Source organism: Monodelphis domestica, chromosome 4 (assembly GCF_027887165.1).
Source record: "Monodelphis domestica isolate mMonDom1 chromosome 4, mMonDom1.pri, whole genome shotgun sequence".
Lineage (NCBI taxonomy): Eukaryota > Metazoa > Chordata > Mammalia > Didelphimorphia > Didelphidae > Monodelphis > Monodelphis domestica.
In genome coordinates, this window is record NC_077230.1 from 401,015,514 (window position 1) to 401,087,602 (window position 72,089).

At 41.4% G+C, this 72,089-nt stretch overlaps 1 long non-coding RNA gene across 1 annotated transcript; it reads right to left on the reverse strand.

Annotated features, from left to right (window-relative positions):
- Window positions 1-46,865: 46,865 nt before the first annotated feature.
- LOC130453906 (uncharacterized) lies at window positions 46,866-53,862 on the reverse strand. Its single transcript, XR_008911572.1, has 3 exons — window positions 51,014-53,862; window positions 50,674-50,807; window positions 46,866-49,586 (listed from the first exon to the last, which is right to left on the reverse strand). It is a non-coding gene; the product is annotated as an uncharacterized LOC130453906 (long non-coding RNA).
- Between the last annotated feature and the right edge of the window lie 18,227 nt (window positions 53,863-72,089).

Here is a 72,089-nt window from a genome sequence, read left to right on the forward strand (position 1 = left end):
CACAGGGAATGTCCTATACTCTTCAGAACACCAGTTATAACTAATGATTTCTTCTTTCCACTGGCCTTGGGTATCTTAGCTTATGGTAGTGTAATATTAAAATTAATATCCAATAAATCCAAGTATTATATTTTAGAAGATTTATTAATAATCACTTGAAGTAGAAAAATACAAGAACAAAAGTAAAAACCCGAGTAAAGAAAGCTTTCCCAGCTGTGTTCATGGGAAAAGAGAGTGAGAGGGGTAGGATCATACAAAACTTTATCTCCAAAAGTAAGGATGTAAGGTGAGAATGAAAGTGGGATACTGGGATTTAGAGTCCTGGAAATATAATTCTAATTATACAATCCCCCCTGTGATTCCATTGGAAAACAAGCATAAAGAAATCTCTCAGATTTACATGCCTAGTTTCCCCAATGAATCAGAACATATAACCAACTTATATCTCTAAAGATCTTTAACTAGAGGTACATACAATATTGCACTTTCTAAGGGGAAATTACAATAATTTGGGGATGAGGGAAATAAAAGAGAAAGAGAACAAAACCAATGATTGCTAGAGTCACATTGATAAAAATCCAATTAGGGGGCAGTTCCCTTTGGAAAAATAGTATACATTCAAAATAAATGTGTTCAATCCCCTACAGTTTAATTTCACTACATCCCAAATTTCATTCTGAATCTTTTGGTGCAGTGTGTGGTTTCTGCAGGCATCTTCATGGCACCTTCTCCAAACAGTTCACTTTCTTGATTTGAGGAGGTAGCAAGTTTCTTATCCTAAAATTACTCTCAAACAAGAAACATTTTTATAAATCTAGAATTTTATGGCAATACTACAATTCTTCCTGAGGAGGATGTTAAGCAACACATGGATCACCCAAGGATAGATGACAGGGTTATGAGGTATATGAATAATCAAAAGCATAAAAAATAAAAGAAAAAAGTAACTTCTGGATGAAATAAAATATCAAAGTTACATATGCAAAAATTCTAAAGTAAGGGAGAATATACCTATAACATGTCCTTGAATCAGGGCCTGATTAAAGTGATTTATGTCCCACGAGCTTGTAGTGGCAATTATGTACTTACTCAATTAGCACCCAGGACTATAGAAAATTGCCACACTATTAAAGCAGAAAAGGGACTAAATTTTTGAAACAGAAAGGGAAAATATTATTCCCTGGCCTGATTTTACCTTTGCTCTTAGTGATAGGGAAGCCAAAAATGGCTGCCAAACTGAGGTACTTGGTAGAGGTCTGGATCTGGCATGAGGGAATTCTGTGTCTGATTTTGCAAACAGCTGCTTCCTCGAGCCCCAAAATAAGTTCAAATATTATATTTTATCAGATTTGTCAATAATCACTTGAATTAGAAAAAAATATAAGAATAAAAGTAAAAACCCGAGTAAAGAAAGCTTTCCCAGCTACATTTGTGGGAAAAGAGAGTGAGAGGGATAAGGGTCACACAAAACTTTATCTCTAAAATGTAAGGATATAACATGAGAACAAAAGTGGGATGCTGGGATTTAGAGTCCTGGAAAGACAATTCTAATTACACAGCAGCTTTTCCTGAGAGGTGTTCATTCCAACACAGAATTTTAACCCTGAAAAGAAACTCAGATATCAGTTTATATCATCTAGTCTTGTGTTGGTGAACCTATAGCACATGTGCCAGAGGGTACTGCTCCTTATCCCCTTTCCACCATGCCTGAGGACCATTTTTCACATCTCTCATCCTTTTTCCAGCAGCCCAATGGGATCACATCCTCCCTCTTCTGTCTGGGGTAAGCAGGTGGCTCATATGCAGAATGAGGGTATAGTTTGGACATTTGGTCTCTAAAAGGTTTGCCATCACTGATCTATCCCAATCCTCTTAGTTTTACCGAGAAGGAGACTGAAGCTCAGAGTAGTTTAGTCATGGAATATTTTGATGTTTGAAGTATATTGTCAGAACCCAGAAATGCTTTGTTGGGGCAAGGATTTTCTATATCTGAGGAATATTGGATTCTTCCAATTTTTAGTCACTTTCCTCACATTACTTTATATAGTAATCAGTATATCTATCTATCAATCCATCAATCTGTCATCTTTCTATAGATCTATCTATCCATCCATCTCTCCATCTATCTAACCATCTAGATATCATCTATCTAGCTATTTATCCATCCATCAATCCATCTCTCTCTCTCTCTTAATCTATCCATCTACCCATCCATATATCACCTATCTATCTATCCATCTATCTATCTATCTATCTATCTATCTATCTATCTATCTATCTTCTATATATCCATCTATCCTCTCCATCTTTCCATCTCTCTGTCTGTCTAGCTATCATTTATCTATCCATTCATCCATCTCTCTCTATCTCTCCATCTCTCTCTCCATCTCTCCATCATCTGTCTAGCTCATCTTGCTATCTTCTGTGGGCAGTTTGTTTGTTTACTCTTACTATGTAAGTGTTTGTTGCCTACCTTCCTTAATACAAAAGAAGCACCTTGAGGGAAGGGCTATTTTGTTTCTGTGGTCAGAGGGTTTGGCACAAAATGCTTAATGTTTGTTGAATGAATGAATATCTGAAGGAAAGGGTTGGAGAAATTTGGGGGCCAAACTGAGTTTGTAAACCTATTTCTGTGCCAAAAAATGACCCCTAGAAGAAATGTTTTGAATTGCTATATAATGTAAATGTTTGCTATTTTAGAGGTAAAGCAGCGTTATCACTGGCATTTCCTCCCAGGAGCCATGTGATTTAAGTCTCCTGGAATGCCAGCCATTTATGGAACACAATTTGGGAACTAGGAGCTTAAGGACTGCAGAGAATGAAACCTTCATTGATAACTAATGTTTTGAGGAATGGTAGAAATCTCCTAAACAACCCAACAAGAGAGAACCAACTGGCATTTGAGCCAAATTACTCCTAGGTTTTAGAAGGCAGATGTAATTCAATTAAACAAGAATTTATTATGAAGTCTTTTCTTTGAATCAGGCACTGGGATAGGTCTGGGGATAAAAAGAACAACCAAAAACAAAACAAAAAATAAAACACCTAGGAATAGTCATTTCCATGCAGCCTAGATTTTGTCCCAATTATTTCCATGGGATTAGTCATTTAGACAAAGAAGCGGCTTTAGAGGCTCTTTAGTCAATTCCCTCTATTTTGCAAATATGGAAACTGAGGCTCAAGAGGTCTCGGGATACCTAACTACCCAACGCAGCTCTCAAACTAAGGTCTTTGTAACTCCAAGTCCAGAACTCAATCCATTTTGATAAGCAGCCACCAGGCATGCACTTCTGTCCATTCGCACATTGGCTAAATGGTTTGCTACTATTAGCTGCTGTCCTTTAAATGCTGGTCTGTGTGACTCAGTCCATCTGTCTCACTTAGACATTCCCAGAGGGTGCGGATTATGTCTGTGTAATTCTCTCTGAAGGTCCCTAGCTAGCCCAAACACTCTGGACTCCCAGACACTAAATAAAGGCTAATTGGTGATCATGAAGGATGCTTCTTTTTCCCAGGACTACTGAGAATTCACTCCTCAGATCTCCTTTCCTGCAGCTGATAAATGGGGCTTCTAGTAAACAAGTTGACCCTGAGACTAAAGTGTCCAGACAGCTGAGTGACATCAGCCCAAATAACTCCAGAGTCGTGACCTTTCTCTAGCCTAGGAGGGCTATGCTTGGAGTCACCCAGAGGGACTCATCCTGGAATGTCACATGATTTATACGTGTTTCTCTCCTTGCAGCAAATGCCAGCTCTGCTGATGCCATAGGGTGAAAGACACAATAACAAGGCACAGAGCCCAGGGAGCCGGGTACGTACTGTACAAACACACCCTCTGAGCGGGGCCAGTACTGCAGCTGGGTTATTTTTATTCCCTGGGCTATCTCAGGACAGTTCCTGGATAAAACTGGTTTGTTTCAGTGAGAGATGCCAAGTCCCTCTTCTGGACTTGTTTGTTTAAACAAATTAGAACATTTGCTAGGGAAGGAAGGAAAGAGAGAGTCCAGCTCCAAACTTGAGAACAGAACTCGCCACTTAAGCCGAATCACTATAGATTTATACCTGGATCTGGCTGCAAAAACTTCCTAGCTGCGTGACCCTGGGCAAGTCACTTAACCTCAATTACCTAGTCCTTACCTTTCTTCTTCCTTGGAACTGATAATTTAGTAATACTTCTAAGATATAAAATATGACTAAAAAAAGATTTACACCTGCAAACACCTCTGAAATTTCCATTTCTTTGATATCTATTAATAGGAAAGCCTTGAAATTGACTGGAAATCTGAAAATCAGCAGCCACTTGGGGGAGTGAATAGGAAGATCTGAGTTCAAGTCCTCTCCCTAATACATAATTAGTTGATTCCAGGCAAGTCAATTAACTTCTTAGTGCTCTAGAAGGGAAGGGAACAAACATTTCCATGTGCTAAGTGCCCTCCAAACCTCTCAGTAATTGGGCTTCCAACTTTATCTATCATTCAACTGAAACTTTTCTCTTGGATGTTGTCAGGGAAATTAGGACCCTAAATGGCAGAGAAGGTGCAGACCTGCATTTTTTAAACTTTTATTTTATTTTAAAAAATTAATTAATTTATAATATTTTTCCATGGTTACATGATTCATGTTCTTTCCCTCACCTCCTCCCACCCACCTCCTATAACCAACTAGCAATCCCACCAGGTTTTACATGTCATTGATCAAGACCTATTTCCATGTTGTTGATGTTTGCACTAGGGTGATCGTTTACAGTCTACATCCTATATCCCAATGAACCATGTGATCAAGGAAATGTCTTTCTTCTGTGTTTCTGCTCCCACAGTTCTTCCTCTGGATGTGGACAGCATCTTTCTCCTAAGTCCCTCAGAATTGTCCTGGGCCATTGCATTGCTGCTAGTAGAGAAATCCATTACATTCAATTGTGCCACAGTGTATCAGTCTCTGTGTACAGTGTTTGCCTGGTTCTGCTCCTCTCACTCTGCATCAGTTCCTGGAGGTCGTTCCAGTTCACATAGAATTCCTCCAGTTCATTATTCCTTTGAGCACAATAGTATTCCATCACCAACATACACCACAATTTGTTCAGCTATTCCCCAACTGAAAGGCATCCCCTCATTTCCTTTTTTTTTTTGCCACTACAAAGAGTGAGACTATAAATATTTTTGTACATGTATTTTTCCTTTATCTCTTTGGGGAATAGACCTAGCAGTGGTATGGCTGGATGAAAGGGCAGACAGTCATTTAAAGTCCTTGGGGCATAATTCCAAATTGCTGTCCAGAATGGTTGGATCAATTCACAACTCCACCAGCAATGCATTAGTGTCATGACAAAATTGGGACACTAATGCATTGCTGGTGGAGTTGTAAATTGATCAGACCTGCATTTGTAAGGTAGAGTTTCCTTTAATCAATGAAATCTGGAATCATGGTCTAGCCCTTTCTCCCTCCATCAATTATTTAGTGCCTACTATGTGAGAAACACTGAAATTCATACCCATCTTAAAGGGATGCATAATGGATTAGCTGACTACATTTTCAGCAGACTGCACACAGTAGGCTCTAAGTTTTGTTGTTGTTCAGTTGTTTTTCAGTTATGTTTGACTATTCATGACCTCACTTGGAGTTTTTTTGGCCAAGATACTGGAGTGGTTTGCCATTTCCTTCTCCAGCTTATATTACAGATGAGGAAACTGAGGCAAACAAGGTTAAGTGATTTGCCTAGGGTCAAATAGCTAGTAAGATTCTGTGGCTAGATTTGAACTTAGTCTTCCTGATTCCAGTCCTAACATTCTATCCACTGTGCCCCCTAGCTGCCCTCTAAATTTTACATGTATTCACTATTTCATTTATTCCAAATTTTGCTTTCTCTCTTCAAATGCCCCATATCCCTTCATCCAACTTACCCTCTTTTCTTGGTTCATGGCCTCATTATTCCTTTAAAAATCCCCAAGCTGCTATTTGTTGAAATTTCCCTCTTCTCTCCTTTTCCTTATTTCATATCCCTCTGACATCATCCCTTCTCCTTTCCTTCATTCTAGTCTTTCAAAATGAGGCAATCCTTGTGCTTGCCAAGACCAACTTCTCTACAAGTAGCAATGTTCCTATCCCCTCCCACCTTTTTTTTTTAACAGATTGCCCCTATCATCCCTCCCAATCTTCTGTTCTTTTCTTGCTGCCAGGATAGACACCCAAATCTCCACCACTTTTTAGATCCTCCCTAAATACCAACATGACCATTAGCTGTCATCTTGTATCTCTTCCTCTGTCATGGTGAAATGTGAAAATGCTGTCTATACTCTGTGCCTCCATTTCCCCTCTTACTCTTAGAAAATCCTTGCAATTTGGCTTCGGATTGCATTATTCGACAAATTTCTTTTTCCAAAGTTGCCAGAATGAATGTCCTCTCCTCCAACCTCACCCTTCTAGACTTTTCTGTACTATTTCACTGGTATTACCTTCTTTCATTGGATACTTTTTCCTCTCTGGGTTTTTCTGTTTCAGTTCTTGCTTGAATCTCCTTCAATCTACATGACTGTGAAGACGGGATTCACTCTGCCCTGCCCATTTTTAGATTTAATCACCAGAAGCTTATATACCCCACTTACCCTTGAGTGGGGGAGGTCTGTGACCCAAGTGTGTGATAGTGGGTGACGAGTCAGAGTCGACTGACTGCCCCCTGGGCAGTCCTAATCAAAGCTTTAGCTATAATTGGTCCACGTAAAATGGAAGGAAGTCACAGGAAGTGACAAAAGGGAAGAGTCTTTAAAAATGCCAAGAACTTCCTGTGAAGAGGTCTTTCACCTTCAACTTGATCTTGAAGGAGCTCCAGCTTGAGACCTCACGCTGCTCTTAGACTTTTCCCTTAGAACTACCATGTGGGGTGAGTGAAAAAGGCTGACTCCTTTCCTGGATTTTCTGAAGGGACTGGCCTCAGGAGAGAGGCTCCCTGCATCCCCAGGTCCTCAGCTCAAGGCTGAGGCCCCTCCAGCTAAGGACTAATTAGCCTGCCTGGGTTGAGCCAGGGTTCGAGGCAAAATACTTAGTAGGTTAGATATCTTACCTTATCCTCTCTCTGATTTTCTTACTTTCACTCTTTCTATGTTTTATAAATAAAATGGCTATAAAATCATTTTGGAATTGATAAAAATTCCTGGCGACCCTACTCTTAAATAATCCCGCCCAACCCTTACCTTTCTGGCCCTTATAGTGACTGTTCCTTCTAAGCTTTCTTTGCTGGATCTCTACGTAAGTCTAGCTCTGTAACTATGGGAACCTCTCCTGTTCTGCTCTGGGTGGTCTTCTTTTTCCTCTCTATAGTCTCTAACTTGATTATTTCGTTAGTTCCCCCAAGTTCAATTAGCATCTCTACCTACACAATTTCCAGATGCGTTTATATGTCCCCCCGTCCCTCTCTTGATCTCCAATCCTGCATCACCAATAGCCCAACAGGCATTTTGAATTGGATGTCCCATAGGCATCTCAAGGTCAACATGTACAAAACCGAACTCGTTATCTTTCCCAGCTTCCACCACCCTGGTTCAGGCCCTCATCGTTTCAGGCTCCAAACACTTGGATTATTGCTGTAGCCTAACTAGACTCTCTTCCTCTAGTCTCTCTCCTCCAATCCATCCTCCACAAAGCAGTCAAAGCTGAAGTGTGGGACTGGCCATGTCATTCTCCTACTCAGTAAAATCCACTGGCCACCTATCCCTGCTCTGTGGTTGGTGTCCAGTTGTCTTCAGAGTTGTCTGACTCTACATGATCCCATTTGGGTTTTTTTGGCAAAGATACTTGGGTGATTTGCCATTTCCTTCTCTGGCTCCTTTGTTAGGAATAAAAAGGGGTTTGGCCAGAGTTAAAAGCATTTATTAATAAAATGAGGAGAGAGAGAGAGAGAGAGAGAGAGGTAGAGAGAGAGAGAGAGGGAGGGAGGGAGGGAGGGAGGGAAAGAGATAGGGGAAGAGAGAGAGGGAGGGAGGGAGAGAGACAGACAGACAGAAACAGAGAGACAGAGAGAGAAAGAGGGAGAGAGAGAGAGAGAGAGGGAGGGAGGGAGAGAGAGGGGGAGAGAGAGAGAGAGAGAGAGAGAGAGAGAGAGAGAGAGAGAGAGAGAGAGAGAGAGAGAGGGAGGGAGAGAGAGGGGGAGAGAGAGATAGAGAGGGAGAGAGGGAGGGGAGACAGACAGACAGACAGAGACAGAGAGACAGAGAGAGAAAGAGGGAGAGAGAGAGAGAGGGAGGGAGGGAGGGAGGGAAAGAGATAGGGGAAGAGAGAGAGGGAGGGAGGGAGAGAGACAGACAGACAGAAACAGAGAGACAGAGAGAGAGAGAGAGAGAGAGAGAGAGAGAGAGAGAGAGAGAGGGAGGGAGAGAGAGGGGGAGAGAGAGATAGAGAGAGAGGGAGGGAGGGGAGACAGACAGACAGACAGAGACAGAGAGACAGAGAGAGAAAGAGGGAGAGAGAGAGAGAGGGAGGGAGGGAGGGAGGGAGGGAAAGAGATAGGGGAAGAGAGAGAGGGAGGGAGGGAGAGAGACAGACAGACAGAAACAGAGAGACAGAGAGAGAAAGAGGGAGAGAGAGAGAGAGAGAGAGAGAGGGAGAGAGAGAGAGAGAGAGAGAGAGAGAGAGAGAGGGAGGGAGAGAGGGAGGGAGGGAGAGAGAGAGAAGGATGGAGGGAGAGAGAAAGAGAGAGAGAGAGAGAGGGAGGGGGAGACAGACAGACAGACAGAGACAGAGAGACAGAGAGAGAAAGAGGGAGAGAGAGAGAGAGGGAGGGAGGGAGGGAGGGAAAGAGATAGGGGAAGAGAGAGAGGGAGGGAGGGAGAGAGACAGACAGACAGAAACAGAGAGACAGAGAGAGAAAGAGGGAGAGAGAGAGAGAGGGAGGGAGGGAGAGAGAGGGGGAGAGAGAGAGAGAGAGAGAGAGAGAGAGAGAGAGAGAGAGAGAGAGAGAGAGAGAGAGGGAGAGAGAGGGGGAGAGAGAGATAGAGAGAGAGAGAGGGAGGGGAGACAGACAGACAGACAGAGACAGAGAGACAGAGAGAGAAAGAGGGAGAGAGAGAGAGAGGGAGGGAGGGAGGAAGGGAAAGAGAGAGAGGGGAAGAGAGAGAGGGAGGGAGGGAGAGAGAGGGAGAGAGAGAGGGAGGGAGGGAGAGAGACAGACAGACAGAAACAGAGAGACAGAGAGACAGAGAGAGAGAGAGAGAGAGAGAGAGAGAGAGAGAGAGAGAGAGAGAGATAAGAAACAAATGCAGGCAGGGTTAATGACTTGTCCAGAATCATCCAGTTAGTAAGTGTCAAAGGCTAGATTTGAACCCAGGAAGATGAGTCTTCCTGACTCCAAGCCTGACTCTATCTACCCTATTGCTACTAGGATCAAATAGAAACTCCCCTGTTTGGCATTTAAATGTTTTCACAAGTTGGTCTCTTATCTTTCTAGGCTTTCAACACATTACACCCCTCTGGGAACCCTACTGTATTGGACTGCTCATATCTATCTACTTTGCTATTCTTAATCCAAAACACTTCATCTTCCATCTCTGTGCTTTTGCAATGGCTGTACCTCATGTCTAGAATCCCTTCCCTCCTTCCTCTTAGAATTCCTGGTTTCCCAACACTTCCCAGCTGTGTGACCCTGGGTAAGCCACTTGACCCCCATGGCCTAGCCCTGACCACTCTTTTGCCTTGGAACCAGTACGCAGTATTGATTCCAAGATGGAAGGTAAGGGTTAAATAAAAAAAAAGCATTCCTGACTTCCCTTTGTCAACCCTGAAAACACAGAACCATCAAAATAGTTAGAAAGAACAAGCCTCTAATCAGAACAAGGGAGACAATTCTCTCCTGACCACCACATGGAGTCACACACAAGATACTGCCCAGACAAGCGCTGGGACTCTGGGAACACTATCTCTGGGAAAATGTACCTCTGAAGCTGAAAAACTTGGGGTCTTTGGGGAATGAAGGTAAAGGAAGGACAGCTGATTGGCTTACGTGGAGATGAGGGAAGGAGGGTTCCAGCCAAGGGCTGGACTACATGGCTGGTTGCAATGGGAGAAACTTCTAAAAGGGCACTTAAGATTCTGGTATATTTACTATTATGGAGGCTGAGATCATTGTGTATTTGAAGGTTGATTGTTCAGTCGAAGACAAGGGTTAGCCTGAGAAGTTCCTGAAGGCCAGTTCCCAAGCGACAAAGGCAAATTTGGGGGTTCCAAAGAACAAGGTCGTCACTTTAAAGCTCCTCCCAAGTACCAGCTCCTCTTTTCCTGATCTCCTAAACTGCTAGCTTTTTCCAATCTAAGGTTACTTTCCATTTCTCCTCTTTTATCAAAGCCTTTACCTTCCCTCTTAGAATCTCTTCTAAGTAACAGTTCCAAGGCAGAAGAGCAATAAGGGCTAGGCAATGGGGGTTAAGTGACTTGCCCAGGGTCACACAGCTGAGAAATATCTGAGTCCAGATTTGAACTCAGGTCCTCCTGATTCAGGGGCCTGGTGCTCTATCCACTGTGCCACCTAGCTGCCCCTCTTGCACATAGTAAGTACTGAACAATGTCTATTGAATTAAAATGCTCAGATCTTTTCTTCTAACAATATTTCCTGTTCAGAGGAAATCTAAGGCTGTGGGGAGGAGGTGTCCTTGCAGAAATGGGTCCCAATTATAATACTGATTCATAGCTTTCTCTGAAACAGCCCCTTCAGGCAAGGGCTCATTAGTCAGTCAGTCAGTCAGTCAACAAACACTTATTGAATGTCTTCTGGGTGCTAAGCATTGGCTAAGTGATGGCATTATAAAGAAAGACAAAAAGGAGCTTTGATTCTGAGGGAGACAACGTGTGAAAAGCTATGTCCATAAGATATATATGTGTATGTATATCTATATATCTCTCTATATAAATGTGTAATATATTATAGCTAATGTGATATATAATACATATATCATATGTGATATGATATGTAGTATGATATATAATGCATGTTACATGTAATATATTGTCGATTTCTAGGATAAACTCAGAGGGAAGGCATAAGTATTAAGGAGGAATTAGTAAAGGCTTCTTGCAGAAAGTGGGATTTTCCTTGGGATTTTGAAGGCAACCAGAGTAACCAGGAGGTAGAGAAGAGGAGAGAGAGCATTCTGGGTAAGGGTGACAGCCAGTGAAATGGCCCAGAGCGGAGTGATGGAGTGTCTTGTTAGATGCCGTTATCTCTGGATTGAAGAGTATTTAGAGGGGAGCAAAGTGTGAGAAGCCTGGAAGGGTGGAAAGGGACCAGCTTATGGAGGGATTTGACCCCCACCCAGAGGACTTCATATTTGATTGGGGGGGAAGGAAGCCAGTGGAGATTGCTAAGTAGAGGGGATGACATGGTCACGCCTCTTCTTGAGGAATATTAATTTGACAGCCTTGTGGAGATGGGACTGGAATGGGGAAAATCTTGAGGAAAGGAGACCCACCAGCCAGCTATTGGGACAGTCTAGGCATGGAGTGATGATGAGGGCTTGCACTAGGATGCCCTTTCTGCCCTTGGCAGAAAAATATGGCCAAATTTCAATGTAGCTCTGGTCTTCCCTCTTTTCCCCTCACTTAAACTATAGCTATGTTTGAGGTTTTGCCTTTAAAAAAAAAACCCAAATGGGGGCAGTTGGGTAGCTCAGTGGATTGAGAGCCAGGCCTAGAGATGGGAGGTCCTGGGTTCAAATCTGGCCTCAGATACTTCCTAGCTGTGTGACCCTAGGCAAGTCACTTGACCCCCATTGCCTAGCCCTTACCACTCTTCTGCCTTGGAGCCAATACACAGTATTGACTCCAAGATGGAAGGTAAGGGTTTTAAAAAAATAAATAAGTAACCCAAATGCCTCTATTTTACTGTAAAAACAAAACCCACAAAAGACTCACTAGTCTTTGATTAATCAATAATTGGCCCCATTTGGCTGCGGTGGTACATAAGGGCTAAGAGCTCAAATATCCTAAGCACTGAGAGCATCTGCTCTGACTCGGTGACCTTGCCTCCCGCTTGGGATCTGTGAGCTGTTTCACAGTGAATTCCCCATCACTGGGCGACAAGAAGACCATTTGTTAGGTAAGCTGTAGAAGGGATTCCTTCCTAGGTACGCAGTGGATTCTCCTGGCTCCGAGATTTTATCAATCCAGTCCCATCCCACTTTATCCCAATCCATCCTATCTTGTCCCATCTCATCCCATTTCATTCCATCCAATCCCAGTGAAATTCTACCCCGGGATGTAGCCTCTAAGCCATCACCCTAATGCAAATATCAATAATATGGAAATAGGTCTGGATCAATGACACGTAAAACCCAGTGGAATTGAGCATTGGCTACCAGAGTGGGGATGGAGGGAAGGAACATGAATCATGTAACCATGAAAAAAAATTCTAAATTAAGTAATTAAATTAAACTTTCCCAAAAAATGGAGTGGGGAAAGGACTATGTCTATTTCTATTATATCCCAGAAACCAGACTAAGAGGATTTTCAGATAGATTCCATAAATTAATCTTTGGAGAGTCAAGTATTTATAAACAGAACTATCTAGGATGCCGCTCACCCATTCTTCATCTTCAGAGGTGGCCTCTATAATATATAGGAACTCAAAATAAAGGGGGCAATAATTCAATTAAAAATATCTTTTTTTAGTGACTATAGGGATGTCCTTTTATCTATGTGTGTGTGTATATATGTATGTATGCAATTTATTGTTATAATTTTAATTGTTATCAATTGTTTAAAGTGTTAAAAAAAAGGGGGGGGGGAAGCTGGGTATCTCATTGGATTGAGAGCCAGGCCTGGAGATAGGATGTCTTGGGTTCAAATCTGGCCTCAGACACTTCCCAGCTGTGTGACCTTGGGCAAGTCACTTCACCCCCATTGCCTAACCCTTACGACTCTTCTGCCTTGGAACCAACACACAGCATTGATTCCAAGATGAGAGGTAAGGGTTTAAAAAAATGAATAAAGTGTTACAAAAGAAATCCTACTGGGGCCTATTCCATCCTCTCCCATCAGATTCCAACTCATCCCATCCAATCCTGCCCCATCCTATTCTATCCAGTCCCATCCCATCTCTTTCTAGTCAATGCAATCCTATCCCATCTCATCTAATCCCAATGAAATTCTATCCCAGTCTACTCTGTCTAATCCCATCCCATCCAATCCCATCCCACCCTATTCTAGCTAGTCCCATCCAATCCAATCTCAACCCATCTAATCCCAATCTTATCCTATCCTATCCTATTCCATCCCATTTTATCCCATCCAATCCTATCTAATCCAGATGAATGCAACACACACACACACACACACTTACACACCTCAAACCATTTCTCAAATACCCATTTGGTACAAGACACTAAGGATACAAAGAAAAAAGGAAAAGCGGCCCTAGCCTTTAAGGAGCTTACTATGGGAATCCAACTTGGGGACCTATAAGCAAACCCACAATAATTTAGGGAGGAGGCACATACTTAGAACAAGAAGAATGAGGAAAGGTTTCCCAAAGGAGTTTACTCAGGCACCAGCTTTGAAGGAAGGTAGAGAGTTCAAAAGTTGGAAGTCAACACACCAAGCAGTCAACATACACTTATTAAGTGCTTACTGTATACATGGCATGTACTGTGCTAACTTTGAGGATACAGAAAAGGCAAAAAACCAATGCTAGACCTCAAGGAACTCATATTCAAACAGAGAAGAGAACATTTAAATAATTGGGTACATCCAAGATAGATAAGTGGAAAATAATATGAATTGGGGCAGCTAGGCAGGAAAGTGGATAGAATACCAGACCTAGAATTGGGAGGTCCTGGGTTCAAATCTAGCCTCAGCACTTCCCAGCTGTGTTACTCTGGGCAAGTCATTTAATCCCCATTGCCTAACCCTTATGGCTCTTCTGTTTTAGAATTCATACTAAGACAGAAGGTAAGGGTTTAAAAAAAATAATAGTATAATAAACTAAACTTGCATAGCAGTTGTCAATTTGCCCTAGTGGAGATCCAAAAGGATCTTGGCAGGCTTGAATAGTGGGTTGAATCCAGTAAGAAGAAATCTGGTAAGAATGAATAAATAAAAAGTTGCATATTTGAGCACAATAAAAATCAATGAGGATCGCAGGGAAATAAAATCATGGATTTAAATCTGGAAGACAAAACCTAGAGGTAAGTCATTTGGTCTAACCCCTTCATTTTGCAGATGAGGAAATTGAGACCCAGAAGGGTGAAGTTACTTGCCCAAGGTCACACAAGTCATTGTTGTTGTTCTGTCACACCCAACATTTCATGGTCCCATTTGGGGTTTTCTTGGCAAAGATCCTGGAGTAGTTTGCCATTTCCTCCTCTAGCTCATTTGACAGGTATTAGGAAACTGAGGCAAACAGAGTTAACTGACTTGTTCAGGGTCACACAGCTAGTAAGCATCTGAGGATAGATTTAAACTTAGGAAGATAAGTCTTCCTGCCTCCAGGTCTGGTGCTCTATGCCCTATGGCACCACCTAGCTGCACACAAGTAGCAAGTGTCAGAAATAGTATTTGAACCCAATAGTGATTAGATGATAATATAAGCAGTTGGATTCAGAACTGGCTTGGATGGCTGGATCCAAAGAATTGTAATAAATGAAAGTAAAATTACTAAATGTAATATTAATTTTAAAAAAAGAGTGTGGTTGCCATTTATAAAATTAACTCTCAAGTCAGGAATCTGTTAGTAGCTCTTAACAATTAAATTGTTTTTTTTTTTTAATAAACCCTTGCCTTCCATCTTGGAATCAATATTGTGTATTGGTTACAAGGCAGAAGAGCTGATAGGGCTAGGCAATGGGGGTTAAGTGACTTGCCCAGGGTCGCACAGCTGGGAAGTGTCTGAGGCCAGATTTGAACTTAGGACCTCCCATCTCTAGGCTTGGGTCTCAATCCACTGAGCTACCCAGCTGCCCCAACAATTAAGTTTTTAATAAAAATGGAAATATAGGAAAAAAAGGGGAATGGAGGAAAGGGACAGAAAATTTCACTAGCTAAATTCCTAAGCTGAATCAGGAAGCCTTCCAAAGTCTGCAAAAAAAAACAAAACAAAACCTTGAGTGCCTGGCAGGGAGAGAGAGAGAGAGAGAGAGAGAGAGAGAGAGAGAGACAGACAGACAGACAGACAGACAGACAGACAGACAGAGACAGAGACAGACAGAGGGAGGGAGAGAGAGAGACAGAGACAGAGAGACAGAGACAGAGACAGACAGACAGACAGACAGATAGACAGACAGAGACAGAAAGAGAAAGAGAGAGAGAGAAAGAGGGAGAGAGAGAGAGAGAGAGAGAGAGCGCGAGAGAGAGCGCTTCACCCCACACCTTTTATTCTCTGTGCCCTACTTCCCACAATGTAGGCTCACAAAAATGGGGTACAGAGTAGGAGAAACTTAGGGAGTGGTTTCTATAATCACAGGTAGTTGTTAATGGTTCAAACAATCAATATTTATTAAACACCTACTCTGTGCCAGGCACTGTACCAAACCCTAGAGAAACAAAGAGGCTAAAGACATTCCCTGCCCTCAAGGAGCTCACAATCTAATGGGAGAAGATTACACAATCATGTCTTCTAGTTTTGCAGGGCTGTCTTATGGAAGAGGGATTGGTGTTGTTTTAGCTTGGCCCCAAGGAGCAGGAACTGGAACAATGGTATTGTTTTTATTGGAAAGAAAATTCAGTGCAGTTTTGAATTATTGATTGAAGAAAATATAGTTGGAGTGAAAATCAGAAAAAATAGATTTAAATTTGATATCAGGAAAACATTTTTTAACCATTAGAGCCCACCACAAGTGGAATGAGCTACCTTAGGAAATGGTGGGTCCTTTGCCATTGGAGTTCTTCAAACAAAGGCTGGCATCTTTCTCAAAAGTCCCTCCAAATTGTCCTGGATTAATGCATTGCTACCAGTAGCAAAGTCAATTACATTTGATCGTCCCACAATGTCTTAAATCAAATTAAAAAAGAAAAGCAAAGCCCTACTTTTGAAGTAAAAAAAAATCAGTTTGAATTTTGGGGTCCATAAATAAAAGCTTTATTGGAACACAACCATTTTCATTTGTTTACATGGCTGCTTTCCTGGTACAAAGGCAATTTTGTGACAGACATGTGGCTCTCTCTTTGCTACTTTTTGTACTACTAAATCTCCATGATGCAATTATAACTCTAGCAGTTTGAGTGCCTTGAATGTCAACAGGACATTTTATTCATTACAATGTGTGCCCATTTTGTCAAAACAAGAAAAGAACAGAAAAAACCCTTTTTATTATGATTTTTTGAGCTCAGAGCCAAGACTGAAAACTTTCTGAATGAAAAGAATCACCCTCAACCGCTATCATATTTTTCTAAAGTTCAAAGATATTTAATTTTCCCAATTACATGTTATAATAATTTTCAACATGTTTTCCAAAATTATTAGATCAAATCATCCCTCCTTCCCTTCCCTTCCCCCACTCAGAGATGACAAGCAATTTGATTTGGGCTCTATATTATCATGCAAAACACACTTCCATATTGGTCATTGTTTAAAGAGCACATGCATATAAAACCAAAGCCCCAAAATAAAACCATAAATATACTGATGTAAAAGATAGTCTGCTTTGATTTGCATCCATCCAACTTGAGCAGTTCTTTCTCAGGAGATGGATAGCCTTCCCCCTCATGTCTTTTAGGATTGTCCCAGATCATTACATTGCTGGGAATAGTCAAGTTTTCACAGCCTTGATCACTATTATTGAAAACTGATGACTTTGGAAATTAGCTTTTGTTGAAGACTTGATCAGACTTTTTAAAAGAATTCAGCAGGGGGGAAGGGGGGGCAGTTGGGTAGCACAACTGGATTGAGATCCAGGCCTAGAGACGGGACGTCCTGGGTTCAAATCTGACCTCAGACATGCTGTGTGACCCTGAGCAAGTCACTTAACCTCCTTTGCCTAGCCCTTACCACTCTTCTACCTTGGAACCAATACAGTATTGATTCCAAGTCAGAAGGTAAGGGTTTAAAAAAAATTCAGCCTAATGATGGATACTACTGTGCTATAAGGAATGATGATCTCTTGATTTCTATAAGAACTAGAAAGACCTCCATGAATTGAAGTGGAGTGAAATAAGCAGAACCAGGAGACCATTGTACACAGTAACTGAAATATTGTGGAATGATCAAATGTGATAGACTTTGCTACTAATAGGAATGCAATGAGCCAGGAAAATTCTGAAAGACTTAAGAGAAAGAAAGCTATCCATATCAAGATAAAGAACTGTGAGCATAAGAATGCAGAAGAAAACATATGATTTATCACTTTATCATATGGAATATGATTGGGGGGGTTTGGCTTTAAAAGCTTATGATAAAAATGAATAATATGGAAACAGGCTTTGAGTGATAATCATCTAAAACTCAGTGGAATTGCTTGTCAACTCTGGGAGGAAGGAGGGAAGAGGGGAGGGAGACAACATGAATCATGTAACCATAGAAAAAAATTAAAATATATTTTTAAAAAATTCAGCCTAAAATTACAAAGCAAAACAGGACTTATATGTAAAATTTTTACTGTGGTAATGTCACTTCTACCATGGTGTTGGAATTAGGAGTAACTTTAAGTTGCTTCATGTACTACTTTTACTGCTTAAGGATAAAACAAAAAGCAAGATATTCATTCCTGCACAAATTTGCATCACATATATTTTCAGACCTCAAACTACAGTTCCGGTAACAGTATTTGTTTTTTAAACTTCCACACAAGACAAAACAGGTTTAAAAATTACGAAATCCTTTTAACTGTGCAACTGATGAGCTTCTGTCTAACCCTCATTTGTAGATGATTATCTATACTGTAATAACAGCTAAAAGGCAAATTTGGAGAGAAGAATATAACAATTCTATACATTTTTTCCAAGTGATAAATATACTTAATTAAAACCATATGCTTGTGAATGGATATCAGTATGTGGCAGTACCTCTCTGTATCAAAGATGAAATTTGTAAAATCTCATTCATTACAGATCATCTTTAATAGATCAATAATTGATTTTGATATTGGGGCATATTAACTTAGAATCCCAATTAAGTGAAATGATATTCCCCCTAAAAAGTTTTGATTCTTCTCATTAGTAGATCTGCATTATACTAAAAAATTCCTATTCCTATTATATTTTAAATATTGTTAATAAAAATTTGTGGATATTTATTTTCTTCTCTTTTTTTAAGTACTTAACAGAATATCCTTGACTTTATCTCTTGAACCACAAAGCCTAAGATATTTACTATTTGTCCATTTACAGAAAAAGTTTGATGATGTATGGTCTAGGCTTAATAAAATGACAGAGAAAATTCTCAACCTTTAATAAACCTTATAAAAATATAATACCCCGTGCAGAGGGAAACCAATTTCTACCAGCCCCAACTTCCCCCTAATTTTAACTCTTTACTTTTTTTTTTTTAAACCCTTACCTTCCGTCTTGGAGTCAATACTGTGTATTGGCTCCAAGGCAGAAGAGTGGTAAGGGCTAGGCAATGGGGGTCAAGTGACTTGCCCAGGGTCACACAGCTGGGAAGTGGCTGAAGTCAGATTTGAACCTAGGACCTCCGTCTCTAGGACTGGTTCTCAATCCACTGTGCTACCCAGCTGCCCCCAATTTTAACTCTTTACAAAGTGAATAGAGAGCCTTGGCTTTGGGAAGATATGAGTTTTAGTCCTGCGGCTGATATTTATGGAATGTTACTTCAATCCTCAGAGAGTCAGTAAATACTCATTAAGCACTAGATTAAATGCTGGGGATACAAAAAAAAAAAATAAAACATCACAGATTCTGCCTTCAAGGAGCTCACAGTCTAATGGTTGAGACCATGTACAAGCAACAAGGTACAAACAAGACAGAGACAAGATAAATTGGAGATAATCAATAGAAGGAGCTAGCTAGAGCACTGGGCTTGGAATCAGGAGGACTCACCTTCATAAGTTCGAATCTAACCTCAGACACTTCCTAGTTGTGTGATCCTGGGCAAGTCAATTCATTCTGTTGCCTTCAGTTCATCTGTAAAATGAATTGGAGAAGGAACTGGCAGACCACTTCAGTATCTTTGCCAACAAAATCCTAAATGGCGTCATGAGGAGTTGGACACTCCAGAAACCACTAAACATGATGGAAGGAGGGTACTAAAATTAAGGAGGATGAGAGAAGCATCTTGTAGAAGGTGGGATTATTGCTAGAATTTGAAGGAAGCCAGGGGGGAAGATGAGGCGAGAGAGAATTCTTTGTGTGAAGAACTGACAGTGACAGTGCCCAGAGTAGGAAACAACAAAGAGACCAGGGTCACTGGATTGTAGAGTCTGTGGTGGATAGTGAGGGTTGTTACTTGGAAAGGGAGGAGGGAGCCAGGCTACAAGAGCTTTGGAATCAGTACCACATTTGTGCCATAAAAAGAATTTGGTAGGGCTCCTTCTTTGCTTATTTTGCCAAATGGTTTGTATACTATTGGAGTTAATTGTTCTTTAAATGTTTGATAGAATTCATTTGTGAATTTGTTGGACCCTGGGGATTTTTTCTTAGGAAGTTCATTGCTGGCTTGTTCAACTTCTTTTTCTGAGATGAGATTATTTGAGTATTCTAGTTCCTCTTTTGTTAATGTAGGCAGTTTATATTTTTGTAAATATTCATCCATTTCACCCAGATTATCAGATTTATTGTCATGTAACTGGAAAAACTAGCTCCTGATGATTGCTTTAATTTCCTCCTTTGAAGAGCTTTGGAGGTCAGATGCAGAGTTTTTTATGTGAACTGGAGGTAATGAGGAGTTACAGTACTGTAGTTTAATGAATAATGTGTGTTTATGTGAGCAAGGATGCATATATGTGTACATGTGAGTAAGTGTATGTAGTATATGTGCCAGGTCTTGTGCTCTATCCACCACACATCTAGCTACCCCAAAGGAAAGGATAAATTAATTAGTTTCACTTTATTGAAACATTTCATTTAACTAATTAATTTAGAATATTTTTCCACGGTTACATGATTCATGTTCTTTCCCTCCTCTACCCCCCCCCCCCCCAGTCGATGCACAATTCCACTGGGTTTTACATGTATCAAAGGATAAATGAATTTAGCTTTGGGTATGTTGTGTTGAAGATCCCATTTGACATTCCCAACAGGCAGGTGGAGCTGGTAAGACTTGGAGGTTAGGGCTGGATAAAAAGATGTGGAAATCAACAGAGATGCTAATTGAATCCTTGGGAGCTGATGAGGTCATCAATGGAAATAATCTAGAGGGAGGGGAGAAGAGGCCCCAGGACAGAGTCTTGGAATACACCTGTACTTAGTGAGTCTTACCTGGCTGGATATTCAGCTGAAGGAACAAGAAGGAGCCATCAGACAGGTGGGAACATGGAGGAGGCCCACCAAAGCTAGGGAAGAGATATCTAGGAGAAGAGGGTGATTGACGGGACAAGAAGGATGCAGACGGAGAAAAAGCCATTTGGTTTGGCAATTAAGAGATCTTTAGTAACTCTGGATGAAGGATTTCAGTTATAACGCATCATGAAGATATTAAAGATGTATTAAAAAACTGACTCTAATGAGCAAAGTGCTCATGGACCAGACTTATGGATATATTTCCAATATTTCACATGATTAATTTCTGAATCCTTGAATTGTATGGGGCTCAAATTTTGTGGCACTTAAAAATTAAACCTTTACTACTATCTGCAGTCTGATGTAAAAGCCCAAACTATAAGAATAATTTTAGAGTTTTGCCTTAAAATCTAAGTAAGTGGTTGCCATGGGAAATCCCCAAATATGAAAATACCCAAGTCAGCTGGGATTTATGGAGATTTTAATTAATAAAGAAAGAAGGAATTAAGGGAAGGAGAGAGAGAGAAAGAGAGAGAGAGAATTAATTTAAACTGCTCTGGCTCAGGCTGAGCCAAGCAGTGGTTAAAGACCTAGGCCAAAGTGGCCTCCCTGAGCCTAAGGGAGAGCGAGTCAGTCTTTATCACTCACCACAGGACCATCTCCAAGCTGGGTTCTTCCACTCCAAACTGAATTCAATTGTCCCTGAACTTTTCCTTCACCTCCTTTTAAAGAGATTTTTTTCTCTTATGTCACATCCCCTAAATTTTCACATCTACTAATCACAGTAGACGCTTTTTTCCAGGACTACCCATTCTTAGTTTTCACCTTCTCTGGTTAGATTAAATCTTCTGAATACTTCACACCTCTTTGTTAAGCTTGCCTTTTGTAAATTACTTGACCTTTTTAGGTACTAATTTAACCTTTATAGGTACTTAACACCTTTTTGTATTAGATCTAAAAATAGACCTAGGTTAAGATTCTAGCTTTATTATAAGGTATGAGTTGGGGACTTTCGTTGTTCAATCAGAAGTTTACAACTTTATCTTTCCCTAAGGCACTGTCTGAGTAGGGTGGAGTAATCTCCAAGCTCACACTGAAAGCCAGTAGACAAGTTCTAAAGATCCTCTGTAATGTCAAAGACTGACCCTTGCATTTGTTTAAGCTGGTGCCAGTGTGCTGGAAAGGAGAAGGTTTTGTTGTGGGTACAGAGATGTACCCCTGGGGTTCGGGAAGGATACCTTCTGTCCTGGGCAACTGGTGGTGCTATTGTGTTGCCTTTTGGTTGTCAGTACTATGCTATAATGTCTGATGTGCCGCCTGTTTGATTGACATCCCATAACCCCCATGGCTATAATCCTCAATAAAATCAGTTCAGCTCACTCACACTCTCTCTCTGGCCATCTGAGGAGGAGCTGACATGCTGAGATGACACTAAAGTTCAGTCCCAGTGTTCCTTGTCTCTCTCTGCTCCTTCTATGGCTCACTCTCTCTAGCCTGTAAATTTTTTAAAATTAAGTTTATTTAATTAATTAATTTAGAATATTTTTCCATGGTCATATGATTCAGGTCCTTTCCCTTCCCTCCTCCCACCCCACTCCTGTAGCCAACAAGCAATTCCACTCTGTTTTACCTATGTCATTGTTCAGAACCTATTTCCATATTATTGATATTTGCACTAGGGTGATTGCTTAGAGTCTACATCCCCAATCATATCCCCATCAAACCATGTGATCAAGCAGTTGTTTTTCGTCTGTGTTTCTGCTCTCACAGTTCTTCCTCTGGATATGGATAGTGTTCTTTCTCATAAGTCCCTCAGAATTGTCCTGGATCACTGCATAGCTACTAATAGAGAAGTCCATTACATTTGATTGTGCCACAGTATATCAGTTTCTGTGTACAATGTTCTCCTGGTTCTGCTTCTTTTGCTCTGCATCAGTTCCTGGATGTCTTTCCAGTTCACATGGAATTCCTCCAGTTCATCATTCCTATGAGCACAATAGTATTCCATCACCAACAGATACCACAATTTGTTCAGTCGTTACCCAGTTGAAGGGTAATTTCCCATTTTTTTGCCAACACAAAGAACACAGCTATAAATATTTTTGTACAAGTCTTTTTCCTTATCTCTTTGGGTTATAAACCTAGCAGTGATAAGGCTGGATCAAAGGGCAGGCAGTCTTTTAAAGTCCTTTGGGCATAGTTCCAAATTGCCTTCCAGAATGGTTGGATCAATTTACAACTCCAGCAACAATGCATTAATGTCCCAATTTTGCCACATTCTCTCCAACATTTATTACTTTCCTTTGCTGTCACATTAGCCAATATACTAGGCATGAGGTGATACTTCAGAGTTGTTTTGATTTGTATTTCTCTAATTATAAAAGATTTAGAACACTTTTTTATGTGCTTATTGATAGTTTTGATTTCTTTATCTGAAAATTGCCTATTTGTGTTCCTTGTCCATTTATCAACAGGAGAATGGCTTGATTTTTTTCTACAATTGATCTAGCTCCTTATAAATTTCAGTAATAAGACCTTTGTCAGAAGTTTTTGTTATAAAGATTTTTTCCTCAATTTGTTGCTTCCCTTCTAATTTTAGTTGCATTGGTTTTGTTTGTACAAAACCTTTCTAATTTAATGTAATCAAAATTATTCATTTTGCATTTTGTAATATTCCCTATCTCTTGCTTGGTCTTAAAGTATTTCCTGTCCCATAGATCTGACAGGTAAACGATTCCATTTTCACCTAATTTACTTATAGTTTCCTTCTTTATATTTAAGCCATTCACCCAATTCTGAATTTATCTTGGTGTAGGATGTGAGATGTTGATCTAAACCCAATCTCTCCCATACTGTTTTCTAATTTTTCCAGCAGTTTTTTTCAAATAGTGGGTTTTTGTTTCAAACACTGGGATTTGGGGGTTTATCATACACTATCTTGCTGAGGTCATTTACCTCAAGTCTATTCCATTTATCCTCCCTTCTGTCTCTTAGCCAGTACCATATTTTTAAATTAAGTTTACTTATTTAATTAATTATTTCAGATTTTTTCCCCATGGTTACATGATTCATGTTCTTCCCCCCACCCCAACCCCAGCCAATGAGCAATTCCACTATTTTTGTTGCTGTTGTTTGTTTGTTTTACACCCTTACCTTTTGTCTTGGAATCAATACTGTGTATTGGTTCTAAGGCAGAAGAGTAGTAAGGGCTAGGCCTGGCACTCAATCCACTAGAACTACCCAGCTTCCCCCTCTACTGGGTTTGGCATGTGTCATTGATCAAGACCTATTTCCATATTATTAATATTTGCACCAGGGTGATCCCTTAAAGGCTACATCCATATCCCCATTGACCCATGTGATTAAGCAATTGTTTTTCTTCTGTGTTTCTGCTCCCACAGTTCTTCCTCTGGATGTGGATAGCGTTCTTTCTCAAATGTCCCTCAGAATTGTCCTGGATCATTGCATTGCTGTTGGTAGCAAAGTCAGTTACATTCAATTGTGCCACATTCAGTCTCTGTGTACAATGTTCTCCTGGTTCTGCTCCTCTCACTCTGCATCACTTCCTGGAGGTTCTTCCAGTTCACATGGAATCCCTCCAGTTCATTATTTCTTTCAGCACAATAGTATTCCATCACCAACATATGCCATGCTTTGTTCAGCTATTCCCCAATCAGAGGGCACTCATTTTCCTTTTTTTTTTTGCCACCACAAAGAGTACGTCTAGCTTGTAAATATAACTCACGACTTTCTAGCTTTCAGCTTCCCTCTGCAAGGGATTCAAACCCACATGCGAAATATATGTAGAGTGGGACTCTACAGTGGAGAGATTCTTCAGGTAAATGATGAGTGTGGAGGCCAGATTGTGGAGAATTAAGAAGAAGGCCAAGTAAACAAGCATTAATTAAGGATCTCCTTTGGGGCTAGCACTGGGATCCAAGGCGGATGCAAAAAGAAAGCCAAGAACCATTCAATGAGCTCACAGTCTAACTGGGGAGATGACACGGAGACAGTGAAACCTAAATAAGGTCTACACAGGTTAAATTGGAGATGATCTCAGTAGACTCCAAGATTCAGGCCTAGGAAAGGCTTCTTGTAGTGACAGTGAGTAGAAAGGAAGTAGACATACTAATTGGAGATGGCCTTCTTTTTTTTTTTAAATAAAACACTCACCTTCCTTCTTGGAGTCAATGCTGTGTATTGGCTCCAAGGCAGAAGAGTGGTAAGGGCTAGGCATTGGGGGTTAAGTGACTTGCCCAGGGTCACCCAGCTGGGAAGTGTCTAAAGCCAGATTTGAACCTAGAACCACCCATCTCTAGGCCTGACTCTCAATACACTGAGCTACCCAGCTGCCCCTGGAGATGGCCTTCTCAAAGAGTTTAGCACCAAAAAGAAAGAGACAGGAGATAAAAGCTAAGCTTTTATCTGAGGATTGGGGGAGACATGACTGTGTAGGCATCAGGGTGGCAGCCATTAGACAGGAAGAAATCAAAGATGAATGAGAATGAAGGAATAAAAGAGGGGGAAGTGCAGGAGAAGATGGAAGGAAGGAAGTGAACAATTTAATAAATTTATTTAATCCTTAACTTATTTTATACTTAATACAATATTTATTGAATTCAAATTTATTAAATACTACATGCCAGGCCCTTTGCTAAGCCTTAGTTTTACAGATATGATCTCATTTGTTTTTCACAACAACTCTGCTAGACAGATGCTACTAGTATCACGCCCATTTTACAGTCTGGGAAACCAAGGCAAAGAAAGGTTAAGTGACTTGTTCAGGGTCATAAAACTCGTAAGCTTCTGAGGTTGGGTTTGAACTAATGTTTTCCTCATTCCAGGTTCAGCTCTCTATCTGCTGTACCATCTGGTTGCCATTAGCTACAGAAGGGTTCATTAGATGGAAGGAAAGACATGGGGTTTGCCTTTGCAAGGAGAACAGCAATCTCTTCATGTTGTAAACTTTAAAATTTCTTAGACTTATAAATGTTGGAAATTTCACCATTGGGAAATTTCATACTTGAAAAATTTCCTATTGATAGTGGGAACTCTATTGGAATGTGAACCCCATTGGCATGGTTCCTCCTCCTCCCTTCTTAAGATTACTTTGGGACAGAAACCTTTTGCTAAACAATGGAAAGGGCTTTGACCTATGCTCAAGCATAGAACAGGAAGTTCTTTGAGTCATGATTGATTTTAGAATTGATACAATAGAGATACTTGGAATGACAGAACCAGGTCTTGGAAAATACAATTTCCACCCCACTCAGTCCTAACAGGATTTAGGAAGGGCTGCAGCAAAGGATCAAGATTTAATTATTTGAGAATATGACCTTCAACAGACATGTGCAAAGCCACAGACCTCTGGGCGGTCCTGGGTTAAGCTAGAGCCACCATTGGCACAGGGAAGACATGGACAGTGATTGGTAGATGTGAGAACTGAGGGGAGGGAACTTGGATGGTTTCCTTAAAGATAGGGGGGTCTGAGGACTGGGGGTGGTTGGTTGGAGAGGTTTTTGCTCTGAGAGGTGGTGCTTTGAGAGTTGGCTCTGAAGGAAGCTGGAGGTGGAGACCCCTGAGACTGTTTCTCCATTTTGGTCACGTGAGTGATAGGGACTGATCTCTTTTCTTTGCCTCAGTTATCTAAGGGCTTGGGCCTTTTGGCCCAGCCTAAACAGAAGGGGTATTTAAGCCGTATTCCCTTCTCTCCCCTTTCTCTCTCCCTCTCTCTCTCTCTATCTCTAATTCCTTTCTTCCTCCTGTTTGTAATTAAACTCTATAAAAGGTTGACTGCTGATTGAGTTTTCATTTAGGAATTATATAGCTGAATTCCTTGGCGACCTTAAATTAATATATATCAGTCTTTTAAAGTGATTTCCTTGTCACAATGTGGAACAGGGATGAAGGAGGAGATAGAGGTAGAAGACCTCTAGGTGATTTGAGATGAGAAGGAAGGAACGAAGGAAGCAGAGGCACCTCTTGATCTCAGTTTTTTTCAGTGAATTCTGAAACAAGGTTCCCAGTTGAGAGGGTATGAGAAGGGGACTGATGGGAGCTTTGAGGAGGGATGGAAAGATTTTTAAAAGCCCCCTTTGTGAGTGGGATAATGCAGCGACCTTAAATTAATATATATCAGTCTTTTAAAGTGATTTCCTTGTCACAATGTGGAACAGGGATGAAGGAGGAGATAGAGGTAGAAGACCTCTAGGTGATTTGAGATGAGAAGGAAGGAACGAAGGAAGCAGAGGCACCTCTTGGTCAGTTTTTTTCAGTGAATTCTGAAACAAGGTTCCCAGTTGAGAGGGTATGAGAAGGGGACTGATGGGAGCTTTGAGGAGGGATGGAAAGATTTTTAAAAGCCCCCTTTGTGAGTGGGATAATGCAGCAGTTCTCAAAGTATGATCCAGGAGCCCTTGGGGTCCCCAAGAACCTTTCAGAAGGTCTGTGATATTTGGGCTATTTTAAAGTAATAATAATAAGACATTTTAATTTATAATATAATACAGTGCCATAAATATAACAATATAATATAACATGAAATATAATATGACACTTACTGGCTGTCTGACCCTGGGCACTCTATTTGACTCAGTTTCCTTAATTATAAGATGGAGATGATAATGGCACCTACCTCCCATGGTTGTTGTGAGGAATAAATGAAATAATTATTGTAAAGTGCTTTGTGAACTTTAAATCACTATATGCATTAGTTTTCATTATAAGACAAGGTCTTTGTTTACATAAGTTTATAATCTGGGTGGGGAGACAAGAGTGAGACACAGAGTCAGATCTGGAGTAGGAAGGGGGCTCAGAGCTCATGGAGTCCAATTCTTAATTGATGAAAACACTAAGTCTGAGAAAGGGGAGGTAGTTTGGGAAGATCTAGGTCACATAGCCGGGGAATGTTAGAGGCAGGATTTGACTTGACTTCCTTGGCATCTTCCTTGACTCCAAGTCCAGTGCTCTCCCCACCACTGCCACAAGCTGCCTCTCTCATATCATTAAATACTGATATATTCTAATACTCCAGTGGAAACGTGGTTTGATCAGTGTGGATGTGCCATCCAACATGGCAGATCACAGTCTATATTGGGTTATCTGACTGTTCATTCCAGGCAGTTCTTGTCCACATCCTTCTGGAGTTTGCCACCGGAGGTCCATCAAATGACTGGGGTGAGGGCCTTTCTGGATTTCTCTGACTCCAGAAGGATGCCAAAGGAGCACTCAGGCTGTCTCTCCATTAACCCTCCCTCTTACCTTGTGACTAGTCTATCTTCTTTATTAGAGCAGAGATTTCTTTGACAATGTCCCTTATTCCAGTTCTCCTTAGCTCCTTGGTAGTTGTGTCTTGTAGCCTGCTCACAGTTCCTGGAACATAGTAAGTGAGGAATAAACATTTTCTTTCTTCTCTCCCTCGCTCCCTCCCTCCCAGACTTCCTTTTTCCTTCCTTCCTTCCTTCCTTCCTTCCTTCCTTCCTTCCTTCCTTCCTTCCTTCCTTCCTTCCTTCCTTCCTTCCTTCCTTCCTTCCTTCCTTCCTTCCTTCCTTCCTTCCTCTCTCTCTCTCTCTCTCCCTCTCTCCCCCTCTCCCCCTCTCTCTACTCCTCTCCCCCTCTCCCCCCCCTCTCCCCCTCTCCCCTTCTCCCCCTCTCCCTTTCTCCCTTTCTTCCTTTCTTCCTTTCTTCTTTTCTTCCTTTCTCTCTCTCTCTTTGTTTGTTTGTTTGTTTCTTCTCTACCTCTCTGTCTCTCTCTCTCTGTCTCTGTCTCTCTGTCTCCTTCCCTCCTTCCCTTCCTTCCTTCTTTAGTTGTTTTTTTTTACTCATGTTTGATTCTTCACAACCCTATTTGGAGTTTTCTTGGCAAAGATACTGGAATGGCTTGCCATTTCCTTCTCCAACTCATTTTTCAGATGCAGAAACTGAGGCCAAAAGGATGAAGTAACTTGCCCAGGGTCACAGGGCCAGGAAGTAGCTGAGGTCAGATCTGAACTCATGAAGATGATTTTTCTTGACTCCAAGTCCAGTGCTCTATCCACTATGGCACCACCTATCTAGCTACCTCTCTCTCTCTCTCTCTCTCTCTCTCTCTCTCTCTCTCTCTCTCTCTCTCTCTCTCTCTCTCTCTCTCTCTCGCTCTCACTCTTTCTATCCAGATCCACATCTCTAAGTGCCTCATTGTCCCCTCTGAGCCCATCAGCTCTCTGTCTGGAGGTGGGTAGACGGTTCTGTCATGAGCCCTCTGGGATGGTGGCTGCTCATCCTGTTCATCAGTCCTGAAGGATGTAACTCATTGTGAATTCTTTGGAGATGGCTGTAGCCATGACTCAGCCATACACCGTCGATGCAAAATGGTTCTTCTTTGGCTCTCAGAGAAGTCTGGAGGTAATAGATCCTTGCCATTTCAGCAAGGCAATTGATCTCTTCCTCAGTCAGCTGCTCAATTTGGGGACCCAGAAACCGGGAGCTGATGCTTAGCGCCAAATTTCCACCAGGGGGCGCGTGGAGACCACAGAGCTAGCGATCTCCTTGATCAAGCCCAGGGTTCCTTTCCAAAAAGCTACCGCTCCATACCTTTTCTCGTGGGTCATTTCTGCTGGGATTCTCATGCCCCACTTTACCCCTCTAGAGGATCCAGCTGGGACGGAAAGGGCTCGATTGCACGGAGATTGATTTTGGCTCAATACAAACAGGAATCCGGAAATCAGAGGAGTCCAGCAATGCAAGGGGCCACCTTATAGAGCAAAGGGTTCTCAACCACTGAAAGCTCTTTGCACTTGTGTTGTATTTATTTCCCAAGTATTTACATATGCACCTGTAGTCTCCCCGGATAGAATGGAAGCTCCCCGAGGTCAGGGACTGTTTAACTTCTTTCTTTGAATTTCCAATGCTTAGAGATTAAGAAATTAATCTCTTTATTTCTTTTCTGCCCAAATATAATAAAATCCAGAATTTGCTTCATTTTATATTGAATAAGGAGTGTGGTCAAGTCATGTGAAATGATTATTATTTTTAACCCTCACCTTCTGTCTTAGAATCAATACAGTGTATTGTTTCCAAGGTAGAAAAGTCGCAAGGACTAGGCAATGCGGGTTAAGTGACTTGCCCAGGGTCACCCAGCTGGGACAAGCCTGAGGATAAATTTGAACCCAGGACCTCCCATCTCTAGGCCTTTTTATTACAAACTTAATTGTTGGGGCAGCTGGGTAGCTCAGTGGATTGAGAGCCAGACCTAGAAATGGGAAGTCCTAAGTTCAAATGTGGCCTCAGACACTTCCATCTTGGAATCAATGTCAATACTATGTATTGGTTCCAAGGCAGAAGAGTGGCAAGGACTAGGCAATGGGGGTTAAGTGACTTGCCCAGGGTCACCCAGCTAGGAAGTGTCTGAGGCCACATTTGAACCCAGGACTTCCCATTTCTAGGTCTGGCTTGCAATCCACTGAGCCACCTAGGTACCACCAGTAGTTACTATTAATAAAATTATAATATGGAGTGTGTGGATAGAGGACTGAGCTGGAGTTCAAATCCTGCCTCGGGCACTTCACTTACTAGTCAGAGGATCAGATTAGAAAATATTTGTTCAATATTTTAAGTAAATAGCACACAGCTCCTGGTGCTATATAAATGTCAGGTATCATTAGGCAAGTTACTTGGTCACTTTTAGTCTCACTTTTCTCATCTGTAAAATTAAGTGACTGCATTGATAACCACCCAAGAGACATGAAGGGTCTAAATCCTTTGGGCTCTAAACCGGCAATCCCTATAGAAGATGGGTTTTCATTTCAGAAGGAAGTGTGGTGTAACTGAGGGGGCTGACACATTTCCTGATGGCAGGCCAGCTTCCTTTCCTCCCTTCAATTGTGAACCCAGTCCTTTGTCCATTTGTCCAAGATCCATATGCTGAGGGACCAGCTCTGTGGGCTGATCATCTGATGGCAGATCAGATTCTGGACAACAGCCATTCTATAGCCACTTGATTTGGACCCAACATGAGAAAAAAAGATAATAGGAGTTTAGTATGTGGGAAAATGGGGACACTGATACATTGTTGGTGGAGCTGTGAACTGATCCAACCATTTTAGAGAGCAATCTGGAATTACACCCAGATAGTTATAAAACTATGTAGACCCTTGCTGGGTCTGTTTTCTAAAGAGATAAGGGGGAAAAGGAAAAGAATCCAAAGAATCTAAAATATTTATAGCAACTCTCTTTGTGATGGCAAAGAACTGGAAATTGAGTAGATGCCCATCAATTAGGAAATGACTAAACAAATTGTGGTGTATGACTGGGATAGAATACTTTTGTACCATAAGAAATGATAAACAGGCTAATTTAAAAAATTTGGAAAGGGGACAGAAGAGGTGGCTCTGTTAATTGACAGCCAGGTGGTCCTGGGTTCAAATTTGACCTCAGACATTTCCTAGCTGTGTGTCCCTGGGAAAGTTACTTAACCCCCATTGCCTAATCCTTACCACTCTTCTGCCTTGGGACCAATACATAGTGCTGATTCCAAAATGGAAGATAAGGGCTTAGGGGGAAAGAAAACTTGAAAAGAACTACATAAGGGAATAGATAGTGAAATAAGCAGAAGCAAAAGAACATTATATATAGTGTGAGTCTTGAAATTTCTCAGACTTGTGAATGTTAAAAAAATTCCCCATTGGGGAATTCTCCATTGGAACAATTCCCTACTTGGACCTTTCCCCATTTGGAATGTGAGAACTCTACTTGGATCAGAAATGGGAGGACCTCTACTCCACCTGTACTTAAGACTGCTTTAGGGAAGAAAACTCCTTGCAGAACAATGAAAAGTACTTAAACCCATACTTAAGCCATGCCTATTTTTAGAAAGGGGTGCTAAGTACCTATAAAGGTCAGGCAACTTGTGAATTTACAAGGAGCAAAGAGGTGAAAACTTACTCAGAGCTTTCCTGATGTGAACTACTCAGAAGTTTTAGTCTACCCAGAAAAGGTGAGAGCAAGATGTGAATTAAGAAGGTGATAACAAAATGTGAATTAAGAATGGTCAGTCCTTTGGAAAACGTCTACTGTGATTGGTGGATGTAAGAATTTAGGGGAGGTGACAAAGGAGAAAATGCCCTATATAAGGAGATGAGAAAATGGATTCTAGAACAGTCAGCTGGGAAAGGCTGAATTGAAGGAGGCAGCTGGCCAAGGCTGCCTTGAAGGGTCTCTCTCTTGGGACTCTCTTGGGGACATTGGACACATTCAGATTCAGGCATTGAGCTGGTGGAGTCAGCTGAGATGAAGCTGGCCTGGTGTCACTAGAATCCTTGCTTGGACAGATCTTGTGGTGAGTGATTAAGGACTGACTGATCTCTCTCTCTTAAGACTCAGGTCTAGGCCATGTTGGCTTAAGGCCCTTCATACTTATTCCTTTCTTACTCTCTCTCTCTTTCTTTGATTCCTCATTGTATTATTAATTAAAATCTCTATAAAACCCAGTTGACTTGGGTAGGATGATATAAATTGTAATAGTTAAAATAGTTGAGGTTGTAAACTGTAGTGAGTAAAATAGTGGAAGAACGAAATTGTAGTAGATATAAGAGTGGGTGAGTAAAATTGTGACCGCAGGAAATATGTTTTCACTACAGTGTCTTGTTTTAAATCAAATATAAGGTGGTCGCCAGGGAAATATTCCCAATTATTCAAATATACCCAAGTCTGCTCGATCATTTCCTCTAGAGACAGGGTCAGTGCCACCTGTATGGGCAGAGCAATGAATACAGCTAGGGCTTCAGGAAGTTGTAGAGCAGAAAGAACTTTATTAATAATTTCTGCATTAGTTATAGATTTTCCAGCTGAGGTTAAAAATCCTCTTTGGAGGAGGCGGAGTCAAGATGGCAGCTTAGCAAGCAGCAAAAGTTCAGACCTTGTGGAAGACCGTTCCTTACAGACTGAATGCTCCTAGGGCACTGAAATTCAATCTGAACAAAAGGACAGAAGCAGGGAACCCTCCTTCTGGACTCAAATCAAAAGGTACGTCCCCCAAAAGCCAGAATCTGAGAATACTCAGGGCTAAGGGGAAGGCATAGGGTAGGTCCCAGGACCCCTCCCCCACAACCCAGAGGGCTGAGCCCCCAGCAGCAGCGGGAACCTCTGAGCAGGCAAAGGTGCTGGTTTGCAGGGTCTACCTTGTGAGCAGCAGGGCTCTGGGCTCGGAGCATCCAGCGGGGAGGAAGCGGGGAGGAAGGGAGGAAGCCAGGGAGAGACAGGCTGTGGCCTGTGCCTCGGGGCACATCCAGACCGATCCAGTTAAACCTAATCCCATCAGAACTCCTCAGAGTTTAGGGAGGCGGGCAAAGGCACTTGTGGACAGTGGAGAAGCAGCTGGAGAGACCTGGAGAGAGCCTGGGCGGCCCAGCCTTCCAGGAGTCTTCAGAGCCTCAGAGCTTCATACCACATACAGCCCGACCCAGTTGAACTCAATCCAATCAAAAGCCCCCAGAGGATAGGGAAGCTAACATTCCTCCCCTAGAGACTGTACCAAGAGATCTGACAAAGCTCCAAGAGGAGAGACTGACAGCCCCAAAACCAAAACAAAATGAGAGGAGCAAGAGCACAGCCAAATACGGGGAGCAAAGAAGGGGTAAACTCGAGCAAATAACAGAAAAAGAAGAAAGAAATTACAATAGACAGCTTCTGCACAGGTAATGAGCAAAGAGCGACTGAAACAGAGGGGGAGGACCCAGCAAAGGAAAAATCAGAAATCCCAGCGAATTGGATACAGGCTTTGGAAGAACTCAAAATGCAATTCAAAACACAATTAAGAGAGGCTGAAGACAATTGGGAAAAGAACTTAAAAACTAAGATAAGTCATCTGGAAACAGAAAATAGTGTCTTGAAAGCCAAAATCAACCAGCTGGAAAATGAAGCAAAGGAGATGAAAGATGAGGCAAAGCAGATGAAAGATGAGGTGAAGAAGATGAAAGATGACCTCCAAAGAAAATCCGACCAAAAGGAAAAGGACGACCAAAAAACTAAGGATGAAATCCAGTCTTTAAGAACAAGAATACAACAAGTAGAATAGAGTGACCTCACAAGGCAGCAGGACACTATAAAACAAAACCAAAAGAATGAAAAAATTGAGGAAAATATGATGCATCTCATTCACAAAACAGAGGATTTAGAAAATCGTTCAAGGAGAGACAATTTAAGAATTATTGGCCTACCAGAAGACCATGACAAAAGAAAAAGTCTGGACATTATATTACAGGAAATTATCAAAGAAAACTGCCCCAAAATCCTTGAATAAGAGGGAAAAGTGGAGATAGATAGAATCTACAGCTCACCTCCTGTACTTAATCCCCAATTGACAACACCCAGGAATGTTATAGCCAAATTCAAGAACTATCAGACCAAAGAAAAGATATTACAAGCTGCCAAGAAGAAGTCATTCAGATACCAAGGAACCACAGTGAGGATAACTCAGGATCTGGCTGCATCCACACTGAAAAAAAGAAAGGCATGGAATACGATATTCTGGAAAGCAAGGGAACTAGGTCTACAACCAAGAATCAACTACTCAGCAAAACTAACTATATTCTTACAGGGGAAAGTATGGTCATTCAACAAAATAGAAGAATTTCAAGAATTCATAAAGAAAAGACCAGACCTGAACAGAAAATTTGATGTCCAAGCACAGAACTCAAGAGAATCATCAAAAGGTAATAAAAAAAGGGGGAAAAAGAAAAACAAAAAATATTTTTAAGAAACTCAATAAATTAAAATATGTATCCCTATAAGAAAAGAGGTCATTGGTAACTCTTAAAAACTGTTGTTATTACCTGGGAAGCAAAAAGAAGTATACTTAGAGGGAACAGCAACAAACTGTATAGGATGAAAGGACAAGACATAAATAGGTATATAGATATATGCATACAAAAATATATATGCATGAGTATGCATATATACATAACTAGAGCTTAAAAATAGGTTAATATTAAAAGAAATTGGAAAAGAAACAAATGGGGGTAAATTTATATGTCATAAAGAAGCTCATGGTGGGAGGGGGGAGAACATCAATACACTGGAAGGGTAAAGAGGTCAGAGACAGGAAATACTCAACTTTTACGTGTTTTGAAAGTGACTCAAAGAGGGAAAAGCAATCCAATCCATTGGGGGCAGAGAATAGATTTGCACCCTATAGGGGAGTAGAAGGGTAACAAACGGTCTGGTGGGGAGGGAAGTAGTACAAGAGAGGGAGGGAATGGGGGGTTAAGTTTAGAAAGACTACAGGGAAAATAAGGGGGGGATAAATAGGGAGGGGGTAGAAAGGGAAGTAAAATAAGGGTGGGAGCAAGGGGGACTGTTCAAAAGCAAACATTGGTGTAGAAGGAAATAGTGAAAGAAGAAAAGGCAGGTAAAGGAGCAGAAATCAAAATGCTGGGAAATACACAGCTAGTAATCATAACTCTGAATGTGAATGGAATGAACTCACCCATAAAACACAAGCGAATAGCAGAGTGGAGTAGGGTCCAAAACCCTACCATATGCTGTCTACAAGAAACACATATGAGAAAGGTAGATACACATAGGGTGAAAGTAAGAGGGTGGAGCCAAATTTATTGGGCATCAACTGACAAAAAGAAGGCAGGAGTCGCAATCATGATATCAGACAAAGCCAAAGTAAAAACAAATCTAGTTAAAAGAGATAGGGAAGGTAATTACATCCTGATAAAAGGCAGTATAGACAGTGAGGAAATATCTGTACTCAACATGGATGCACCAAATGGCATAGCATCCAAATTTCTAAAGGAGAAACTAGAGGAACTCAAGGACGAAATAGATAGAAAAACTATACTAGTGGAAGACCTGAACCTTCCTCTATACGAACTAGATAAATCAAACCAAAAAATAAATAAGAAAGAGGTAAGAGAAGTGAATGAAATCTTTAGAAAAATTAGTTAGTAGACATGTGGAGAAAAATAAATAGGGACAAAAAGGAATATACCTTCTTTTCTGCAGCACATGGTACATTTACAAAAATTGACCATGTATTAGGGCATAAAAACATTGCAAACAAGTGCAAAAGAGCAGAAATAATAAATGCAACTTTCTCAGATCACAATGCAATGAAAATAATAATTAGTAAGGGAACATGGAGAGGTAAATCGAAAATTAATTGGAAATTAAACAATACGATTCTCCAAAACCAGTTAGTTAAAGAACAAATCACAGAAACAATTAATAACTTCATTGAAGAAAATGACAATGATGAGACATCCTTTCAAAACCTATGGGATGCAGCCAAAGTAGCACTCAGGGGGAAATTTATATCCTTGAGTTCATATATAAACAAATTAAGAAGGGCAGAGGTCAATGAATTGGGCATGCAAATTAAAAAATTAGAAAGTGAACAAATTAAAAATCCTCAGATGAAGACTAAATTAGAGATCCTAAAACTCAAAGTAGAAATTAATAAAATTGAAAGTCAAAGAACTATTGATTTAATAAATAAGACTAGAAGCTTGTACTTGGAAAAAACAAATAAAATAGGCAAAGTACTAGTCAGTCTAATTAAAAAAAGGAAAGAAATAAACCAAATTGACAGTATCCAAGATGAAAAAGGAGACCTCCTCTCTAATGAAGAGGAAATTAAGGCAATCATTAAAGACTACTATGCCCAATTATATGGCAACAAATATGGCAATCTAGGTGATATGGTTGAATACTTACAAAAATATAAATTGCCTAGACTAAAAGAGGAAGAAATAAATTACCTTAACAACCCCATTTCAGAAAAAGAAATTGAACAAGCCATCAAAGAACTCCCTAAGAAAAAATCTCCAGGTCCAGATGGATTCACAAATGAATTCTATCAAACATTCAAAGAACAACTAATCCCAATATTAAACAAACTATTTGACAGAATAGGCCAAGAAGGAGTTCTACCAAATTCATTCTACGACACAAACATGGTACTGATCCCAAAGCCAGGCAAGTCAAAAACAGAGAAAGAAAACTATAGACTGATCTCCCTAATGAATATAGATGCAAAAATCTTAAATAGGATACTAGCAAAAAGACTCCAGCAAGTCATCACAAGGGTCATCCACTATGACCAGGCAGGATTCATACCAGGAATGCAAGGATGGTTCAATATTAGGAAAACCATCCACATAATTGACCATATTAACAAGCAAACTGACAAAAATCACATGATTATCTCAATATATGCAGAAAAAGCCTTTGATAAAATACAACACCCATTCCTATTGAAAACACTAGAAATTATAGGAATAGAAGGGCCTTTCCTAAAAATAATAAACAGTATATATCTAAAACCATCAGCAAACATCATCTGCAATGGGGATAAACTAGAAGCCTTTCCAATAAGATCAGGAGTAAAACAAGAATGCCCATTATCACCTCTATTATTTAACAGTGTACTAGAAACACTAGCAGTAGCAATTAGGGAAGAAAAAGAAATTGAAGGTATTAAAACTGGCAATGAGGAGACCAAGCTATCACTCTTTGCAGATGATATGATGGTTTACTTAAGGAATCCTAGAGAATCAACCAAAAAGTTACTCGAAATAATCAACAACTTTAGCAAAGTTGCAGGATACAAAATAAACCTGCATAAGTCATCAGCATTTCTATATATCTCTAACCCATTTCAGCAGCAAGAATTAGAAAGCAAAATACCATTCAAAATCACCCATGACAATATAAAATACTTAGGAATCTATCTGCCGAGACAAATACAGGAACTATATGAACACAACTACAAAACACTTTCCACACAGCTAAAACTAGATCTAAACAATTGGAAAAACATTGATTGCTTATGGGTGGGATGAGCTAACATAATAAAAATGACAATCCTACCCAAATTAATTTACTTATTTAGTGCCATACCCATTGAACTACCAAAAAACTTCTTTACTGAATTAGAAAAAACCATAACTAAGTTCATTTGGAAGAACAAAAGATCAAGGATATCCAGGGAAATCATGAAAAAAAAATGCAAAGGAAGGAGGACTTGCAGTCCCAGATCTCAAACTATACTATAAAGCAGTGGTTATCAAAACAATTTGGTACTGGCTAAGAGACAGAAAGGAGGATCAGTGGAATAGACTTGGCGTAAGTGATCTCAGCAAGACAGTTTATGACAAACCCAAAGACCCCAGCTTTTGGGACAAAAATACATTATTTGAGAAAAACTGCTGGGAAAATTGGAAGACAGTGTGGGAGAGATTAGGTTTGGATCAACACCTCACACCCTATACCAAGATAAATTCAGAATGGGTGAATGACTTGAACATAAAGAAGGAAACTATAAGTAAATTAGGTGAACACAGAACACTATACCTGTCAGCCCTTTGGGAAGGGAAAGATTTTAAAACCAAGCAGGACTTAGAAAGAGTCACAAAATATAAAATAAATAATTTTGACTACATCAAATTAAAAAGGTTTTGTACAAACAAAACCAATGTAACTAAAATCAGAAAGGTAGCAACAAATTGGGAAACAATCTTCATAAAAACCTCTGACAAAGGTGTAATTACTCAAATTTACAAAGAGCTAAATGAATTGTACAAAAAATCAAGCCATTCTCCAATTGATAAATGGGCAAGGGACATGAACAGGCAGTTCTCAGCCAAAGAAATCAAAACTATTAATAAGCACATGAAAAAGTGTTCTACATCTCTTATTATCAGAGAGATGCAAATCAAACAACTCTGAGGTATCACCTCACACCTAGCAGATTGGCTAACATAACAGCTATGGAAAGTAATGAATGCTGGAGGGGATGTGGCAAAGTAGGGACACTAATTCATTGCTGGTGGAGTTGTGAATTAATCCAACCATTCTGGAAGGCAATTTGGAACTATGCCCAAAGGGTGATAAAAGACTGTCTGCCCTTTGATCCAGCCATAGCACTACTGGGCTTGTACCCCAAAGAGATAATAAGGAAAAAGACTTGTACAAGAATATTCATAGCTGCACTCTTTGTGGTGGCCCAAAATTGGAAAACGAGGGGATGCCCATCAATTGGGGAATGGCTGAACAAATTGTGGTATATGTTGGTGATGGAATACTATTGTGCTCAAAGGAATAATAAAGTGGAGGAATTCCATGGAGATTGGAACGACCTCCAGGAAGTGATGCAGAGCGAAAGGAGCAGAACCAGGAAAACATTGTACACAGAGACATACATTGTGGTACAATCGAAGGTAATGGACTTCTCCATTAGTGGCAATGCAGTGTCCCTGAACAATCTGCAGGGATCTAAAACACACTCCACAAGCAGAAGATAAACTGTGGGAGTAAAAACACCGATGAAAAGCAACTGCTTGACTACAGGGGTGGAGGGGATATGACTGAGGAGAGACTCTAAATGAACACTCTAATGCAAATGCCAACAACATGGAAATGGGTTTGAATCAAGAACACATGTGAAACCCAGTGGAATTGCGAGTGGGCTATGGGAGAGGTGGTGGGAGGGGGGGCGGGGAGGAAAAGAAAAAGATCTTTGTTTCCAATGAATAATGTTTGGAAATGACCAAATAAAAATTAAAAAATAAAAATAAATAAATAAAATAAAATAAAATGGAAAAAAAATCCTCTTTGGAGCCATAGCATTCCGACTGAGAGTCAAATGCCAAAAGCATATCTAGAATCCGCATAACTTGTTGCCTTTTTTATCCTTGGCAATTATACAAGCTTGCTTCAGAGCTATGAGTTCTGCTCCTTGAGCGCTAGTTAGCTGACCACTCAGTGGCAAAATCTGAGACTACGGCAGCTCCAGTGTAGCGTATGCCATCCCTCATAAAAGAGGAACCATCGGTAAATAAAATCAGATCTGCATTGTCTAAGGGAGTGTCCAATAGATTATCTCGAGGCTTTTCTGCCATGGACACTAATGTTTCTCAGTTATGTAATGGTTCTCCTGAAGTAGGTAAATCTGGAAGTAAGGTGGCAGGATTAAGAGTAGTACAAAGTTTCAAAGTAATGTTTTCACTATTTAACAAGGTTATTTCATACCTTGTAATTCTCTGATCTGTGGTAGTTAAAATTTGGATAATGCCTTCTATGATGCGAGGAGAGGAAGGAGAGGCTAAGACACTTGTAAATAAATTCCATAACTTAAAATAAAAAAAGTCACAGTCCATGTTTGAACAGCTGAGATTTTACTACAAATTTATACCTATGGAAGGCTGGTCTTTTAAAGCAGCCACATGTAACATCACCAGGGTCATCCTCCAACTATTTGTCAAGGTTGGGATCACTCGAAGGACCCTGATTTCTAAGTTTTTCAGGGTCTTTGACCATCAGAATAAGATGTCCATAGCCATGAATGCCTTAGTTTAACTTAAAATGTGCTATTGTATTTTTTCTTGTCAGTGATGAAATTGAAAGACTTTTGGGAGTCCTTTTGTATCTGGCCCCTTTGGGTCTTTTTCTCTTTTCTTCTTTTTCTTAACCCTCATCTTCCATCTGAGAATCAATAGTGTATATTGGTTCCAAGGCAGAAGTGTAGTAAGGGCTAGGCAATGGGGGTTAAGTGACTTGCCCAGGGTCACACAGTTAGGACGCATCTGAGATCAGATTTGAACCAAGGTCCTCCTATTTCTAGGCCTGGCTCTCAATCCATTGAGCTATCCAGATGCCTCCTGGGCTCTTTTCCATTGTCTATGATCTGATGGCTAGAAATTATTGTGGTTGGGCATGGTAGTGCAAAGAAGATAAAGATGGACTCAGAGTCAGGCTTGCTACTTATTCCCTGTGTGACCCAAGGTCTCAGATTCCTCATCTATCAAATGAATTAATGTTTTTCAAGGACCCTTGAAGCTCCAAATTTATAGTCCCCAGTTTACCTTGTTTACTCAAACTGAATTCCTTTAAATCCCAACTAGAATCTCTCCTACAGAAAGCTTTCCTGAACCTGTTTTAATTTCTTTCTTCTTTTTTAAGGCTAAAGTTTTATTTATGTTTATTTTCTTTATTTTTATTTTCCTTTTCTTCCATTTTTAAATTGTCATGAAAATACACTTCCATATTGGTTCTTGTTGTAAGAGCAAAGTCATACATAAACAAAACCCTCAAATAAAGCCAAAGATATACAGATGTGAAAGAGAATTCCAAGAGATCTTTCTCTGGACCTTTTAATTTCTTTTTTTTATTTGAAAATTTTTATTTAATTAATTTAGAATATTTTTCCATGGTTTCATGACTAATGTTCTTTCCCTCCCCTCCTCCCACCCCCACTCATAGCCAACATGCAACTCCACTGGGTTTTACACGTGCCATTGATCAAGACCTATTTCTGTATTATTAATATTTGAACTAGGGTGATCATTTAGAGTCTACATCCCCAATCATATCCCCATGGAATCATGTGATCAAGCAATTGTTTTTCTTCTGTGTTTCCGATCCCACAGTTCTTCCTCTGGATGTGGCTAGTGTTCTTTCTTTCTCATAAGTCCCTCAGGATTGTCCTGGGTCATTGCACTGCTGCTAGTAGAGAATGGACCTCTTAATTTCTAATGTCTCACCTCTGTTAACAGTTTCCTTTCTCATGTATATAGCTCATTTGTATATTTTGCTTGAATACTGCTCTCCTGTTAGATTGTGAGTTCTTTGAGGACAGAAACGATCGTTTCCATCTTTTTCTATCTTTAGTGCTTAACACAGTCCCTGGCACATAAAGTAGGTACATAATAAATGCTTGTTAATTGGCTGACTTGCATTAGTGTCGGCCCTCAAGAGGCAGTGGAGAGAGGATCTAGGTAATTCAGTGGACTGAGAGCTAGGCCTGGAGATGGGTTCAAATCTGGCCAAAGACACTTTCCAGCTGTGTGACCCTGGTCAAGTCACTTAACCCCCATTGTCTAGTCCTTATCTCTCTTCTGCCTTGGAACCAATACATAGTATTGATTCTAAGAAGGAAGGTAAGGGTTTAAAATAAAAAGAAGCAGTGGATACAGCTGAGGATTTGAAGTCAGAAGTCCTCTGTTCAACTCCTAGTGCTGTCACTTGCTCTCTGGATCACTTCTCTTGACCTCAGTTTTTCCTGTCATCTGAAAAGCTTGGTGGCCTCATAAGGGCCTCCCCCCTCTGGATCTCTTATCTCTTAAGAGTTGAATGAAAGATGTTGGCTGGGATTCAAAGCAGGATCTCACACAGACAGAGTCACAGTTCAGGAAGACAGAGGACAGAGGAAAAATGGCAGCCAAGATTAGGTTGGTAGGAGATCTGGAAAATTTGTTATCACATCCATGTGGAGGATTGAATGGGGATCAGACCCCAAGGGATTCTAGTCTCTCAAGCTGGAAAGCCCAGTTTCAGACACATCCCTGCCTCACCTTGTATTGTTCCAGGGGCTAGAACCAGGTCCAAAGGTTCGGTTTTAGCTCATTATGAGCAGGAATGAATAATTTGAGACATCCAACAATGGAACGGGTCCTCTTCTAATAAAGTAGTGAGCTCACAACTATGGAAGATGCCAGTAGAACACTATGACTACTCAATCACAGCTCCTAGACAGCACCCCCCCCCCCAATTTCCCTTGTACTTATCTGGAATATTTTTGTGTAATTTACATAAGTATTTGCCATCCCCAGAGAGAATGTAAACTCCTTGAGAGCAGGAACCCTTTTGCTTTTGACTTTGTGGCATCCTTAAAAATAAAACCTTAATTGATGCTTATTGTTGACTGAATAACGGCTGTATTTCAAGGATGTCATTAGGTGGGAGACTAGACTAGGTGGCGTATTATCCTTAACAGTTTGAAGATTTTATGAGCGTAGAAATCAAGGATGTATTATACTTCCCTGCTTTAGGGTCACACACTGGGTAATAGGTTTCTTTTTCCCCCCTTAAACTCTTATCTTCCATCTTAGAATCTATACTAAGTATAGGTTCCAAGGCAGAAAAGCAGTAAGGGCTAGGCAACCAGGGTTAAATGACTTGCCCAGGGTCACACAGCTAGGAAGTGTCCACCAATTTCATACCTTTTTTTTTAAAAAAACTTTTATCTTCCATCTTCGAATTATTACTGAGTATTGGTTCCAGGGAGGAAGAGTGGTAAGGGCTAGGCAATTGAAGTTAAGTGTCTTGCCTAAGGTCATAGAGCTAGAAAGTGTCTAAATTTGAACCCAGGATCATTCTGTCTTTAGGCCTGGCATTCTATCTTGTAGAACTACCTTGCAGTTCTGTGTAATGGGATTCTATGGACAGTCAAGTCAATAAACATTCATGAAATGCCTACTATGTGTCAGGCACTGAGAATACAGAAAAGATGAAATAAAAGTATCACAAATAGGACCTGAAGTAGCTTTTTCTTCCCAGGGTTGTGAGGACATGATGGATGGGGAGCAGGGGAGGGGTTTGTGTGGAGGGAAAGAGATGGGAGCATTGAAAATCAGGACAGGAAAGGGGGAGAAAATCGAAGCCAGCCCCAGGCACTGAGAAGTGATATATTAGAAGCCCGAGAGTATCACAAATATTTTTACTGCTGCCAAATTCTAGTCTTTCAACAGGTTGATCGGAGGTATTTTATCTGTTAATCTTTAAAACAGATTGCAACTGAAAAGTGCCTTTTGGAAACACTAGGGTGCTTTCTAGCCGCTAGATTCTCTTCTGCGGTTTCTAACACACAGGACCGATGGCTTGGTTTGGAGGGAATGTCGAGGAGGCAAAAGCAATATAAATGATGAAGAGGTCGAAGGAGGTGATTTATGGGGAGATATGAAAAGTCTCTAGCAATGACAAGTTGGCTTAATGGGAACATGGCAACCGTCTGGGCTTAGAATGGAGAAGGATTGTTCACCGCCTTGTAGCGGGCTGTAAGTAGACTAATGATGAGAACTGACAAAAAGGGAAACCAGAGGCTGAGGTTCAAGGAGATTTCTGGGCATCAGACCTACTTAAGAACTGGATCTTCTTCCCCAAGGGAGGTAGGAGGACTCCATTGTCTGAGACCTTAATGGGGAACAAGGTCAAATTACTGAAAAGCATCTCTTGGGAGGAGCTGGCACGTGGGACTGATGAGTTTCACCTGGAGCATCCTTGACTCTTTAAGAGAGTTTATGCCTCATTTGAATGTGGGCATGACAGGCTTTGGGAGAGGTATTTACTGCCCCAGATGTGTGCTTGAGGTTCCCTAGTAGGTCATTCTCAAAAAGGATCAGGCAGAAAATCCAGAAGAAAAGATGGATGGGGGAGGCAGAGAGTTTTCATTTCACAGGAGGAGAGCAAAATTGATGAGAAATAGAGAATCTGATGAAATGAGGGGGCCGCCTCCACATGTTAGGGATAGGTGACAGGAAGCCCTCTGGCCTCTGGTCCCCACCTGGCCAAAGCCTCAGTTAGACACCGAGGAAACAGTTGATTTTGTTCAAGGATTTTGTATCAGATTTTTTTTTTAAATCACATTTAGTTTAGAGAATCCTGCAGCTTCCCTCATGCCTGTGTCGACTAGGAAAAAACATAGAACTATTAAATAGTTAAAAATCACTCTTTAATCAAGGTCAAAAAGGGGTTCAGTGCTAGTAGACCTCGACATAGAGCTGCACCACACACCACAGCACAAGGTCCAAGGATTGAACTCTGCCCGCTCTGGTCACTGACCCTTGGGAGTGCCAAAGGTGGGAGAATGAGGATTCCAAAGAGCCATTAAAATTGGGGAGCTTAAATACCTTTCTAGGTGAAACCTGGGGGCTGAAGATGAGAGGGATGGTTGATTGACTTTACAATGGTAAGAAAGGAAAAGGAGGAGTTCCAGCCAGGAATAACAAGAGAGGGGCTGATGCTTTACAATGGGCACAAAAGGGAAAGACCTAGCCCAGGGCTGGGTGTGCACAAAGATACTTGTGTGTGAATATTTAAGTGGAAGAGTCAATGCACAGAGACAGTCCCACTCTCTCGGCCTTGGAAGCCTGGGTCCAGTGGCACAAAAGGTTGTTACACCTGGAGACTTCCTCAGCTGCATTGGATGGCCATGTTGTCCTTTGTGCTCCAACATGCCCATAGCACTCCACAGTGCTTTGCTGCGTTGCCCTCTCAGCCGTTGAACCTTCTTGTTGGTTTCTTCCGCCTGTTCCGCCGAAGCAGTCTTCACATGCTGGGTGAGCAAAGCCCTAGTTCACCAGGGGTCGATGTCGACCTGATGGCTACCCTCACAAGGTTTGGCCGCCTGTCAAAGCCATTGCCCAGGGTGTGGCCATTGCCGCATGCTAGCAGCTACTGGGAGCCACAAGTGAGAGCTGGGTGTCAGCCAGGGCTGGGACCACCTTGGTAAAGGACTTAAGCTTAGAGGGAGAAACCTTTGGGACTAGAGATACTTAACCTCCGATGGGATTAGCCATTTCCACACAAAGTACCCAGATATCTATTGTTAGCCTGAGACCAGTGAAGTAGACAGCCTATAGGCTGTCAGGGCCTCAGTTTCCTCCTCAGTAAAATTGGAATGTGTCTCTAAGGTCCCTTCCCTCTGAATGATTCTAGGATTTAGAAGCTAAACAGAAGCAGGGCAACTCCGAGACCCTGATTCCCACCCCCCACTCCATTCTCCATCTACCTCTCCCCTCCTTTCCCTTGTCTCCCTCTTCTTCACCCCCTGTCCTTTGTTGCCTCCCTCATCTCCTGTCTCCCTCCTCCCCTCCCCATCTCTCTTCCCCTTCTGACTCCCCTCTTCTCCTCCCCCTGCCTCTTGTCCCCCTCCCCCTTCCTCAGTGTCCTCTTCTCTCCCTTGTCCCCATTCCTACCCCTGCCCCCCCACCCCCACCCCCGTGACTCAGGTGGGAGATTCTGCAGACATCTGGGAGCCTGAAAAGTGTCCGCTAGTGCCATGAGCCAGAAACATCCTGTCCTTCTTCACTCCAGTGCCCCTGGCATGCCGCCTCGATTTCCGTCCCGCCACAGGTTAAATAATCCCTTTACCTAGAGATGACTTGGGTTGTTTTGTTTCTTCCCTCTAGGAGGAAACGCTTCATTTAAGGAAGGGCACAGGACCAAGAAGCATGAGCTCAGCCTTCATGCTCCGGCCACTTTGCCAAGAGGCACCTTTAAGGCTGGGGCTAAGGGAAGAGGACTTCTAGCAGAGAGGACCACTTGGCAGCTGCTTCCTTTTCTAGCACAGACTAGATGGTCTCTGAGGCCCCTTCCAGCTCTGAAATGCTGTCATTGTATTTCTGTTGAGAGGTCCTGGATAGAGAGCACTGGTCTCAGAGTAAAGAAGACCTGAGATCAAGACCTGCCTCTGACGAAGAATGGCACTGTGCTCCTGGGCAAGTCATTTTACCTCTCTCTGCCTCAGTTTCCTCAACTATAAAATGGGGAGAATAGTAGTAACTACCTGTCAGGGTTGTGGTGAATGCCAAATGAGATAATATTTGTAAAATAATAAGCACGTTGCCTGGAAAACAGTGAGTACTTAATACATCTTCCCTCCCTTCATCCCTTCCTTCTTCCCTCCCTTCCTTCCTCCCTTCATTCTTCCCTCCCTCCCTTCCTACTTCCATCTTTCTCTCCCTCCCTCCTTCCCTCCCTCCCTCCCTCCTTCCATTCCTCCCTTCCTTCATTTTCCTTCCTCTTTTCCTTTCTCCCTTCATCCCTCTCTCCCTCCCTCCTTCCCTCCCTTCCTTTCTCTTCCTTCCTTCCTTCCTTCCTTCCTTCCTTCCTTCCTTCCTTCCTTCCTTCCTTCCTTCCTGCTTGGTTTTCAAGATGCTAAGTTAAGAGACTTGGCCAGATCATTTTTGAAGCATGGATCAATGTTGATTTGGTGATTAGAATTGGGAGGAAAAACAGGTCAGACAAATGATAGCTTGCAATCTGGCAAGTGCATTGTCTGAATTTTAGTCTTGGTTGGCTTGGATTAACAGGAAACACTTCCCTTGCTGTAGGCACTAGCTGTGACTTTCCTGCTCAAATGAGCACTTCGAAAATTCCACAACAAGATGGTCCCTATCATTCCTCCCAGCTCTGAATTTCTCCTTTGAACCTCACAAACACCTCTGGCTGATGGGTATTGTACCCATTCTATAGATGAGCTGCCTGAAGCTCCAAAGTTGAAGTCACTTTCCTAGGGTTACACAGCTAAAAAGTCTGAGTTTTTCGAACCTCTCATTTTACCAAAATGGAAACTGAGGTTTAGAGAGGTTAAGTGAGTTTTCTATCCAAAGTCAAAAGTTAAGGGGGTATCTAGGTATCTCAGTGGGTCGAAAGGCAGGACTAGAGCCGGGAGGTCCTCAGTTCAAATCAGACACTTCCCAGCTGTGTGACCCTGGGCAAGTCACTTGACCCCCATTGCCTAGCCCTTACTGCTCTTCTTCCTTAGAACCAATAGGCAGTATTAATTCTAAGGCAGAAAGTAAGGGTTAAAAGAAAAAGTCAAATGTTAAGTATCAAAGGTGAGATTTGAACCCACATCTTTTTTTCTATGCCTATAGAAATGTTCATTTTGTTTGAGGTTTGTTAATAAATACAAATAAATAACAATAAAACAAATTATAATAACTTTTAATAAAGGCACAAGAAGTAGATTACAGTTGTTGACTTTTCAAAACTCTCAAAAACCAGGTGTTGAAAAGTGCCTGAAAAGTGCCAGGGATGTGAGCTGACTGCTTGCTGGCATCTGAGGGATCTCTTGGCATGGCACGACTCCCTCTAGTGGATTCCACGCCTCCAGGAAGCCCTCGGCCATAAAGGGACCCTTCTTCCAAAATACCTTTCCCCAAGGAAGAGCCCTTCTTTCCAGCACCCCTCAGCATTTCGGGGGTCACTTGGCCCCTCCATGGCCCCCCTTCATCTTTCTTTTCTTTCTTTCCCCCAAAGGGTTTTGTGTTTTCAAGCAAACAAGGGATTTGAAGCAAAAAAGCCAGAAGTGGTTCCATGGCAGAGTCTTATTGGTTGAAGAAAGAGAAGGAAGGGGTGGATGCTGGATGTGCTTGGGTGATTTTTTTTAATGGGACCTAGTAGAACAAGCCCCCACCAGGCGCCAAGAACATATTGTTCAGAGGAAAAGATTTGTGAACGGGTGGCTGTCCAGGCCCCGAGTTGCTGGGTGGAGGCTCCCACCAGCTGGTACCTGTTTTCTTTTCCACTAGATGCAGTTGGGAGGGACTGAATGCATCAGGCTCCCGGCCCTACCCCAGTGGGAAGAGGGATGGAGAGTTTTTCTATCTCAATCACCACTTGGCACTTGGAGGGGCCCCGGATGACGATGCGATGAGAGAGGCAGCATCTCGGGGAGAAGCAGTTCAAACCGGAGCTAGGGAAGGGGGGGTGGGGGCCAGCTTGGGATGCAAGGGTGAACAAGTTCACTTGGGGCCTTGGGGAGTCCTCCCTGCCAGACCCAGAGCTTACTTTGGGCTCTTCGAAAAGGAATCTTTTGGCTCAAGTATCGGGACACAAGGGAAAGAGACCGAGCTTTCCCCCTAGGGTTTGCCCCAGCCTCTCAATGGCAGGCACAGGACCAGAGATTCCTAGATCTAAAGCCAGAAAGGGAACTCAGAGGCCATCCAGCACAACCCTCTCAAGTAACAATGGAGGAAACTGAGGACCAGGAAGACCATAGGATCATAGGTCATTTGGCAAAGACCTCTAAAGATATCTAGTCCTTTTTTAAAATAGAGGAAACTGAGGCACAAGGAAGTCAACCCATCATAAAAATGGACCTCAGAGGCCATCTAGAACAACCCTCCCAAGTAACAGTGGAGGAAACTGAGGACCAGGAAGACCATAGGATCATAGGTCATTTGGCAAAGATCTCTAAAGATATCTAGTCCTTTTTTAAATAGAGGAAACTGAGGCACAAGGAAGTCAACCCATCATAAAAATGGACCTTAGAGGTCAATTTCCCCATTTAACAGATGAGAAAACTGAAGTCCAGGAGCATTAAACTGCTTGACCAGTCACATAGGTGATGATCATCAGATGTGGACTTTGAATACTCACAGGTTTGTTCCTAGAGGAGGAATTTGGGGCTTCTCTGTCAGAAGGGTTAGACTGGTGCCCAGGTGGCTTGTGGACACAAAGGACAGTTCTGATTATTTTGGTGTCTTCTCCCCTCTCCTTTTTACCCATATTCCTCACAACTGTTCATTTCATATTCCTAAAATGCAGATCTGACTATGTCACTTTCTCCCTTAAGCAGCTTCAGTGGCTCCCTCTTTTTTTTTTCTCAGCAAAAACACAAATTCCCTAATTTGTCATTTAAAGCCCATCTTCTTCTGGCTCTTCCTGCCTTGCCTGGCTCATTGCACATTGTGTTGTTGTTCACTCTGTCTGACTCTTCATGATCCCATTTGTGGTTTTTTTGGCAAAGACCCTGGAGTGGTTTGCCATTTCCCTCTCCAGCTCATTGACATAAGAGGAATCTAAGGTCAACCAGGGTTAAGTGACTTTCCCAAGGTCACACAGTTACTGATTTGAACTCAGATCTTCTCACTTCAGCCTGGCACTGTATCCACACAATTTGCCACCTAGTACATTACTACCATTCAGACACAAAAGGCTCCTTCCAAACCAACTTATTTCCCCTTTCTCAGATACATCAGCCCATTACCACTCCTTGCCATTGCCATCCCTTCTGAACCTTGCCTCACTGGTCCTATTAGAATTCCTCACTTCCTTGGGGACTTAGGTCAAATGCTGCCTTCTAAGCAAAGTTCATCCAAGTCTCCTACCCAGAAGTTAGCCAATAAATATGTGTTCTCTGGACAAAATTCTACTTGTCGTTCTAGACCAGGGCTACTTCCATGGGGCTCTGGGAACTTGTTTTTTGATATTTTTATATTAAAACTAGGCTGTAATATGTTTTTCTTTTCTTTTTAAAAATTTTAGAATATTTTCCCAAGGTTACATGATTCTTGATTTTCCCTCCCCCCTCCCAGAGCTGACAAGCAATTTCACTGGGTCGTACATTTCCATGTTATTCATATTTGCCATATGGTGATCTTTAACATCAAAACCCTATTCATATCCCTATCAAACTACATGATCATTCATATGTTTTCATCTGCATTTCCACTCCCACAGTTCTTTCTCTGGGTGTGGATAGTGTTCTTTCTCATAAGTCCCTCAGAATTGTCCTGGATCATTGCATTGATGCTAGTAGAGAAGTGCATTACATTCAATTGTGCCACAGTGTATCCATCTCGGTGTACAATGTTCTCCTGGTTCTGCTCCTCTCGCTCTGCATCAATTCCTGGAGGTCGTTTCAGTTCACATGGAATTCCTCCACTTTATTATTCCTTTTAGCACAATAATATTCCATCACCAACATATACCACAGTTTGTTCAGCCATTCCCCAATCAAAGGGCATCCCCCCATTTTCCAATTTTTTGCTACCACAAAGAGCGCAGCTATGAATATTCTTGTACATGTATTTTTCCTTATTATCTCTTTGGGGTACAAACCCAGCAGTCCTATGGCTGGATCACAGGGCAGGCAGTCTTTTAAAGCCCTTTGCACATAGTTCCAAATTGCATCCAGAATGGTTGGACCAATTCACAACTCCATCAGCAATGAATTAATGTCCCCACTTTGCCACATCCCCTCCAAAATTGATCACTTTCCTTTGCTGCCATATTGACCATAAACTGTAATATATTTAACATAATTGGTTTCCTTTATAATCTTATGTGTTTTATTTTATGCATTTAAAAACATTCTTCTGAGGACTTCATGTCTTCATCCTCCCTCTACTACATACCTGGTGTCAACGTGGAATCTAGAAGTCCCCAGTTTATTTAGTTGAGAGGTAAAACCCCAGGTTTTGACCTTGCCACAGGAGAGTTTCCCCCCTGAGAGAAGGTCCCACTTCACCAGACAATAGACATCCACTTCAGGTGGGAGATAAGCCCCATCCGAAATGAAATGACCAGAAGCCTTTCCCCAGTATATCACACCCTCCTTCGGAGGACCTTCAGCTTAGGAGACTGACATATTGCCTGTAGTACCAAAGAGTCACTCAAATTCGGATGGGGTCTACCTCCCACCTGAAGTGGATGTCCATTGTCTAGTGAAGTGGGACCTTCCCTCAGGGGGAAAACTCTCCTGTGACAAGGTCAAAACCTGGGGTTTCTACCCTTAAACTAAGCAAACTGGGGAACTTCTAGATTTCCAGGTTGACACAGGCATTATGCTAAGTCCTGAGGGATACAAAGAAAGACAAAAGCATTCCCTGCCCTTGAGAAGTTTATAAGCAAAGGGAAGATCCCATGCAAACAACCTCAATACAAACAAGAAGGTTCTGGCAGGAGAGCTTTTGTGATATCTTTCCTGGGCTCACACTTCCATGATGCTTCCAGTGGCCTCTCCACCATCTTATCACTCACCCTTCTTACAAATACCCTTTAGGTGTTGTCTTCTATTAGAATGCAAACTCCTTGAAGGCAGGCTCTATCTCCATTGCTAGTTCAATGATACCTTGGTTTTCATTGATAATCCCTCTGAAAACAATCCAAGAAATCTGAAACCAACAAAAACAGGCAATTATTTCCATATGAATCAATGTAAATCCAATTAATTCATTCTAGAAACTCCAAAATACAAGCCAAAATACATTTTATAGAGAATAAATATAGTGTTAAATACTAAAAACAATTAAGAAGTCAATATAAAATGAATATAAAGGACTAATGTAAAGAATAAATGAACATTTAACATGACATTTACCTTTCTGAAGACTCTTCTTGGTGTGTGGAGGGAGAGAGGTTATTGTTTGGAATTGTATGGAATTCCCTCCATAAGGACCTTGGATAGAAGCTGACATGTAGAGTTGTTACCTTGATTATGTCCCTCTTCTCAGCTGAGATACTCTGGGGGAATTTCTAGTTGACTGAGATGAGATATCTCACTCCCAATGAGAGAACTCATTCATTTTGCTCTCCATATGCTTCATCTGATTTTTGTTTTTGCTATCTATATGGATAAATGGATTCAGTACATGTATTGCTCATGCTGAGCCCGAGAACTTGTGGGTCACCCTTTGTTTTCACAAAACTAGCATCAAGGTCAAGTGGGCACACCCACAAAATCCCAGGCGACCTACCAAAACGGAGACAAATTTTTCATGGAAAAAATCGACAAAAACTGAAACCTACAATAATCAATGTCAATGAAAACCGAGATATTACTGCCTTTTTATCCCTGGGGGCAGTTAGGTGGCCACTTAGTGCCTAGAATGCCAGGACTGGAGTCAGAAAATTCCGTGTTTAAATTTAGCTTCGGATACTTTCTAGCAGTGTGACCCTGGGCAAGTCTCTTTACTCTGTTTGCCTCTGTTTCCTCATCTGTACAATAAACTGGAGAAGAAAATGGCAAACCACCCCAGTGTCTTTGTCAAGAAAATCTCAAATGAAGTCATGAAGAATTGGACACAAGTGAAACAACTGGACAGCAACAAAAATCACATAGTAAATCACATCGTAATGACTTTCTTAATATCTGGAGTTGAGTGCCAAGGCCCAGATGGAGGCTCAGCAGATTCTGAAGACATTTTCACATGGAGTGGCTCTGTGCTACTTCTCAACTTTCTGTTTAGTGAGCGCTAGACACACTGTTCTGCCTCAGTAGGACAAACATAAGCTCTGGGAGGGCAGGCAGGGACTATTTTTTTTTGTCTGTTTCTGCAGGCTCCTACACAGTGCCTGGCACATGGGAGATTCCAACTACTGAAGGATTAATCAGTGCTTATTGAACTGAACTGAACTTGGATCAGAGACAAGGTCCTAATCCAACCCCCGTTTTTATGTGAGGAACCTGAAGCTCAGGGAAGTCCACAGGATTATAGATTTAGAGCTAGAAGGGAATTCAGAGGGGATCTTGCTCAACTCTGTACTTGACAGAGGAGGAGGAAACCATGGCATAGGGACCACAACTCTTTTATTACCACAGAGCTCTCTCTGTCTCTCTTTGTGTCTCTGTCTCTGTCTGTCTCTCTTCCTCTGTCTCTGTATCTCTCAAAGTCTGTCTGTCTTTCTCCAGCTTTCTCTCCTTTCCTCTGTTCTAGTCTTAAGCTGTTTCTCTCTGTCTGTCCCCCTCAGTCTCAGTCTGTCTCTCTGTCTTTTTCCCTCTTTCTCTGTCTGTCTGTTTCTCTCTGTTTCTGTCTCTCTCTCTTTCTCTGTGTCTGTCTGTCTCTACTCTCTCCCTCTTCCTCCCTCAGTCTTGGTCTCTGTTTCTGTTTCTCTCTCTCTGTCTGTCTGTCTCTCCTTCTCCCTCCCTCTCCCTCCCTCAGTCTCGGTCTCTGTCTCTCTTTCTGTCTCTGTCTGTTTCTCTGTCTCTGTCTGTCTCTCTTTCTCTGTGTCTGTCTGTCTGTCTCTCCTTCTCGCTCCCCCTCTCTCCCTCAGTCTCAGTCTCTGTCTCTCTTTCTCTGTGTCTGTCTGTCTCTCCTCTCTCCCCCTTCCTCCCTCAGTCTCGGTCTCTGTCTCTCTGTGTTTCTGTGTCTCTCTGTCTCTGTCTGTCTCTCTGTCTCTGTCTGTCTCTCTTTCTCTGTCTGTCTGTCTCTCCTTCTCGCTCCCCCTCCCTCCCTCAGTCTCGGTCTTTGTCTCTCTCTGTCTCAGTCTGTCTCTCTTTCTCTGTGTCTGTCTGTCTCTCCTCTCTCCCCCTTCCTCCCTCAGTTTCGGTCTCTGTCTCTCTGTGTTTCTGTGTCTCTCTGTGTCTGTCTGTCTCTCCTCTCTCCCCCTCCCTCCCTCAGTCTCGGTCTCTGTCTCTCTTTCTCTGTCTCTGTCTGTCTCTTTCTCTGTGTCTGTCTGTCTCTCCTTCTCGCTCCCCCTCCCTCCCTCAGTCTCGGTCTCTGTCTCTCTTTCTCTGTCTCTGTCTGTCTCTCTGTCTCAGTCTGTCTCTCTTTCTCTGTGTCTGTCTGTCTCTCCTCCCTCCCCCTCCCTCCCTCAGTCTCGGTCTCTGTCTCTCTTTCTCTGTCTCTGTCTGTCTCTCTGTCTCAGTCTGTCTCTCTTTCTCTGTGTCTGTCTGTCTCTCCTCCCTCCCCCTTCCTCCCTCAGTCTGGTCTCTGTCTCTCTTTCTCTGTCTCTGTCTGTCTCTCTGTCTCAGTCTGTCTCTCTTTCTCTGTCTCTGTCTGTCTCTCCTCGCTCCCCCTTCCTCCCTCAGTCTGGTCTCTGTCTCTCTTTCTCTGTCTCTGTCTGTCTCTGTCTCTGTCTGTCTCTTTCTCTGTGTCTGTCTGTCTCTCCTTCTCGCTCCCCCTCCCTCCCTCAGTCTCGGTCTCTGTCTCTCTTTCTCTGTCTCAGTCTGTCTCTCTTTCTCTGTGTCTGTCTGTCTCTCCTCGCTCCCCCTTCCTCCCTCAGCCTCCGTCTCTGTCTCCTCTACCACGCTGGATGGGCCTGAGGCTATCTCCTTCGTTCCCATCGGCGCTGGGACCCAAACGAGGACTCTTTCGGGTGACTCCATTCGCCACGTCCGGGTCCCTCCAGTCCAGTCCCTCCAAGCCCTGGAGGCTCCGCGTCCTGCGGTTTACTGGCCAGAAGAGAACGCGCGGGGCGGGGCTAAGCGAGCCGAGGCCGCGGCCGCCAGTTGTGTGTGTTTCTGGTCTCGCACGAGAACTGCTCGCCCCTCTGAATCAGCGCTCGCTGGCCGAACACTTGCTCCATGACATATCCCACCCAAGGGGCAGGGAAGTCGGGTGACCTAATGCTGCTAGTCAAACGCACAGGAGTCCCTCCCAGCACTACCTAATGCTTCAACTTCGCCGGTCCGGGGGGAGCTGGCCCCACCCCCCAGCCGGGCAGTCCCCGCTCCCCGCGCCGGAGCCCTCAGCCGGCCGGCCGGGCAGATCCTCCCGGCCAGAGCTTAAGTGCCTGTTTATTGTTCAGATGGCTTCAGTCTGGGCGAGGCCAACATTTTCCACTTTCCTAAGGGCTGTGGAAGCCTCAGCCCTGAAACCGGGTCACACATCTGCTAGAGTTTCCTGGGGCGAAGTCGAAAGGGATTCCAGGGGCTAACGCCTTGCATTAGGACCCCAAAGCATTCACCATAAAATTAAAGGCAGAAGAAAAAAAAATAGTATCACCATTTTACAAATAGGGAAACTGAGTCCCAGGGACGTTTGGCAGGGTCAAAAAACTTCATGGTGGACGCTAGAATTCTCCCTGGCCAAAATTCTACTTGTCCTTCTAGACCAGGGGCATTTAAATGGGGATTTGTTTCGAAATATTTGGATAACTGTTTCAATAGAATTGGCTTCCTCGGCAATCTTATGTGATTTATTTTATGCATTTAAAAACATTCTTCTGAGAAGGGCTCCCCTGGCTTCACCGGACACTGTCAAAAGGTTCCCTGACAAAAAAAAAAAAAAAACTTAAGGTTCCCTGACCTGGACTATGTCTCTCTAACAGGGCAGAAGAGGGTAGAGGACAGAGGAACGAAGCAATTGGGAAGGTAACAGATAAGGGTTCAAGTTCTGCCTCTGACACAGAGTGACTGTGTGACCTTGGGTTGCTCACTTTAATTCCCTAAGACTCTTTTATAAAATAAGGGGGTTGGGATAAATGGGCTCTGCAGTCTTTTCCATTTCTAAATTTAGTATCATCTGACCTCTCTTAGGGTCCCAGGAAACTCTTTAAGACTGAAAGTTCCAGAGAAACTGCTGATCTGAATCAGTGGAGTTAGTTTTCATAGTGTCATTTTCCAATATTGATGAAACCACAAGTTTAAAAAAATACAACATCTCAACAAAACTAGGGTAGGGCAATCAGAGCTTTGTCCTGAGGTGCTAAATTTTATGTGTGTTAGTAACATTTGTCTTCCTTTTTAGCACTTTGATTGAACCAAACTCAGTTTAGCATCTCCAGGTAAATTCTTCTCCCTGCTTCCCCCAGCCTCCTAGCAGTAATTCCCCCCATGGGGTCTTGAGTTTTATGTTCTAATATCTCCTGACTCAGATGAACATGTCTTAAAATGGTGATTTGAGAAGCTTTTCTTGCTGCTTGCCTTGCGGCCCATATTGAAATCTAACTTAGACATTATAATTGCTAGATGAGATTTGATGACATTTCCTGTTCCTCTTGAGGAACTAAATTCCTTTCTTTTAAACAGTGTCCCTTAAACTGTTATGTACACAAATCTAGGCACCCTGGGGATAATTTTAATTTCTTCCACATTAAAAAAAATGGGTTTACCTCAGACACTTCCCAGCTGTGTGACCCTGGGCAAGTCACTTAACCCCTATTGCCTAGCCCTTACCACTCTTCTGCCTTGGAGCTATTGGCTCCAAGATAGAAGGTAAGGGTTTAAAAAAAAATTACAAAAAAAAAATAAATAAATGGGTTTACTTAGCTATTCAAGATCTTATAGAAGAAAATAGGTAGTCAAAAGGATCAAACTGGGATCTGCCTCAAATGACCTGTGTGACTTTTGCCCAATCACTTGATCTTGGATCATAAGATCCTAGATTCAGAGCTGGAAGGACTCTCACAGGCTCTCATTTTACAGATGGAGAAACAAAGCCAGGGAGGTCATTAGATCACAGACCTAGAGGTGAGAGACCTTAGAGACTGGCTAGTTCAATCCTCTCATTTTACTTATGAAAAAAACTGAGGCCTAGGGAGGTCATCCCATCATAAAAGTTAACTAGAGAACTGGCAGGATTTGAACCCAGATCTCATACCCTAAAGTCAGTATGTGTTCTTGTTCTCTGTCCCTCCCTTTCTGTATCTTTCTTTCTTTCTTTCTTTCTTTCTTTCTTTCTTTCTTTCTTTCTTTCTTTCTTTCTTTCTTTCTTTCTTTCTTTCTTTCTTTCTTTCTTTCTTTCTTTCTTTCTTTCTTTCTTTCTTTCTTTCTTTCTTTCTTTCTTTCTTTCTTTCTTTCTTTCTTCCTTCCTTCCTTCCTTCCTTCCTTCCTTCCTTCCTTCCTTCCTTCCTTCCTTCCTTCCTTCCTTCCTTCCTTTCTTCCTTCCTTCCTTCCTTCCTTCCTTCCTTCCTTCCTTCCTTCCTTCAGACTAAGCAATGGGGGCTAAGTGACTTGCTCAGGATCACACAGCTAGGAAGTATCTGAGGCCAGATTTAAATCTGGGATGTCTTGTCTCTAAGCTTAGCTTTCAATCAACTGAGCCACTTACGCTGCCCCCATTTTCTTTCTGTCTTTCTTCATTTCTCCCTCCCTCCCTTTGACTTGGTCTCAGTCTCTATGTCTCTCCATCTCTGTCTCTCTCTGTCTCTGTGCACTTCTCTGTCTCTTACTCTCCTGTTCCACCCTGGATTGGATTGATATCAACTTCCTTCTGAATGCCACTGGGACCCAAATGAGGACACTTCTGGTAACTCCATTCATTACCTCACTCTCCCTCCAAGTGCTGACCTAAGAGGTCATCTAATCCAACACAATAAGGAAAATGAAGCCGAGGAAAGTCATAGCCCTATAGAAAGGGCCCTAGGAGGCCATTTAATCCACATTCCCCTTTATTTTAAGGACTTTCATCCAATGTCACACAGGTAATAAGTGCCAGAGGTAGGATTTGAACTGGGGACCTCTCAGGGCTTCAGCTTCTTGCTCTGGAAAATGCCCAGGAGTGGGACTTGCCTCCCTTATAGCATAGCTGAGCTGCTAAGCCCCATCTGTCCCCTCAGGTACCCCACTCCTCCACCTGCCTTCCCTCCTTCCAGGGGAAGCCTGTCATCTCCTTGGAGCATGAGTCAGTTTGGCTCCAAAGCTTTTATGGGAGTTCTGGGAACAGTGGGCAGGGCTAGGCTGGGATCCCTGAACCTTCTACTTGTTGATTTTACCACTGGATGCTGAAGCCAATGTTTAAGCGTTTCCCAGGCAACCGCTCAACCCTCCCAGGGCCCTGGCCTCTACCCAAGAATGCACAGTGGGGATGAGGGCAGAAGAGAGTTGGGGAAGAGGGGTGGAGTGTGGGACAGAGGAAACTGAGTCAATTGTTCTCCTCCCACAACCACCTGGGAAAACAGTGACCGAAGAGTCAGTTCCTCACTCAGGACTGGGTGTCCCCAAAGTCTTAGGGCCATTTTAAAGTTTTAGTAGCTCAAAACCAAAGTATTTTGTCTCTCCTGGGAAACCTGAGCTCCATAAGAGCAGGGATCATCAGAGTAAAAACTTGTATGGAGAGAGAAAGGATCTTGAGGTTCATAAAATACCTTTCTAACTGCCATCCAGTAATTTAAGGCGGGCGATGATTATGACCCTCATTTATCTGATGGAGCAATCAGGGTGCCGAGAGGCCAACTAACATTTTTAATTGAAAATTTTTTAATTAATTAATTAATTTAGAATATTTTTCCATGGTTCCATGATTCATGTTCTTTCCCTCCCTCCCCCACCCCTCCCATAGCTAATAAGCAATTCCACTGGGTTTGACATTTGCCATTGATCAAGACCTATTTCCATGTTATTGATATTTGCACTAAGGTCATCATTTAGAGTCTATACCCTCAATGATATCCCCATCAAACCATGTGATCAAGCAGTTGTTTTTTCTTCTGGGTTTCTGCTCCCACAGTTCTTTCTCTGGATGTGGCATTTGATTGTGAGATCAACTAATTTGATCATCACACAGGAAGTAATTTGGACCAAATCGATCCCAAATCTCTCTAATGTCCCCCAGGCCCACATCCCTATCTATTGTTTCATTCAGATCTCAAATGCAAAATATCCCAAAGACAACTCACCCCAACCCACCGCCATCTTTCTAACTTTTCTTTCTATCATTATTCCAATCCCTTAGGTTTGCAACCTTGGAGTCATCTTAGATTCTGCCTTCTCCCTCACCCTACGTAGCCATTCATTTGCTACCTCCTGGCAAATTTACCCCCATCTGTGGCTTTATCTCCATTCACACAGCCACCAGCCTACTTTAGGATCTCTCTCCTGGACTATGGGAGGCTCCTAATAGCTCTCCCGGGCTCTAGCCTTTCCTGTTTCCAGTCCATTCTCTACACAGTGGCCCAAAGGAAATTTCTAAAGCATAGATCTGACACCAAACTACCATGTTTAAGGAGCATCAGTGGCTCCCTAGGGCCTCTAGAATAAAACACAAACTCCTCTGTTTGGCATCTAGAGCCCTTCACAACCTGGTTCATACATTTCACATTATTGCCCCTTACATCCTTTATATATGGGCAGCTAGGCGGCATAGAGGATAGAGTGACAGACTTTCAGGCAGGAAGATCCATATTACTCAGTTCAAATCTAGTCTCCTGTTCTTGCTAGCTGTATGATTCTGGGCAAGTCTCTTAACCTTGTTGGCTTCAGGCTTCTTATCTGTAAAATGACCTGGAGAAGGAAATGGAAAACCATTCCAGTATCTTTGTTAAGAAAACCCCCAAATGGTGCCACAACTTAAATGACTGAGCATACTCTACAGTATGGATATGTTATAGACAAACCCAATTCTTACTATTAATAAATGCTAAAATAAATCTGTCTCTTTATCTGAATTCTTTTCTCATCTCTTCCCTTCCTTTCCCTTTGCCAAACCCAACCCTTAGATACTAATGCATTGCTGGTGGAATTGTAAACTGATCCAATCATTCTGGAGGGCATTTGGGAACTCTGCCTAAAGGGCTATAAAACAATGCATACCTTTTGATCCAGTGATACCACTATTAGGTCTGTATCCACAAAAGATAAAAAATAAAAATGAAAAATGACCTGCTTGTACAAAAATATTTAAAGCTGCTCTTTTTGTGGTGATAAAGAATGGAAACTAGAGGGATGTCCCTCAATTGGGGATTGGCTGAACAAATTGTGGCAAATGATGGTGATGGAATACTAGCGTGTTATAAGGAATGATGAACAGGATGATTTCAGAAAAAGCTGGAAAAACCTATGTGAACTGATGCAGAGTGAAATAAGCAGAACCAGGAGAACAGTGTACACAGAGATTGATACACTGTGCGATGATCAGATGTGATAGACTTCTCTACTAGCAGCAATACAATGATACAGGACCATTCTGAGGGACTTATGAGAAAGAATGCTATTCATGTCTAGAGAAAACTGTGGGAGCAAGAATGCAGATGGAAGCAGACTTGCTTATTTGGATATATGTTTTGGGGTTTGGGTTTTATAAGAGTATTCACTTACAAAAATGGATAATATGGAAATATGTTTCACGTGATAATACATGTATAACTCAGACTAAATTACCTGTCAGCTCTGGGAGGGGGGAGGGAAGAGCAAGGAGACAACATGGATCATATGACTTCAGAAAACTTATGTGGAAAATTTTTTATAAAAATAAAAATTAACTAAAAAAGCCCCCCAATATTGAAAGCCCGTCCAAATGGTCTTTCAAAGCCAAGGGTCATTTTTCTGTCTAGGTGTGGCAGTTTAGAAGATTAAAGAGTGGGAGACAACTCAGTGCTCAGACCTTTGTGCTTAGGCATCACCAAGTTGTTCTGCCAGGTACAGAGCTTGTGTTTATTACATAGCTTTTTCTGGTACACAATCATTTTTCAACGTACATGATTTCTAGCAGGTAATTGGATATGTCACACATTAACAAATTACTTAATCAGCATTCTGTGATCATTTACCATGTTGCTCCAACTGAGAAATTAATGAAATTCATGATGGGAATAAATGACATATACAGGGTGATCCAGAGGTTAGTTCCCCCTGACCTGTGGATGATTGGCAAAGAGAATCATTGTTACTTTTGATTAGTTTTCACAATCAATCACAATTACTTAGGAGATGGGTAACAAAACATTTCACAGCTAGGTACAGGGTTAAAGGGTAACTTAAGGTAGACCAGAATCAGGAATTTTTTTCAATTTCCAAGTTACATTTTTCTTGTGTTGCATCAAAGCACCTTAATGATGTTGCCTGGTTATTATCCACAAACAGATTCAGTGGAGTGTGTCAGTAGCTTGTGCTTTAGAGGAGTGATTGATGTACCTGTCTTTTAGGTTTGCAGTGGGTGTGGGGCATCTTTAGGTTTTAATTCTGTGAATATAATTTTTGGGGTACTATTCTAGGGGGATAAAAGTGGGCATATGTATAAATCCTGTGAATATTTGCTCTCATATTACTTCTTCTGTGACTGGGGAGAGAACAACAATCCTAGTCAGTAGTAAGGGAAGTTAGTGGGAGAAGTCACATAGAGGGGGGTTGAGTGGGTGCCTCATTTTCTGAAGGTTGCTCTATAGCCTTTGCTTTCCAAACTGCCACTCTGTCAGACAATGAGAGTATGATAGCTGTCCACCAACCAACCACTTGCCTTCTGTTTTAGAATGTTTTAGAATTTTAGGATACTAACTATTGGTTCCAAGGCAGAATATGAGTAAAAAATGGGCGTTAAGTGACTTGCCTAGGGTCATACAGCTAGGAAGTGCCTGAAGCCACATTTGAACCCAGGATCTCCTGTCTCCAAGTCTGGCTCTTTATCCACCTTAGCTTCCCTCTTTTTCTTGTTTTTGCATGACTGTGTGCCTATTGTCTCTCCCATTGGACTGTGATCTCCTTGAGGGTAGGGGCTGTCTTTTTGCCATTCTTTCATATCCCCAGAGCTCTGTGCAATGTGAGGCACACAGAAGGTGCTTAATAAGTGCTTACTGACTTGTCTTTTTATTCCCAGCACTTAGCAAAGTTCCTGACATAGAGATGTTAGAGGAGTGTTTTCTGAACTCCAGTGAAAGTCAGAGGGGATTGGTGGGACCCCTTTAAATTAAGTAGTAAAACATACTGAAACAAGGCCACTTGAATTCATGGATTATCTCTAGGCTGGCTTTTACACAAGTCTCTTCATCTTTCTTCTCTTCTTCCTCTTGGTTTCTTCCTTTTAGTAACTCCAACTGCATATTTTCTTTAAACCAAACCATCTGGTTACTAGGTTTTATAAGCAGTAATAAAAGCATTGAAGACTGAGAATTATCTGGGACCTGACACTTTCTCCAGCAAACTTTAGTTTGGAATAGGAGGATTAGGGCTAGTACTGCTGCTTGGAGGGGTTGCATCCACACTACAGACCTCCTCATCCATTCAGATTTTTTTTTCTCAGGATGCTAAAAGGTCAGGACAGTTCAAGCAGCACCCTGTTCCAGAGGTCCATCCAGTGTCTGTCTGCCCAAGTATGACGTCACAGTTGAATAAATGAGATGAGATACACCATGCATTCAGCCCACATACACAGGCATCACACACAGTGCTCTGCCATAGTACTGTGGTATGTTTATTGTATAGTTTTTTGGTACACACACATAATCAATTCTCTACGTATGAGACATTCTACAGTTTGATTGGATAATATCAAATCTCCCAAACAACACTCTTGTGATGTTACTTCAACAAAGAATTCTGTGATCATTCACTAGGTTTCTACAACACTCTGTGATAGATATGATTAATGTGAATAAAGCCATTTGTAGGTTAGTACCCCTTGACCTGTTGAGAGGATCATTGTGCTTTTGGTCAGCTTTCACTATTCATCATAATTGCTTGGGAGATGAACAAGAAAACATATTTGTATCTAGGTGTGAGGACTTCAGGCACACCAATTTTGGGTTTTTCCTCAATTTACAAGTTCTGTTTTTCTTGTGTTACTTTGAAATGCCTAGTGATGATGCTTGGCTTCTGTTCCAACAAATTCATTAGAGTGTGGTAACTGTAGGACAAGATTCATTATAGTACTCAAGCTTTCAGCTGGTGCTTATTGTAGGGCCTTTGTGCTTGAGAAAAGAGGGGTCATGGGTAGCAATCTTTGAGCTTTTATTCTGTAATTTCAATCTTTTGGGGGCAATAACCTAGGGGACTTAAAGTAGGGTATTTATTTATTGATCCTATAAGTATTTGCTCTCATGTTATTTCTCCTGTATTGGGGAGAGAATAATAATCATGACAAGTCCACTAGTGGGGAAAATTTAGGGAAAGGAGTCACAAAGGGGCATCAGCAGAGGGCCCTTATTCTGGGGTCTGCTTTGCTGGCCTTCCTTCCTCGTACTGTGACCTTGTCAAATGGTTGGGGTATGATGGCCTTCGGCACCCTATGACATGGCTTGAGACATCTTTCCAAGCTTTCAAAAATGTTATGATTAAAATCATAATTTTAAATGATAATATTAAAATAGTACTTTAAATTATAATAATAAAATAACAATAAATCTAAATAATAATACTAAAATCATAATAGTTAAATTATATTAAAATTATTATGATTTATTATGATTAAATTATAACATTAAACAATTATAATTTAAATTATATTAAAATTATCATAATGTAAAAGCATAATATTAAAACAATCATAATTTGAATTATATTTAAATTATTATAACATAAAAGTATATTAAAATCATAAGACTACATTATATTAAAATTATAATTTTATAATTGTAATATTAAAAGCATCATAATTTGAATTAAGTAAAATTGATGTAATTTAAATTATTATTATTATTATTAAAACCATGACCTTCTGTCTTGGAACCATTGGTTCCAAGGCAGAAGAGCAGAAAGGGTTAGGCAATGGGGGTCAAGTGACTTGCCCAGGGTCACACAGCTAGGAAGTGTCTGAGCACAGATTTGTACCTAGGACCTCCTGTCTCTAAGCCTGACTCTCAATCCACTGAGTCACCCAGCTGCCCCTTTAATTTAAATTATAACATTAAAATAACATTAATATAATTATGCAAAATTGTCATAATTTAAAATTATAATATTAAAGTATATTAAAATTATTACATGGAAAAGTATAATATTAAAATAATAATAATTTAAATTATATAAAACTGTTATACTTATAAATTATAATTTTAAAATTATTATAAAATTCTAAGTTTTTTTTTTAATATATTTTATTTGATCATTTCCAAGCATTATTCGTTAAAGACATAGATCATTTTCTTTTCCTCCCCCCCACCCCCCATAGCCGACGCGTAAGTCCACTGGGCATTAGATGTTTTCTTGATTTGAACCCATTGCTTTGTTGATAGTATTTGCATTAGAGTGTTCATTTAAAGTCTATCCTCTGTCATGTCCCCTCAACCTCTGTATTCAGGCAGTTGCTTTTTCTCGGTGTTTCCACTCCCATAGTTTATCCTTTGCTTATGAATGGTGTTTTTTTTCTCCTGGATCCCTGAAAGTTGTTCAGGGACATTACACCGCCCCTAATGGAGAAGTCCATTACGTTCGATTATACCACAGTGTATTAGTCTCTGTGTACAATGTTCTCCTGGTTCTGCTCCTCTCGCTCTGCATCACTTCCTGGAGGTTGTTCCAGTCTCCATGGAACTTCTCCACTTTATTATTCCTTTGAGCACAATAGTATTCCATCACCAACATATACCACAGTTTGTTCAGCCATTCCCCAATTGATGGGCATCCCCTCGTTTTCCAGTTTTGGGCCACCACAAAGAGCGCAGCTATGAATATTTTTGTACAAGTCTTTGTGTCCATTATCTCTTTGGGGTACAGACCCAGCAGTGCTATGGCTGGGTCAAAGGGTAGATATTCTTTTAGCACCCTTTGGGCATAGTTCCAAATTGCCCTCCAGAATGGTTGGATCAGTTCACAACTCCACCAGCAATGAATTAATGTCCCTACTTTGCCACATCCCCTCCAGCATTCATTACTTTCCTTTGCTGTTATGTTAGCCAATCTGCTAGGTGTGAGGTGATACCTCAGAGTTGTTTTGATTTGCATCTCTCTGATTATAAGAGATGTAGAACACTTCTTCATGTGCTTGTTAATAGTTTTGATTTCTTTATCTGAGAACTGCCTATCCATTTCCCTTGCCCATTTATCAATTGGAGAATGGCTTGATTTTTTGTACAATTGATTTAGCTCATTATAAATATGAGTAATTAAACCTTTGTCAGAGGTTTCTATGAAGATTTTTTCCCAATTTGTTGTTTCCCTTCTGATTTTAGTTATATTGGTTTTGTTTGTACAAAAGCTTTTTAGTTTGATGTAGTCAAAATTATTTATTTTACATTTTGTGATTCTTTCTATATCTTGCTTGGTTTTAAAGCCTTTCCCCTCCCAAAGGTCTGACATGTATACTATTCTGTGTTTACCCAATTTACTTATGGTTTCCTTCTTTATGCTTAAGTCACTCACCCATTTTGAATTTATCTTGGTGTAGGGTGTGAGGTGTTGATCTATTCCTAGTCTCTCCCACACTGTCTTCCAATTTTCCCAGCAGTTTTTATCGAATAGTGGATTTTTGTCCCAAAAGCTGGGATCTTTGGGTTTATCGTATACTGTCTTGCTGAGGTCGTTTTCCCCCAGTCTATTCCACTGATCTTCCTTTCTGTTTCTTAGCCAGTACCAAATTGTTTTGATGACTGCTGCTTTGTAATATAGTTTGAGGTCTGGGACTGCAAGGCCCCCATCATATGTGTTTTTTTTCATTATTTCCCTGGATATCCTTGATCTTTTGTTCTTCCAAATGAACTTTGTTATGGTTTTTTCTAAATCAGTGAAGAAGTATTTTGGTAGTTCAATGGGTATGGCACTAAATAGATAAATAAGTTTGGGTAGGATGGTCATTTTTATTATATTGGCTCGTCCTATCCATGAGCAGTTAATGTTTTTCCAATTGTTCAAGTCTAGTTTTAGTTGTGTGGCGAGTGTTTTGTAGTTGTGTTCATATAGTTCCTGTGTTTGTCTTGGGAGATAGATTCCTAGGTATTTTATTTTGTCTAAGGTGATTTTGAATGGGATTTCTCTTTCTAGTTCTTGCTGCTGAGCTGTGTTGGAGATATATAGAAAAGCTGATGATTTATGTGGGTTTATTTTGTATCCTGCAACTTTGCTAAAGTTGTTGATTATTTCAATTAGCTTTTTGGTTGAATCTCTAGGATTCTTTAAGTAGACCATCATGTCATCCGCAAAGAGTGATAACTTGGTCTCCTCCTTGCCTATTCTGATGCCTTCAATTTCTTTATCTTCTCTAATTGCTACTGCTAGTGTTTCTAGTACAATGTCAAATAGTAGAGGTGATAATGGGCATCCTTGTTTCACTCCTGATCTTATTGGGAATGCATCTAGTTTATCCCCATTGCAGATGATATTAGCTGTTGGTTTTAGATATATACTGTTTATTATTTTTAGGAATGACCCTTCTATTCCTATGCTTTCTAGTGTTTTTAATAGGAATGGGTGTTGTATTTTATCAAAGGCTTTTTCTGCATCTATTGAGATAATCATGTGGTTCTTGCTAGTTTGCTTGTTGATGTGGTCAATTATGTGGATGGTTTTCCTAATGTTGAACCAGCCCTGCATCCCTGGTATGAATCCTACTTGATCATGGTGAATGATCCTTCTGATCACTTGCTGGAGTCTTTTTGCTAGTATCCTATTTAAAATTTTTGCATCTATATTCATTAGGGAGATTGGTCTATAGTTTTCTTTCTCTGTTTTTGACCTGCCTGGTTTTGGAATCAGTACCATGTTTGTGTCGTAAAAGGAGTTTGGTAGAACTCCCTCTTTGCTTATTATGTCAAATAGTTTGTATAGTATTGGGGTTAACTGTTCTCTGAATGTTTGATAGAATTCACAGGTGAATCCATCAGGCCCTGGGGATTTTTTCTTAGGAAGTTCTTTGATGGCTTGATGGATTTCAATTTCTGATATGGGATTATTTAAGAATTCTATTTCCTCTTCTGTTAGTCTAGGCAGTTTGTATTTTTGTATATATTCATCCATTTCTCCTAAATTGGTGTATTTATTGCCATATAATTGGGCAAAGTAATTTCTAATGATTGCCTTAATTTCCTCCTCATTGGAGGTGCTGTCCCCCTTTTCATCTTTAATGCTGTGAATTTGCTTTTCTTCCTTCCTTTTTTTAATTAGATTGACCAGTACTTTGTCTATTTTGTTTGTTTTTTCAAAGTACCAGCTTCTTGTCTTATTTATTAAATCAATAGTTCTATCACTTTCGATTTTATTAATTTCTCCCTTAGTTTTTAGGATTTCTAATTTGGTTTTCTGCTGGGGGTTTTTAGTTTGATCGCTTTCGAGTTTTTTCAATTGCATTTCCAATTGATTGATCTCTGCTCTCCCTTGTTTGTTAATATGAGCTTTCAGGGATATGAATTTGCCTCTGATTACCGCTTTGGCTGCATCCCAAAAGGTTTGAAAGGATGTTTCGCCATTGTCATTTTCCTTGATGAAATTATTAATTGTTTCTATGATTTCTTCTTTAGCTAAACGGTTTTGGAGTATCATATTGTTTAATTTCCAATTGGTTTTAGATTTGGTTTTCCATGTACCATTACTAATCATTATTTTTATTGCCTTGTGATCTGAGAAGGCTGCATTCATTATTTCTGCTTTTTTGCATTTGTGTGCTATGTTTCTGTGACCTAATGTATGGTCAATTTTTGTGAATGTGCCATGTGGTGCTGAGAAGAAGGTGTATTCCTTTTTATCCCTATTTATTTTTCTCCATATGTCTATTAATTCTAATTTTTCTAAGATTTCATTCACTTCTTTTACCTCTTTCTTATTTATTTTTTGATTTGATTTATCTAAATTTGATAATGGTTGGTTTAAGTCTCCCACTAGTATGGTTTTATTGTCTATTTCTTCCTTCAATTCTCCTAGTTTCTCCATTAGAAATTTGGGTGCTATATTATTTGGTGCATACATGTTGATTAATGTTATTTCCTCATTGTCTAGAGTCCCTTTTAACAAAATATAATTACCTTCCCTATCCCTTTTGATCAGGTCTATTTTTGCATTGGCTTTATCAGATATCATGATTACCACTCCTGCCTTCTTTCTATCAGTTGAGGCCCAGAAGGTCTTACTCCATCCTTTAATTCTGACCTTGTGGGTGTCAACCCGCCTCATGTGTGTTTCTTGAAGACAACATATGGTAGGGTTTTGGATTCTAATCCATTCTGCTATTCGTCTACGTTTTATGGGTGAGTTCATCCCATTCACGTTCAAAGTTATGATTGTCATTTGTCGACTCCCTGGCATTTTGATTGCCTTCCCTAATTCTAACCTTTTCTTCTTCGGCTCTACCTTTTAGTCCAGTGATTTACTTTGAATCAGTCCCCCTTGTCCCCTCCCTTGATGTTTCCCTTTTTAGTCCCTCCCTTTTTGTTCCCTCCCCCTCCCCCCTCTCTTTCCCTCCCTTTTTGTTCTCCCTCTCCCCCTCCCCCCCTTGGTTTTCCCTTCTCCTTACCCTTGTTGGGTAAGATAGAATTCAAGATCCCAATGGATCTGGATGTTTTTCCCTCTCAGAGTTGATTTCCCTGAGATTGAGGTTTAAGTAAACCCCCCCCCCCCTTCCTCTCCTTCTTATAGGAGTTTTCTTCCCCTCCCCTTCCCCTGTGAATCTTTGTGTGAGAACCATTATTCTATTTGGTCTTTCTTTACCCCCTATTTATACATTACATTTTCCCCACATATTAGTATACATAGGTTGATATAAATGTAGTCCTTATAGAAGAGAGTTTGAGTAAAAGAAGATAACATTTTTCCCCTTTCCTTAATATTTACCTTTTCAGGTATTCCTTGCTCTTTGATTTTCGGTATCAAACTTTCCACAGAGCTCTGGTCTTTTCTTTGCAAAAAGTTGGAAGTCTTCTATTTTGTTGAATGCCCATACTTTCCCTTGGAAGTATATAGTCAGTTTTGCTGGGTAGCTGATTCTTGGTTGGAGACCCAGCTCTCTTGCCTTTCTGAAGATCATGTTCCATGCCTTACGATCATTCAGCGTAGAACTTGCAAGGTCTTGTGTGACCCTGATTGGCATTCCTTTATATCTAAATTGTCTTTTTCTGGCTTCCTGTAGGATTTTTTCTTTTGTTTGATAGCTTTGGAATTTGGCAATTACATTCCTGGGAGTTGTCTTTTGGGGGTTTAGTGTAGAAGGTGTTCTGTGAGCTCTGTCAGTGGCTGTATTGCCCCCTTGTTCTAGAATCTCTGGGCAATTTTCTTTGATTATATCTTGTATCACCATGTCCAGTTTGGTGTTTATTTCTGGCTTTTCTGGGAGTCCAATTATTCTTAAATTTTCTCTTCTCCCCCTGTTTTCCAGATCTATCACCTTGTCGGTGAGATATTTTATGTTCTCTTCTAATTTCTTGGTGTTTTGGCTTTGCTTTATTAGTTCTTGCTTTAAAGCCTGGTTTTCTTTTACAGTTTGGTCAAACTGGTTTTGTAGATGCGTGAATTTCTTTTGCATCATTTCCCACTTTTCCTCCCAGAGGGCTTCCATCTTTTTGGTCCTTTCTGATTCAAATTCTTCATGGGTTTGTGGAGAGTTTCTATTTCCTTTGGAAGATTTTGGAGCATTTTCTTGTATATCTTCTTCTATCTGCTCTGTATTTTGTATTTTGGCTCCATAGAATGTGTCCAGAGTCGCCCCTTTCTTCTTATTTTTCTTGGTATTTTGGGGCTTCTGTGCTTCTGTGGAGTTTGTCATCTCTGAACGTGGAGGATTGGCTTTTCTTGTCTTTGTCTGGTGATCAGAGGCTTTAGTCCTGGGCAGATGTTGGTTCTATGAGCGTTCCCTGGGTTAAACTGAATATGCCTCACTGGAACTGGAATGGAAGGGTCGGACCACGAGGCCACACTCTCCCCCTGGCTCGATTTCCGGAAGTTGCCTTCAGAATCCCTGGCCATGAGACTGTTCCGTCGGCCTGCGGGGGGATGGGCTGCCGCTTCCCCAAGCTCCGAGAGCACAGACTTTCACTGAGACTTGGATAGCAGGATCCAGCCCGTGAGGCTGTCTTGCCCGCCCTGAGGGTTGCTGTTGTTTTGACCAGCTCTCTGCAGCGGAGGCCCCAGGCAGTAACTTTCACCCGGACTGGGACTTGGGTAGAAGACCCTGAGGGTTGTTGTTCCTCAGACCCTGCTCTCTGAGCCCGGCGCGGCTGCCGCTTCCGGGAGCCTTGGACTCTGCGCTCCTACCCCTGAGGTCCGAGGGATCTCGGGTTCTGGCTTTTAAGGGGAGCCGTACCTTTTGAACCGGGTCCAGGTCCAGGAGGAGGGTTCCCAGGGTCTGTGCTGTTGATCGTTTTGAATTTCGGCGCCTTAGGAGCTTCTAGTTTGAGATCGGTTGGGAAGGGTTTTCCGGAGATCTGAACTTCAGCTTTCTCTAAGCCGCCATCTTAACCGGAAGTCCTAAAATTCTAAGTTTTAATATTCAAATTATTATTCCAAAGTGTAATATTAAAATTATGGCAATGCTAAATTATAATATCAAAATTATTTTAATTCTTAAGTATATTAACATTATTATAATGATGTCAAATTATATTATATTTTAATATTAAATGGTTATTAAAATATTACATTTTAACATTAAATGACTAGTACAATCTGAATTATCATATTAAATGATTACTAATATTTTAATTATTGTTATTTTTAAAGGCTATATGAACATGATCTTGAGAGATTGATTTTTGGATAGGAATATAAGTTTATCGACTGTCAGGTTTATTGTTAGGCCAGGATCAGGACTGATGAAGGGATGCAGGTCTCCAAGGCTCTCTCGTGACCAGGGATGACCTGAGCTGGGTCAGGCAGCTTAATGAATAGATTTTTAGGAGCTCATTATTCAGACCTTCCCCCGAACATGCCAGGGCATCTTTAATTGATGATAACTATTTAAGAAGTGGCCCTTGAGCCTATTCACCCCTCCCTGTCCTCACAGGTGGATGCAGGAAAATAATCCATGGCCCCCTTCATTTACTAACCAGATTCTGTTCAAAAGGACGATGTTCTTTGGGATTTCCAAGGACAAAGAAAATGCAAAAAGCAGCAGGCTGGATGGTGTCTCTGACCCAGATCCCAGACACAGGAATACACAGGAATTCTCACTACATGGCAAATAAATTCTCCCAAAGGAGCCTCTACAGAAAAGCAGCTTCTCTCAGGAGAGAGGTGGTGGGCTATCAGGCCAGAATGGTGTATACACTTTAAGACATGACCAGTGTGCTGATTTTCTTTGTTCAACTGTGCTGTTTGTTACGGTGTGAGATCTCCTCTATTGGCAGAGGGAAAGAAAATTAATGAAACATGAAAAAAATAACAAACCCTTACCTTCTGTCTTAGAATAGATACTAAGCATCAGTTCCAAGACAGAAGAGCAGTAAGGGCTAGGCAATTCAGATTAAGGGACTTGCCCAGGGTCACATAATTAGTAAGTGCCTAGGGTTGAATTAATTTGAACTGAACACCTCAGTGCCCTATGACTGGGGGTCAAGTGACTTGCCCAGGGTCACACAGCTGGGAAGTGGCTGAGGCCATATTTGAACCTAGGACCTCCCATATCTAGGCCTGGCTCTCAATCCACTGAGCAACCCAGACATTTCCTTGTGCAAGCTGTTTTGAGGCTAGTTACAGTAAAGTAGCACGATAGAAAGAAGGCTGGTTTTGAAATTGAGAAGATGTGAATTCAAATCCCTCCTCAAACACTAGTTATGCTTCCTTGGACAATTAAGTCACTTAATTGGTGTTTGCCTTAGTTTCCTCACTTGTAAAATGGGGATAATAATCTGTCTATCTCATAGGCAGAATGGATCAAAAGAGATAACATATGGAAAGTGCTAAGAAGCCTTGGACCATTATATTTATGTGAGCTAATATTATTATTACTAGATAGAGTAATCAGGAGGGAGTTCAAGGAAGCAGAAGTTTTGTGAATTAATAGAAGGTGTTTCCGAAGTCTTAGGACAGTTTAATTTTTTTAAACGTGTTGTTTGATCAGAGCTTGGCTGTGGCTCATTGATAATTAATAAAGACTCATTCCTGCCGCCTCATATCTCTACTTCGACTCCGTCACCCCCCTCGTGGTATCTAAAACTTCTATCCTTTCTCTATCTTCCTACCTTAAAGCGTCTCCCCTCTGAGGAAGCTTTATATAATGATGTCTTTTTTAACACCTTCCCTCATCAATTTCCTCTGCTCCAAGAGCCTGGTTCAATCAGTTATACTTTATGGTACCTCTAATGTGGGGAGAGGGATGCTAGAGGCAGCCAAGCATTTGACACCAGCATCTCTTTGATCCCAGAGGTTTACCCTCTCTTGGAGGGGAAGAATGATTCTTAGAGAATCATAATATTTTTAGTTAGATGGTGCCTTGGAGGCTATCTAGTCTTATCTAGTCCAACCCATACTTGGAAGGAAGGAATGAAGGAAGAAATAGAGAAAAGGGGGAAAGAGGGGGAAAAGAAGGGATAAAAGGGATCAAGGAGAAAAAGAAGAAGGAAAGAGAGGGAGGGAGAGAGGAAAGAAGGAAGGAAGGAAGGAAGGTAGGAGGGAGGGAAGGAAGGAAGGAGGGAAGGAAGGAGGGAAAGAAGGATGGAGGAAAGGAGGGAAAGAAGGAAGGAGGAAAGGGGGAAGAAAGGAAAGAAGGAAAGAAAGAAAAGGTCAAGGAAGGGAGGGGGAATAGGAAAACAGAAGGAAGGAGGAAGGAAGAAAAAAGGAAGGAGGGGGGAAGGAAGGAAGAAAAAACTTGAGCATTTTGAAGTGCTTACTATGTTGGCAGATGGTATGTGGCACTATACTAAGCATAGAATTTAAGGGGAGGGAAATTGGGAGAGGAACCTGTGGAAATTATTTTGAAGTACAGAGAAAGTCAAGAACAAGACTAGAAGGAGAACAAAGGCAGTCTGACCTGCGCCCCTTCACAAAATGGAAACTTCAGAAGGAATTCATCAATGGAAACAGGCGGTTGGTCTCAAAAGGGATACTCTGGGGTAGACTGATGCTGGGGATGAGGCTGTGGCCATAGAGGCACTGGTTCTAAAATCCAGAGTCAGGAACAGGGCTGAGAGGGGGAATGAAAGGGACTCTATTACATGAAGCCCTCCAAGTA